The sequence below is a fragment of the Peromyscus leucopus genome, chromosome 1, assembly GCF_004664715.2.
Source record: "Peromyscus leucopus breed LL Stock chromosome 1, UCI_PerLeu_2.1, whole genome shotgun sequence".
Taxonomy (NCBI): Eukaryota; Metazoa; Chordata; class Mammalia; order Rodentia; family Cricetidae; genus Peromyscus; species Peromyscus leucopus.
The window spans coordinates 165,320,062-165,381,009 of NC_051063.1; the positions used below are offsets into that span (position 1 = coordinate 165,320,062).

Genomic DNA, 60,948 nt, shown 5'->3' on the forward strand with positions numbered 1-60,948 from the left:
ATCTGATTGTGAAAAAAAAAAAAAAAAAAAAACGGGTTTTAAAATTGTGATTAAAGGGCCAAGCATGGTGATGCATGCCTTTAATCCCAACTTTTAGGAGGCAGAGTACACACACACACACACACACACACACACACACACATCAGTCCACCAGAAGTACAAAGACTGAGTCCTCTGTTAAATGACAGCATGTAACATGAGGAATAACATGGGCCTATATATGTATACATAATGTGTCACAACCTGAAAGCAAACAGGACTGGGGCAGCTCAACTGATAACAGTGCTGGGCTAGCCTGCTCAAGGCCCTGGGTTCAATCCCCAGCACCACATAAACTAGGTATAGTAACTCACATATATAATCCTAGCACTGGAAGGTGGAGGCAAGCTGAACATGAGTTCAAGGACAACGTGGCACACATGAGACCCTGTGCATTAGTCAGAGTTCTTAGAGTAACAGAACTTATAACCTGAACTGAGAGAGAGAGACACAGAGAGAGAGATACAGACAGAGAGAGACAGAGAGTGATAGAGAGAGACAGAGAGAGTGAGGAGGGAGAGGGATATAGAGGATTTATTGTAATGATTTACAGGCTGAGGTTCAGCTAATCCAACAGTGGCTGCCTATGAATAGAAGGTCCTAGAATTCAATAGTTGTTCAGTCCATGAGGCTGGATGTCTCAGCTGGTCTTCAGTATACCCTGGAATCCCAAAGAAGTAGGCTCTAATGCCAGTGAAGGAATAGACTTGCTGGTGAGGCAAGAGCAATCAGGCAAAGAGCTGAGCTTCCTTCTTCCATGTCCTCATAGAGGCTTCTAGCAGAAGGGAGTGACTCCGATTAGAGGTTGATTTTCCCAGCTCAAAAGATCTGGATTAAAGCTGTGCCTTCCTACCTCAAAGATCCAGATTAGAAGTGAGTTTTCCTACTTTAAATTAAGCAAAACTCCCTCACAGCTATGCCACTCCATATTTTGGTTTTAGTTAATTCCATATATAGTCAAGTTGACAAACAAGAATAGCTATCACAAGTCCATCCCTTTCAACTTGACACATAATCATATCTCCTTATGTCATTATTATTTTGCAATTGAAAACAATAACCAGGTCATAATGATGCTTAAACATGGTATCACTATCCCACATATAATTGCAAACCCATTGGATATCTAACCAGGTTGTAATTATGACTAATAAGATATAACTATGCCTCATAAAACTACATTATAATTATAAATTATAAATTTAGAATAGGTGACAATGACACTTGAGGGACATCCTTTTAATATCTCTAATAAAATAACCATTGATATTCTCCAAATTGATGTTATATTACATGATAAAGAAATTGAGGAAAGAAAACACAAATATTTGTACAAGTGCACTTTTAACAAAATATGAAACACTCATGTCAATTATGATCCTCATTTTGCAACTGGTTGTGTGACCTTAGCTGGTGTTTAGAATTACCTTCCTCTACTACCCATTCTGTATTTCCTCCACCCTCAGAAAGCACCTCATCACTCAGCAGGCTTTCTCTGGATAACCAACCAGCTCCCAAATAAAGACACAAAGACTTATTAGTTATGAATGTTTTGTCTTATCTTATTGTTGTCCCACTTATAAATTATTTTAACCTGCTTCCCTTCATCTACATTTTGCCTCAGGGCTTTTTAACCTTTTTTCATTCTGCATGTCCTGCTTTCACTGCTTCCTCTATGTCTGTCTGGTTGACTGGTGGCTGGCTGGCTGGTCCTGGGCATCCCCCTAGTTCTCTCCTCTGAAGCCTAGATTCCTCCAACTACTTATTCTCTCTACCCATCAGTCCCACCTATACCTGATTGACCAATCAGGTGTCTTAGGCCTGAAAAGTGAAATAGAAACAATGAAGAAGACACAAACAGATGGAATGCTGGAAATAGAAAATCTGAGTAAATGAGCAGGAACTACAGATGCAAGCATAACCAACAGAATGCAACAGATGGAAGAGAGAATCTCTGGTGTTGAAGATACAATAGAGGAAATAGATTCATCAGTCAAAGGAAACACTGAAGCCAAAAATGTCATAGGACAAACCGTCCAGGAAATTTGGGACATCATGAAAAGACCAAACCTAAGGATAATAGGGATAGAAGAAGGAGAAGAATACCAACTCAAAGGCACAGAAAATATATTCAACAAAATTATAGAGGAAAACTTTCCCAACTGACAGAAGGAAACGCCTATAAAGGTATATGAAGCTTACAGAACAACAAATAGGCTGGATCCAAAAAAAAAAAAAAAAAAAAAAAAAAGACCCCTCTCCACATAATAATCAAACCACTAAACATAGAGAATAAAGAAAAATATTAAGAGCTGCAAAGGAAAAAGCCCAAGTAACATATAAAAGCAGACCCATCAGAATAACACCTGACTTCTCAATGGAGGCTCTGAAAGCCAGAGCGTCCTGGACAGACGATATGAAGACACTAAGAGACCATGGGTGCCAACCCAGACTATTATATCCAGCAAAACTCTCAATTGCCATAGATGGAGCAAAAAAAATATTCCACCATAAAATCAGATTTAAACAATACCTGTCCACAAATACAGCACTAGAAGGAAATATCCAACCTAAGGAAGTTAGATATACCCATGAAACCATAAGGCAATAGATAATCCCACACCAACAAATACCAAAGAAGAGAAACACACAACACTACCAACAAATAAAATAACAGGAATTAACAATCACTGGTCATTAATATCCATTAATAATCAATGGTCTCAACTCACCTATAAAGAGACACAGACTAACAGAATGGTAACAAAAACAGGGTCCATACTTCTGCTGCATACAAGACACACACCTCAACTTTAAAGACAGACACTATCTCAGAGTAAAAGGCTGGGAAAAGACTTTCCAATCAGATGGACTTAAGAAACAAGTTGGTGTAGCTATCTTAGTATCTAACAAAATAGACTTCAAACTAAAATCAATCAAAAGAGATTAGGAAGGACATTACATACATATCACAGGGAAAATCCACCAAGATGAAGTCTCAATTCTGAACACTTATACCCCAAATATAAGGGCACCTGCATTTGTAAAAAGAAACATTACTAAAGCTTGAATTGCTCATCAAACCCCGACACTAGTAGTGGGAGATTTCAACATCCCACTCTCACCAGTGGACAGATCTGCCAGACTTAAATTTAACAGAGAAATAAGGGACCTAACAGAAGTTATGACTCAAATGGACTTAATATCTATAGAACATTCCACCCTAACACAAAAAAATATATCATCTTCTCAGCACCCCATGAACCTTCTCTAAAATCAAACACGTGATTGGTCACAAAGCAAATCTCAACAGATACAAAAGAATTTGGAATAACCTCCTGTATTTTATCAGACCACCATGGCTTAAACTAGGATTTCAACAACAACAAAAATTACAGAAATCCTACAATCACATGGAAACTCAGTAATGCTCAACTGAATCACCAATGGGTCAAGGAAGAAATAAAAAAAAAGAAATTAAAGATTTTCTAGAATTCAATGAAAATGAATAAACAATATACCCAAACTGATGGAACACTATGAAAGCAGTGCTAAGAGGAAATTTTATAGCACTAAATGCCCCCATAAAGAAGATGGAGAAATCTCACACTAGTGACTTAACAGCACACCTGAAAGTTCTAGAACAAAAAGAAGGAAACTCACACAGGAGGAAAGGATGCCAAGAAATAATCAAATTGAGGGCTGAAATTAATGAAATAGAAACAAAGAGAACAATACAAAGGATCAATGAAACAAAGACTTGGTTCTTTGAGAAAATAAGTAAGATAGACAAGCCCTTATCCAAACTAACCAAAAAGCAGAGAGAGGACATCCCAATTAACAAAATTGGAAATTAAAATGGAGACTTAACAACAGACAACAAGGAAATCCAGAGAATCATCAGTTCATACTTCACAAACCTATACTCCACAAAATGGGAAAATCTAAAATAAATGGACAATTTTCTGCATAAGTACTACATACCAAAATTAAATAAAGACAAGATAAACTATTTAAATAGACCTGTAACCCTTAAGGAAATAGAAACAGTCATTAAATGTCTCCCAACCAAAAAAAGCCCAGGACCAGATGGTTTCAGTGCAGAATTTTATCAGAATTTCAAAGCAGAGCTAATATCAATACTATTCAAATTTTCCCACACAATAGAAAGAGAAGGAACATTACCAAACTCTTTTTATGAGGCTGCAGTTACCCTGATACCCAAACCACACAAAGATGCAACAAAGACAGAAAATTACAGACCAATCTCTCTCATGAACAAGCTGAAAGAAAAAAACCACATGATCATCTCATTTGATGCTGAAAAAGCCTTTGACAAAATCCAACACCCCTTCATGATAAAGGTCTTGGAGAAATCAGGAATACAAGGAACATACCTAAACATAATAAAGGCAATTTACAGCAAACTGACAGCCAACATCAAATTAAATGGAGAAACTCAAAGCGATTCTACTAAAATCAGAAACAACACAAGGCTGTTCACTCTTCCCATATTTGTTCAATATAGTACTTAAAGTTCTAGCTAGAGCTTTAAGTCAACAAAAGCAGATCAAGTGGATAGAAATTAGAAAGGAAGACGTCAAACTTTCACTATTTTCTGGTGATATGATAGGACATAAGTGACCCCAAAAATTCTACCAAGAAACTCCTACAGCTGATAAACACCTTCAATAGTGTGGCAGGACACAAGATTAACTCAAAAAAATCAGTAGCTCTTCTATATACAAATGATAAATGTGCTGAGAAAGAAATCAGAGAAACATCACCCTTTACAATAGCCACAAATAATATAAAATACCTTAGGGTTACTCTAACTAAGCAAGTGAAGGACCTGTATGAAAAGAACTTTAAGACTCTGAAGAAAGAAATTGAAGAAGATATCAGAAAATGGAAAGCTCTCCCATGCCCATGGATAGATAGGATTAACACAGTAAAAACAGCAATCTTATCAAAAGCAATCTACAGATTCAATGCAATCCCTATTAAAATCCCAACACAATTTTTCACAGACTTGGAAAGAACAATACTCAACTTCTTATGGAAAAAAAAAGGCCAGGATAGCTAAAAGAATCCTGTACAATAAAGAAACCTCAGGAGGCATCACAGTCCTTGACTTCAAGCTCTACTATAGAGCTATGTAATAAAATCAGCTTGGTACTAGCATGAAAACTGACATGTGGACCAATGGAATCGAATTGAAGATGCTGACATTAACCCAAACACATATGAACACCTAATTTTTGAGAAAGAAGCCAAAACTTTACAATGGAAAAATGAAAGCATCTTCAACAAATGGTGCTGGCATAACTGGATGCCAACATGTAGAAGGTTGCAAATCGATCCATACCTGTCACCATGCACAAAACTTAAGTCCAAGTGGATCAAAGACCTCAACATAAATCCAGTTACTCTGAACCTGATAGAAAAGGAAGTAGGAAGTAGTCTTGAGTGCATTGGCACTGGAGATTACTTCCTAAATATAACACCAGTAGCACAGACACTGAGAGCTACAATTAATAAATGCTACTTCTTGAAACTGAGAAGCTTTTTAGGGCAAAGGACACAGTCAACAAGACAAAATGGCAGCCTATAGAATGGGAAAAGATTTTCACCAACCTGACATCTGACAGAGGGATGATCTCCAAAATACATAAAGAACTCAAAAAACGAGACATCAAAATACTGAACAATCCAATTAAAAAATGGGCTACAGAGCTAAAAAGAGAATTCTCAAGAGAAGAATCCCAAATGGCTGAAAGACATTTAAGGAATTGCTCAACATCTTTAGTCATCAGTTAAATGCAAATTAAAGTGACTCTGAGACACCACCTTACACCTGTCAGAATGGCTAAGATCAAAACCACTGAAGACAGTTTATTTTGGAGAGGATGTGGAGCAAAGGGAACTCTCCTCCACTGTGGTGGGAATGCAAACTTGTACAGCCACTTTAGAAATCAGTATGGCAGTTTGTCAGAAAATTGGGACTCAATCTTCCTCAAGACCCAGCTATACCACTTTGGGCATATACCCAAGGAATGCTTAATCATACCACAAGGACACATGTTCGTCTATGTTCATAGCAGCATTATTTGTAATAGCCAGAACCTGGAAACAACCTAGATGCCCATCTCTGAAGAATGGATAAATAAAATGTGGTACATATACACAATGGAGTACTACTCACCAGAGAAAAACAATGACATCATGAGGTTTGCAGGCAAATGGATGGAGCTAGAAAATACCCAGACTAAGAAGGACAAACATGGTATATACTCACTCATAAGTGGGTACTAGATGTAAAAGCAAAGGATAGGCAGACTACAACCCACAGCTCCAGGGAGGCTAGCTAGTAAGGAGGACCCTAGGATGGATGCAAGGATCACTCAGTGATGGAGAAATGGATGTGATCTACATGAACAAACTGCAGGTGAGGGAGGGTAATGGAGGGCAAAGGATGGGGGATGAGAGCTTAGGGGAGCGGGAGGTTCCAATTAGAATGGGAACAGAATGGGAGAGCAAGGAAAGTGATACCATGATCAATGAAGACACCATGGGAATAGGGAGAAGCAGAGTGCAAGTGAGGTTCTCAGGAGTCCACTAGGATGACTCCACCATAGACTGCTGGCAATGGTCGAGAGGGTGCCTGAGCTGGCCTACTCCAGTGATCAGATGGCTGAATACCCTATCTGTCATCATAGAACCCTCATCCAGTGACTGATGGAAGCAGATGCAGAGATCCACAGTCAGGTCCCAGGCTGAGCTCCAGGAGTCCAATTGATGAGACAGAGGAGGGATTCTATGAGCAAGGGATATCAAGACAATGATTGAAAAAAGTACAAAGAAAACTAGCCAAACTAGTGGAAACACATGAACTGAGGAGCCCCCATGGTACTGGACTAGACCTTCTGGATAAGGGAGACAGTTGTTTAGCCTGAAATGTTTAGGTGGCCCCCGGCTGTGGGTTCGGGACCCATCCCTTGTGCATGAACTGGCTTTTTGGAGCCTAGTGCCTATGGCAAGCCACTCTGTGCAGCCTTGATGCAGGGAGGAGGGTCTAGGATATGACTCAACTGAATATACCAGGCTCTGCTGCCTCCCCACGGAAGTCCTTGCCTTGGAGGAGGTAGGAAAGGGGAATGGGTTAGGGGAGGAAACTGGGGAGTGGGAGGAGGTAGGACAGGGTAATCTGTGGTTGGCATGTAAAATGAATAGAAAATCTCTTAATAAAAAAAAAAGAAGAAAACAAAACAAAACAAAAAGGCCTTTCTATCAGGCCAACTGCTTCAGGGTGGTAGGTACCAGTGGATTCCATAACCATGGGCCCATGGTCCCATTTCTCTGACTGTGAAATGAGTTCCTTGGTCATAAGTTATGCTGTGTAGAACACCATGACAGTGAATAAGGCATTCTGTAAGTCCATGGATAGCGGTTTTGGCAGAAACATTACTTACAGGGAAAGTGAATCCATAAGCAGAAAGAGTATCTGTTCCAGTAGGGACACCTCCATGGAAGAATTAGTCCAATGTAGTCAACCTGTCACCAGGTCTCTGGCTGGTCATCCTGGGAAATGGTGCCATATCTGGGGCTCATTGTTGGTCTCTGCGATTGGCAGATCTGGCATTCAACAGCAGCTATAGACAGCCTCGATGAGTGGAAATCCATGTTGTTGAGCCCATGCATAACCCCCAAATCTGCCACCATGGCCACTTTGTTCATGGGCCCATTGGGCAATGACAGGAATGGCTGGGAAAGGAGCCTGATTATCCACAGGATAGGTCATCCTATCTACTTGATTACTGAACTCCTCTTCAGTGGAAGTCACCTTTTGATAAGCATTTACATGGGACACAATATCTTCACATCTTTCACTCATTTGTAGAGGTCTATACACATACTTCCTCCCTAGATATCTTTCTCACTAATTTTCCAGTCATGCTCTGTAAATGTAACCAACTGTCTTATTAAATAAGAAACACAGAACCAATGCAAAGAAGAAAGCCAAGAGATCAGAGCTAAGAGCCTTACCTGCCTGCTGCAGCTAGCCCCTTAAGCCAAGAGACCTCTCTGAAAAAGACCTACTTCCTGTCTGTTTGTCTTTATATAGACTTTCTGTTCTGCCTTCTCATTGGTTGTAAACCCAACCACATGACTGCCTCATCACTGCCTGTATATACAGCCCTCCAGGTCTTCTATGGTTGGTATTGAGATTAAAGGTGTGTGTCTCCAATGCTGGCTGTATCCTTGACCACACAGAGATCTACCTAGCTCTTCTACTAAGTGCTGGGATTAAAAGAGTGTACCACAACCACCCAGCTGTGCTATGACTTGCTATTAGCTCTGACCCCCAGGCAACTTTATTTATTAACATACAAATAAAATCATATTTCAGTACAATTAAAATATCACCATAATGCTCTTTCCAAGTCCCTGGCCATACAGTCAATCCATTGGCTACAGCTCATGAATCAGTGAGGAAGTCCACATATGGCCATTTCTCCTTCCAAACAAGTGTATGACCATGTATACTGCTTGAAGTTCTGCCCACTACAAAGATTTCCCTTCAGCAGTGTCTTTCAGGGTTGTCCCAGAAAGTGGTTATAATGCTACAGCTGTCTGCTTCTACGTAGTGCCTGCATAATGTGCAGAACCCATCAGTAAATCAGGTCCTAGTCTTCTCTTCCTCAGTCAGCCTATCATAGGGCATATTCCATGAAGCTATAGGTGCATGCTTGGCAGCAGACAGCATTGTAATGGGAGTAGAGGCCATAAGCATTTGGGTAACTTCTTCATGTATCTTCCTTGTGCCTGTTCAGGACCTGCTTGGGCCTTATCACATATATACCACTTCCATTTGATGATATATTGCTGTTGTGCATGTCCTACTTTATGGCTTGGTAGGTTGGATAACACTAAACTTATGATAGGCAGCTCAGGTTGCATAGTAATTTGGTGGTCTATTGTCAAATGTTCAGTTTCCACTAAGGCCCAACAGCAAGCCGAAAGTTGTCTTTCAAAGGGAGAATAGTTGTCTGCAGAGAATGGTAGAGCCTTGCTCCAAAATGCCAAAGGTCTCTTCTGTGATTCACCTCTAGAGATCTTCCAAAGGCACCAAACATCATCCCTCTCTGCCACTGACACCTCAAGTACCCTTGGTTCTACTGGATCCTATGATTCAAGTAGCAGAGCCACAGATATCTCAAATGATGTTACATTATATGATCAAAAAACTGAGGAAAGAAACCACAATTATTTGCTTAAAATGTATATGTATGCACAAATATTCATTTCTAACAAAATTTGACAGAAATACTTCTGTCAATTATAATCCTTATTTTTGCAGCTGGTCATGTGACCTTAGTTGGTACTTATGGCTACCTTTCTCCTCTACCAATTCTGTATTTCCTCTACCCTCAGCAAACACTTCAGCAGGTTTTTTACTCTTTTATTGCTGTAATGAGACACCATAACCAAGTCAACTCACAGAAAAAAAAGAGTTTATTGGGGCTTACAGTTTTAAATGGTGAGTCCATGACCAGCATGGCAATGGGCAGGCAGGCATGGTGCTGGAGCAGGAACTGAAAGCTCTCAACTCATCCACAGCACAAGGCTAACTGGGAATGGTGTGGGGTTTTGATACCTTGAACCATTCCCAGTCACACCTCCTTCAACAAGGCCCCACTTCCTAATACCTCCCCAAATGTCTACCTGCTAAGTACCAAGTATTCAAATACATGAACCCCTAGGCGTTATTCTCATTCAAACCACCACAGAGGACTGCATTTTTAAAGAGGCTTTATTGTACATTATAGAATTTGTATTTAAGAAAAAAGTCTAGATAGTCGTTGTTCATTTAAACATATATGTGAGACAAATTACTCAAAAAAGAACTTGTAAGGAAAAGCACAAATGCCCACTGGGATTGGTTTAAAATAGAGATGAATGGCCAATAGGTAGGCAGGAAGAGGTGGGACTTCTGGGCAGAAAGGAAGTAGAAAGAGGAATCTAGAGACATCAAGAGATGGAGAACAGGCAGGACATGCAGGAGAAGGGGTAACAGCCATGATCCACATGGCAGCATGTTGATGAATAGAAATGGGTTAATTTAAGTTACAAGAGCTAGTTAGGAACTAACCTAAGCTATAAGTTGAGCTTCCATAATTAACAAGAAGTTTCCATGCCATTATTTGGGAGCTGGCTGGCAGGTCAGAGAAAGATTTGTTACAGACAACTGTGGAAACCATATCACCAGCATCTCCTCCTGGCATCTGTTTACCGCTTAAATAACCTTGAGGAGCGGCCCCTTGCAGCTCCCCTCATAATCCCATAATAACTAGGGAAATGTTCCCTGAGAAAAGAGCCCCACAAATTCTTTCACACACATATCTCTGGTCCCCGAGTCTTCAGTTTTTTTAACATTTTTATTTCATAGCTAGTCATTGGTTTTGGAAAGCTGAGTTTCTAGAAATAATAATTTGGATATATTGGACTAAATCAAATATACTGTTAAATTGACTCCATTTGTTTCTATTCTGGTGAGACTACTAGAAATCTCCAAATTATTTTGTGGTTCTTTTTATATTTCCACTTGAGAGCCCTGGCCTGGAAGTATGATCAGATTATAATTTGATTTTTTTTCTTCATAATCAAATCAGTGTATATAGTGTGCAGGCTTTATTGCATCCTACCAGGTGCACAGCATGCCGGGTCATCTCTCCCCTGTGAAGTTGCAATTTATCACTGCATTCAGGTCTTGTCACTCAGTCCTACACTGTAAATATTCAGTAAAGTGTCACTGTTGTGGTTTAGCAGCCATTGGTGAGCAGGAAAAGTGTTAATATTGTGAACCTCCATTTGTCTTCAGTAATGCGTGCTGTGGGATGACCCTTTCGTACACTGTGAAGATGTCACTGTTTCACCTTGCTTGCCTAAGGCACCTGACTGATTTAACACAGAGCTGAGTGGCCAATAGCTAGACAGGAGAGGTTAGATGGGACTGCTGGGCAGAGAGAAGAACGGGACGAATCTAGGTGCATGAGAGAGATGCCAGAGACATGGAGGGAGTCAGGCACACAGAATGGAGGAGGGGTAAAAAGTCACATGGCAAAACACAGATTAATAGAAGCAAGTTAATTAAGTTATAAGAGCTAGTTGTGAACAAGCCTGAGGTTAAGGCCAGGCTTTCATAATAAGTCTCCATGTCATTATTTGGGAGCTGGTGATCCCCATGAGAAAGTCTGATAACTGCAGATCTTGCCACCATCATCAGCCTTAATTTGATTCCCGTCAGAAAACTAATCCTTGTCTAATTAGTGAGAAAGAGGAGGATTTATATGAGCGAGAATTGTTGAAACCAAGGTTGGATAAAGCACAGGGACAAATAGCCAAACAAATGGAAACACATAAGCTATGAACTAAAGGCTGAGGGGCCCCCAACTGGATCAGGCCGTCTGAATGGGTGAGACAGTTGATTGGCTTGATCTGTTTGGGAGGCATCTAGGCAGTGGTACCAGGTCCTGTGCTCATTGCATGAGTTGGCTGTTTGAAACCTGGAGCTTATGCAGGGACACTTGACTCTGTCTGGGAGGAAGGGACTAGACCTGCCTGGACTGAGTCTATCAGGTTGATCTCAGTCCTCGGGGGGAGGCTTTGCCCTGGAGGAGGTGGGAATGGGAAGTGGGTTTGGGGGGAGGGGGAGGGGGCAGGAGGGAGGAGAACAAAGAAATCCGTGGCTGATATGTAGAACTGAATGGTATTGTAAAATAAAATAAAAGGAAAAATAAAATAAAATCATGCCAATTTCAAAAAAAAAAAAAGAAAAAAGAAAACTAATCCTTCTGAAAAGTGAATATGATAATCTCAGCCCCGTAATTAAAGTGTTATGTGGTCATTTGTAGCATGAATTCTAATTGTTCTTAATAATAAAAACCCAGAGTTAGATATCAGGATAAATGCTGGAAGATCAGAAAAGTAAAGGAGCCAACCACCAGAGAGACCTTTTACCTCTACTGAATCCTCTGACCAAAGTGGGCAAGATCCTGTCTCTATGAATCCTCAGACGGGATGTGCTGAGCTCATATCTCCTCCCACCTTACATTCCTCTCTCTGCCCAGTCATATCCCTTCCTGTCTCCACCTTCCTAGTGCTGGGATCAAAAGCGCGTGACTCCCAAGTACTGGGATTAAAGGTGTGTGCCACCACTGCCTGGCTCTTTTTCTCTTCAGACTGGATCAATCATGTGTAGCCCAAGGTGACCTGGAACTCATAGAGATCCATCTGCCTCTGCCTCCTGAGTGCTGGGATTAAAGGTGTGTGCCACCAATGCCTGGCCTCTATGGCTAACTAGTGGCTTAGCTCTGCACCCTGACCTTCATGCAAGCTGTATTTGTTAGATCACAAACAAAATATCACCACAGCCATTCACTACAGTTTTAAAAGAAACTCCTGATTAGGTACTTAGCTCAATTGATAGAATGTTTGCGTAGTGTGAAGCCCTGGGCTTGATCTCCAGCACTGCATAAATTGAGCATGGTAATACAGTCCTGTAATCTAACCATTCAGGAGGTAGAGGCAGGAGGAACAGGTCTTTGCGGTGATTCTTGGCTTCATAGGAAGTTTGAGGCCAACCTGGGGCATGTGAGACCCCATTTATAAACAATTATCTATACTCTTTCACAGTCATATCCAGCTCTGCTCACTGTTTGGAATTTGGATGATATCTAAAGTCCCCATCGTCACAGGATCTCCTCTCTCACACGCAGCTCTAAGATTTACCATGGACTTACCTACTTATCTATCCCCCTTCACTTCCACTCTGTTCTGGAAAATGCTGTTCTCCACCTCATACTTAAGACATCTCAGTACTACTCCAGGTATGTGTCTAACTTACCCTTCTCAACAATTTTCTCTGTGTACATTTCTGCTATATTTTGTTTAAATAGGATCTCACTGTGTAGCCCTAGCTGGCCTGGAACTCGCTGTATAAAACAGGCTGGTCTGGAACCACAGAGATTTGCCACCATGGGATTAGAGGTTGTTCACCCCCATGCCTGGCCTAAGAAGTTCTCTAGGGTATCTGTGATTCAGCCTCCTGATACACAGGACTGTTTTATGATATCTACAGGCAGCTTCCTCAGCTGCCCATTAGCTCAATCTCATGGAGCACAAAGATGGAGAGACATGCAGCTTCACCTTCTGATTGGCTCTTGTGCTTCATCACCTCCACGGGGCAAGTGCTCCATCTGCCTGATGGACTGGCTGTGGCAAGACAGATGGGCACTGTGCCAGGTTGACCAACTAGAGGGGTAAAAATAAGGAAAGTGACTCTGGAAGAGTAAGGTGGTGCTGGGCTGCAGTAAGTGGGTGTGACTGTCAATGGTATGCTGAGATGTAGCAGACGAAAGAGCAGATGACATTTGCATTATATTAACTTATATATCCTTTATTATAATTTTGACATGTGGTGATGGGTGGCTGAGACTATTCTTTGGGCATAAAACTCTGGTCACAACCACTTTTATAGTCTGTTCTCAAGATGATCAAGGTCATCTGGAAAGCCAAGCATGATGGCACATCCCTCCCAGCCCTTGGGAGGCAGAGGCAGGAGAATCACAGACCAGACCAGCCTGTTCAACACAAAGCACAGGGTTTTAACCTGAAGATGCTGTGTGGTGATAGTGTGTCCCCCAATTTGTTGTGCACCCTTATAAACTTATCTGGGGTCAGAGAACAGAACAGTCACCAGATAGATATAGAGGCCAGAAAAAACGGTGGCACACACACCTATCACTTGGGAGGCAGAGATCCATGCGGATCTCTGTGAGTTCAAGGCCACACTGGAAACAGCCAGGCATGGTGCACACACCTTCAATCCCAGGAAGTGATGGCAGAAAGCAAAAAGGTATATGAGGCATGAGACTGGGAACCAGAGACTTTTTAATCTTTTAGGCTTTTGAGCAGCAGTTCAGCTGAGATCCATTCGGGTGAGGACTCAGAAGCTTTCAGTTCGAGGAAACAAGATCAGCTGAGGAATTGGCGAGGTGAGGTTGGCTGTGGCTTCTTCTGTTTCTCTGATCTTCCAGCGTTCAGCCAATACTTGGCCCTGGGTTTGTTTTTATTCATGACCTTTTAAGATTCGTGCTACAATGCTGCAGTAATCTTTCCTTTGGCTTGGATACTCTACTTTGGCCTATTGACTTAGTCACTCTACTGGACTGGATGCTTTCACTGTCAACTGGCCTCTCCCCGTTCACCATTATTTCCCCTTCCACCCAGCTCTACACTATATTCTATATATGCAAAACACACGATAAATAAATAATGAACAATTTTAAAAAAAACCTACTCATTGACAGCAGATCTCCCCACCTCCGGTGACCACTAAATACCCCAGTATTACATTCATTTCAGATTCTCACCTTTTAAGATTCCATATGGCTTCAGTTCCCATTTACCAACAACTGTGTCTAGTTTTATTTTTATTTATTTATTTTTTAAGATTTATTGCATATACAGTGTATGTATGCCTGCAGGCAGAGGGCACTAGATCTCAGTGTAAATGGCTGTGAGCCACCATGTGGTTGCTGGGAATTGAACTCAGGACCTCTGGAAGAGCAGCCAGTGCTCTTAACCCCTGAGCCATCTCTCCAGCCCTAGTTTTATTATTTTTTTTAATTTAGAGAAAAAAAGAAAATTTTAAGTCCCTGATAACATACATAGAAATGCTATTTTTAGTAATATGTAATGTCACAGTCTCTTAGAAATAGATGACATACACGTACAGGTAGGAAATTAAGCCCCTGACAACATGAGACAGCCTTGGACTTTCATTGTAATCACATTCCATAAGCCTTACCTGGCTATGTGGAACTAAGGTACCGTGGCCATAACAGCTACTAACGGAACAGAAACTACCTGATGATCTAAAGTGAGTATTGGCAAGATGTACCTTCACAAGTGGTGGTGCGCATGCGTTGTGCCATCCTCCACTAGAAAAAAGGCTAGGAACATTGATTCACAGTAAACGGAAGTGGTCTGGAGCGGTCATATCCGCTTAAATCTTGACGCTGATCGGTTCTGTTATGTTTGCTCGGACAGCACGAGAGTTTGGGTTCTGAACACTGAGCGTCCGTGGGAGGAAGTCGCGGGGCACCGGCGTGCCGTGTGCAGAGCTCTCTGAGGTCCAGTGTGAGGTGAATGACGGCGACGCAGGGAGGACTCTGCTGTTGAACGCTGGTTTGTGCTGAGTGACAGCTGATACGGCCGCAGGGGGTTGCTGTAGCTGAGCTGGGGAGTCGGGAAAGCGGGGTTCCTGATGGAGCCCGCCATGGCGAGCCTGGGGCTGGTGACTGGGGGATGATCGCGCTGCACTTGGATCGAGCAGTGGCCTGCGAGAAGAGAAAAAGTAGATAAAAATGGAAAGTGAGCTTATTCGTAGTTTGAGCTCATTTTGGGAAGACCAACCATTGTCAGTTAGCCTGTCGCTTCTCTTGGCAGGGCTAATACTAAGAATGCATGGGACAAAAGCCAGGGAATTCGCACGTGCACATTTAGCTGTGGGCACAGACAGCCACGAGAGCTGGGAGATGATTAGCCTTTGTGCAGACAACAGGGCTTCCAGGACGGACCATTTCGTTCTCAGCATGTCGTCTCCTGTAGGGAGCTTGAGATGCAAAACAAACCTTTAAAAGGCAAATCCTAATCCCTGAGTCCACTTCACTTGAAGACTGGGGTCCTTTGCAGATAAGGTGGGTCAGTGCTGGCCTCTGCTGGGGACCATGTGACCACAGTAAGGGCCAGTGATTGGCATTTGAGCAGAATAATGCTGTGTCCTTATTGGGGATGTTGTTTGGGCCTCACTTTTTAGTTTATTGAAGGTTCTCTGGAAACATATAAATAGTCATCTCTGGCTATTTCTTGGCTGTCAAAGTAGTAATGTTCTGTGGAACTGTGGAAATGGGCATGCCCATGTTTAATTTGGTGGTCCTGTGGCCCACTTATTGGAGGTCACTGAGTCCAGGATGTCAGTGAGTACATCCTATTTACCATGAAGACATTGTGGATAGGGGAGAAATGCTTCGTGTGTGCCTCCACAAGCATTTTCGTGGCCTGGTGCTTATGTGGAGTGTTTCCAAGTCAGGGAAGGGATTGGGCCACTGAATTTAAGGGAAGAGAATGGGATGTTGATGTATCAGTAGATGGACACAAGAATTCCTAGAAATGCAGAAAGAACCAGGAATGGCCATTACCACATCACACTGCACCACATCTCTGCTCTCAGAAGGCAGGAAGAACCAGAAAAGTTTCTGAGTGCTGAGCACACAAGGAACTGCATTTGGTAATGGGGACTGTGTGTGGTTTAGAAGAGGTGAGACTGATCCCCACTCTCTCTTTTAAGGTGCGTTATGGAACAGCACATAGTCTTCTTTGTCATGTCTGGGGAAAAAGGATTATACTAATGCTTATGGCATGGTTAAGAGTTCTGTGAGACCTGGGTCTGATGGCACACACCTTTAGTCCTAGTGCTCAGGGAGCAGAGGCAGGGGGAGCTCTGTGAGTTAAGGCCAGCCTGGTCTACAGAGAAAGCTCCAGGCCAGGAAGAGCTACATAAGTAAGACCATGTCTCAAAAAGCTGGGCGTTGGCCAGCTGTATGTGAACAGCTTGACAAAGCTCAGAAAAAGGAGCAGCCTGGCAGGTGCTGAGATTATGCTGAGCTTCATATCGCGTCAGGTCCCCAGTGCTCACAGTACACACTTGCACCCTTACTTTGGAAACAACTGGGTTTATACCTCCTCTTCTCCAATTAGAAACTGCGGGAGCTGCAGTGAATCTTTCCTAAACTTTAGTGCTAACTATGGCGTTTGGTGTTTACCCCGAGGGAGGGGAGTTGTTTGGGTTTTTGGTATGTGTATGGTTGTGTGTAATGTTTGTACGTGGATGTGGGTGAAGGTACATGTATGGGTCCGTCAGTGCATATGCACTGAGACTAGAGTAAGCTGTTGAGTGTCCTGCTCCATCACTGCCAGCCTTACTCCCTTGAGGTTGGGTCTCTCACTGAACCTGGAGCTAGGCTGATAGACAGAGAGCCCTACTCTCTGAAGGCAGGACAGATGCTCCTCTCTTAGTCCCACCCAGTGCTGGAGTGACAGGCATTTGTGGCCAAGCCTGCCTTCTTCAGGCTACTGGGGATGTGAACTCAGGTCCTCATGCACCAGCAGCAAGCTCTCTTACCCACTGCACCATCTCCCAGACCCCAGACTATGGTGTTGGGTTTTCTTTTTCATCACACTGGTCAATACTAGAGGAAGGCTTTTCTGAGCTTTGTCTGTTGTACCGTGTCTACACTGTGACTGTCTTGGGCTCTGAGAAACTCATGTGTGGCAAATGTTGTCTGAGGACACAAAGCCCTTCCCTCTCTGGAACTTTCTGCTGTCTCTTTACACCTAAGTCAGGCCACATCATCCAGGCTGTGGGATTTTCTGCTTCATCACAGATGGCCTCTGCTCAGCTGCCCTCCTGAGAACCTCTAAACACTCACCCAGCTTCCAGTTCCTGAGAAAATCGGATCTGCCAGCAAAGAGGCCAAGGGAGGAAACATACCTGCTGACATGAATTTATCCCAGGAACCCCAGAGACTGAGCCTACAGGAGCAGGATGGGTCATGCGAGGTAAGCAACAGTTGCCTGGGGTCCAGTTTTGTAAAACTGGAGGGCAGACATGGAAGTAGCAGATCCTGGGTCCCCCAGTCCAGAGGCAGACTTGCTCCTCCAGCTGAGAGCAGACCACAGGGGCCAGTGCCCCTGCACCTCCTAGTCTTTCATGTCGCTCCGTGTCCTGCCTCTTAGATGTAGCCCTCAATCCTGTGTCTTCTTGTCCCATTTCATAGCCACTATCATTTGGTGAGTATCTTTGAAGGAGTTCGTTTGATGTGAATGCATGGCAGGTAAGTCTTGGAGACCATGAGTGTCTGATGCTGCCTTGCCAAAAATCAATATGAAACTGTTTACTACTCTAGAGGTGGTCAGTCCTGGGAGAATGCAGCTGACAAAGGAGACAGACTAAAGCCTCATGCAATAGCCAGCTTTATTCAGAGCATCAGACAATTTATACTCTGAGGGTTAAGAGGAGTCACGTGAGTAAAGTGTCCAGTCACAAGGGCAAGCCTCCCTTGGCAAGCAAACAGCACACAGCAAAAACATGTTTTTCCATAGAGACACATAAACAAATAATGATAGCCAGCTGTAATGATTAATCTGAAGTAAACTCACTCCTAACCACTACACCTGGAGGAGCATGAAAACACCTTCCTATATAGCCTACTCTGGCTAGAACTCACTGTGTAGACCAGACTAGCCTCAAACTTATAGAGATCCACCTGCCTCTCTCTTCAGAGTGCTGGGATTAAAGGAGTGCAACACACCCAGGTTTTATTGTTGTTTTAAGAAGGGATTTCAAACTGCTTTTTAATTGTAATATGCCTTTCAGTGAGTTGTCTTCTGGTTCATGGATGGACTATTTACATCTAATGATACTGGAGAGATCCTGACATGTGGTTTTCTGAGTTAATGAGAATTCCCAAGACTAAAATGAAGCAGTGCAGTTGATTTTGTTTAAAGTCTTCAGTCTCTGAATGCTCCTCCTTCCTCTGGTTCTCAACCTTTCATGATATTTCACCCCTTCCCTGAAGCCTAGACTAATGTTGTCTCTAAGTGTCAGGCTGCTTATTCCTTTTTGAAGCATTTATAACAACCCATTTCTGGCTGCTTTAAGGAAGAAAATCTGAGTGTACAAAAATCTGAGTATTCCTTGACTTCTGAAATATTCATATAATATATGTTATTCATGTAATGTGAAATAGGTATTTTCTGGAAAGCCTAACGATAAATCACAGTAAAGAATCACTGAACCACATTGTTATGTGTAATGTCCTACTCTTCAGTGATGACTGACTCACAATGACTGCACTTTGTTGTTACAGAGATTGGTGTCCTTTGAGGATGTGACCGTGAACTTCAGCCAGGAGGAGTGGCAGCAGCTGAACTCTGCCCAGAGACGCCTGTACCAGGACGTGATGCTCGAGATCTACAGCCACCTCTTGGCAGTGGGTGAGCACAGCTGGCCGGGGGTCCAGGATGAGCATCATTACCTCCTTCTTTTTGTAGAACATGATGAGATATCAGAAGTGTGCCATGGTTTTCCCCCATGGTCTGTCCTGATAATTTGTTACTTTTTGACACTCCAAGTTAATAATTCTGTGCCCACTACAAAGTGTTGATTTTTCCAATCAGCCAGTGGCAAAGCTCATTGGGTGACTGCTAAAGCCCAAAAGCTACACACTGAGCAAATATTCTTCTTCCAATGTACAGGGTACCCCATTCCCAGCTCTGGGGCCATCCTCAGGATAAAGCAAAGAAAGAAGGCATGGATGGGAGAGGTTAAGTTCCTACATCAGCAGTGTGGGTGTCAAGGTAAGTGAATATGACCTAGATGGAGGTGGATGTCATTAGAGGGCCATTATCAGTCTTCCTCACTTACCAGTCCCCTAGTGTTGGGCACCTAGTTTGCTTCCTACTGTCACTCTCTACAACTTAGGGTGCAGGACATTGTGAATATGGACCACAGTAGTGGGTACCAAGCTTGCTTCCTACCCCAACTCTCTACAACTAATGCCACAATGCTTTTGTGAATATGGAGGAGGAGTGAGGATAAGACTCACAGAGGTGAACAGTAGGTATGGGCTGCCTCATCATGGAGATTACCTAAGTTGACTAACTCAACCATATTCCCCAGAAGGTCTACACAGAGATTCATATTTGTACACCTTGTTTGTCTATAACAAACAAAAAAAGCAGATGAGGGAAACTTAGTGGTGGCTGATGATATAGATAAATGCACTGGTGGATGAATGCACTGGTGGATAAATGCATTGGTGGATAAATGCACTGGTGGATAAATGCACTTGTGGATAAATGCACTTGTGGATAAATGCATTGGTGGATGAATGCATTGGTGGATGAATGCATCGGTGGATAAATGGTTAGGAAGAAAGTTGGCCTTTTTTGTTTTCATGTTAACCATGGTTAGGGCTGGGGATATATATCTCAGTAGTAGAGTGCCAGCCGAACATGCACAGAGCCTTGGGCTCAGTCCCAAGTGTGGTAGAAGTAATGACAGACAGATGTGTCAACATTGATACGATCCATTAGTGAGGTACAAAGCTTTTAGCATGGTTGGTGATAGTTTACATTGGATGTTTTTCACGTTAGCTTCCTTGTCATGTCCTTGTAATATCTGTATTATGTTTCCTCCTCTCCTAGTTCTTTCCCTACTGACCTCCCCAGTCGCCTCTTGCTGGGCCCCTTCCTTGCCGCAGATTGTCTCCCTTCTGCCTGTGTGTCCCATGTGTGCCCTCTCCTGACTTTTCCTTCCTCCCTTAAGATCCTTTCTCCTGTCAGAGTCCGTTTCGTTTTTTTTAAGGATTTATTTATTTATTATGTATATAGTGTTTTGCCCACATATATGCCTGAGTGCCAGAAGAGGGCACCAGATCTCATTACAGATGGTTGTGAGCCACCATGTGGTTGCTAGGAATTGAACTCAGGAAGAACAACCAGTGCTCTTAACCTCTGAGCCATCTCTCCAGCCCCCATAGTCCATTTTCTACTTTCACTATTTACACACAACATATGCAGACAGACAGACATATATACAGAAATTAAATATATACATACATATATACATATACACAGAAATTAAAATCTGGAATCTACATGTAAGAAAAAATGTGGCATTTGTCTTTGAGTCTCACTTAATTTATCTAACGTAATGATCTCAAGTTCCATTGAGATCATTTTGCTACAGTTTTCATGATTTTATATTTTTTCTTTAAATCCCAAGAATTATTATATTTTTTCTTTAAATCCCTTCATACATTCATCTGTTGAGAGACATCTGGTTTCATTTCTTAGTGCATCAGTAAATATGACTGTGCAAGTGTGTCTGCTGATGTTCATACAGAGTTCTTCAGGCGTTCAGGCAGGGTTGGTCTGGCTGGGTCATGTGATAGCTCTATTTTCAGTTCTTTGAGGAACTTCACTGGCTTCTTTAGTGACTTCTTTGCAGTCCCTGCAGCAGTGGTCAGGGCTGTAACTTTCTTTGGTGCATTTGCTGTTCATTCCGTTGACAGTAGCCATTCTGACTGGGGTCAGCTAGAATATGAAAGAAGCTTTCACTTGCATTTCCCTGGTCACTAACAATATTGAATACTTTTTCAAGTACCTGTTGGCCATTTGTATGCATTTTAAGAAGTATTCATTAAATATATTAGCTGTTTCTTGGGTTGTTTTGGTGTTTTGGTATTTGATTCTTTTATAGTTCTTCATATAGTCTATATATTAATCTATAGTTAGGAAGATTCTTTCCCATTACATAGGCTGTCTCCTCCTTCTGATGATTGTTTCTTTCGTGGTGCAGGTTTTTAATTTTCTATAACCACACTTATCAATTCACAGGATTTCTTCCTGTGCTATTGGGGTCTTTTCCTACAAGTCCTAGCACACCTGTGTCTTTAGGAGTTTTGCATCTGTCTTCCTTTAGCAGTTTCAGAATTTCATACATTGCATTAAGATCTTCAGTCTGTTTAACGTTGTTCATCAGGGGTCAAGAGCACTGGCTGCTCTTCCAAAGGACCTGTGTTCAGTTCCCGGTGCCCACATGGCAGCTCACAACTATTTATAATTCCAGTTCTAGAGGATCTGACTTCCCTTCTGGCCCCTTCAGGTGCTACAGCAAACACCCATACACTTAAAATAAGTAAATCTTTTCTACAGGAAAAGAAGCTGCTTCTCTCCCAAGCAGAGGCAGCCACCATGTAGTTTCTCTCCCAGTAAATCTCTTGTGTGAGGTTTGTTGTGTGTTGTGACTCTGTGGTATTCCTTGGCTCCTGACTGCCAGGATACCTTCAAAAAAAAAAGAAAGAAAGAAAGAGAGAAAGAAAGAAAGGAAGAAAGAAAAGAAAGAAAAGAAAGCCAGGCAGTAGTGGTGCACACCTTTAATCCCAGCACTCAGGAGGAGGAGACAGGTGGATCTCTAGTATTTTCTTATTTAGATTTATTTTTGTGTGCATGCGTGTGTATCTGTGTAAGTATATGCCACATATGTGGGGTTTCCACAAAGTCCAGAGAGGATGTTGGATCCCCTGGAGCTGGAGTAAGAGCAGTTTGTGAACTGCCTGATGTAAGTACTAGAAACTAAACTCCAGTCCTTTGAAAAAGAGCAAATGCATTTAACCACTCTTACACTATAGTATGAGATTGGAAAAGTAAGGAAAGGCCACTATATAATGTAAATTGTTGTTAAAAAAGAAAAATTTGCTTGTCTTAGGTTGTAGCTCAAGGATAGAGTATTTTCCTAGATGGAGTATGACTTCCATCCCTAGCAACAGAGAGCTGGGGACATCATTATATGAGCACTTAACTTGACGGAAAATACAGGCAAAAGGCATGAGTATGTTTTTCTCTAGAACTGATGAAGTCCTCTGTCTGGTGTTCTTTTCTGTCTTTCAACATTTTGCTGTCCACTGAAGCTACCTTATAGCAGCCTTGTCAATTTCCTCCCCTACATCTTACCCTACAAGGTCTCCTCTATAAATCAAATGTGTTGGTTTGTTCAATCTTCTGCACAAATTATTGAAGCCATCTCTGCCACTGACCTAAGTATTCATATTAGTATTTCATTTCTAAAACAGGAAGAGTAGTTATAACTGCTTTATGGGATGGTTTGGGGGATAAAATGCGTTTGTTTCCATCATAAAGTTGCCTGTATACCTAATGTTTGGCATGTCACATGGGAGGTAGGAATGTTCTACTCATTGTCATAAGTACCTCACAGATATTTTGTGCTCACTGTTTGTTAACTCTATGTGATTCCTCACCCATACTGTTCATTATGCATGTTCTTTCATCTCTTTTCTTCTCCCAGAAGTGGAATCAGAGTTTTACACCCCTCCACAGAAAGTTTCTGAGAATGCAGCATTTCAAATTAGTAAGGCAAGTGAAATCATAAGACATGGTTTGTGGTGCTCTGTTTTAGAAGAACTGTGGCAAGATCCTGACCCCACAAAAAGAGATCAGCAAAACCATATCCCACCCTGGAATCCTGGTGCTTTCCTCAACAAGAAAACACAGAGAACAGACAGAGACTGTGAATATAACGAGCCTGGGAAAACCATTCCTTTAGGTTCCAATCTTATTTCTACACAAAAGGGAGCTCCAAAGTTATGTGTAAAAGGTTTGAAGCCTAACCTTGAAGCAAATGGTGAAGATCAAAACAATATCACAAAACAGCTCAATGATGTTGTTACATCTGGTCAGCTCTTCACACAAGACTCTTCTAATGCCGACCATACAATTCCTCATGAAGGACAGAATTCTTGCAAAGGTAGCCAGTGCAGAAAAGTTCTCATCCATAAACAAACACTTACACAGCAAGCAGTTCATCCTAAGGAGAAACCAGATGAATGCACTGAGTGTGGAAAGGTCTTCTATGATATGTCTGCTTTCAGTAAACATCAAGCAACTCACACTGGAGAAAGACCTTTTGTCTGTCACAAGTGTGGAAAAACCTTCCTCCAGAAGTCAGAGTTGACCTTTCATCAAGAAACTCACATAGAGAAACCTTATGAGTGTCCCGACTGTGGGAAATCATTTAGTCGTACATCTAACCTGCAGGTCCATCATCGAATTCACACTGGAGAGAAACCTTATGAATGCCGTGACTGTGGGAAATCCTTCAATAATACATCCCAATTGAAGGTACATTATCGAATACATACAGGGGAGAGACCATATGTGTGTCCTGTATGTGGGAAAGCCTTCAAGCAGAAGTCAATCCTCAGTACTCATGAAACAATTCACACTGGGGAGAAGCCTTACAAATGTACTCTTTGTGGGAAATTATTTAGTTGTACATCCCGACTGAAAGTGCATTATCAGATTCACATGAAGGAGAAACCTTATGAATGTGGTGACTGTGGGAAAGCCTTCAAGCGAAAGTCAAGTCTTACCGTTCACCAGAAAATACATGTTAGACAAATACACCATGTATGCAGTGAGTGTGGGAAAGCTTTCAACCAGAAGTCAGAGCTCAGCATGCACCAGAGAATTCATCTGGGGAAGAATTCTCACAAATGCAGTGACTGTGGGAAGTCATTTACTTACGCATCCCAGTTGAAGATGCACCATCGAGTTCACACAGGGGAGAAGCCTTACAAGTGCCGGGACTGTGGGAAATCATTTACTTATTCATTCACACTGAATGTGCACCGTCGAATTCACAAAGTGGAGAAGCCTCACAAATGTAGTGTCTGTGGGAAAGCATTGGCTTCTAAGTACCAACTCGAAGAGCATGAGCGAATTCACACAGGAGAAAAACCTTATGTGTGCACAGAATGTGGAAAAGGTTTTCATGGTAGATCAGGTTTCCTAAGACATCAGATAACTCACACTAGGGATAAACCTTTTGTCTGTCACAAATGTGGAAAGGCCTTCTTTCAGAGGTCACAGCTGACATCTCATCAGCAAACTCATACGGGAGAGAAGCCTTATAAATGTCGTTACTGTGGGAAATCATTCAGTCATACATCCCAACTGACAGTTCATCATCGAATTCACACAGGAGAGAGACCTTACAAATGCAACTACTGTGGGAAGTCATTCAGTAATTCCTCCCAACTGAAAGAGCATCTCCGAATTCATACCGGGGAGACACCTTATGCATGTTCTGAATGTGGGAAGGCCTTCAGCCGAAGATCGTCCCTTAATCTCCACACAAAAATTCATACTGGAGAAAAACACCATGTATGTAGTGAGTGTGGGAAAGCCTTTAGTCAGAAGTCAGTACTTCGAACACATCAGAGAATTCACACTGGGGAAAAGCCTTACAAATGCAGTGACTGTGGGAAAGCCTTGGCTTCAAAGGGACAACTCCGAGATCATCAGAGAATTCACACGGGTGAGAAACCCTATGTTTGCACTGAATGTGGGAAGGGTTTCTTTGGCAGGTCATCTTTGCATAGACATCAGATAACTCACACTAAGGAGAGACCTTTTATCTGTCAAAAATGTGGGAAAACCTTTATCCAGAAGTCAGCATTGACATCACATCAGCAAATTCATACAGGCGAGAAACCCTATGTGTGCCCTGAATGTGGAAAGGGCTTCTACAATAAGTCATCTTTACCTAGACATCAGATGACTCACACTAGAGGGAGATCTTTTGTCTGTCAAAAATGTGGGAAGGCATTCCTCCAGAAGTCCGTGTTGAAATGCCATCAGCGGACTCACACTTGCAAGAAGCCATAGGAATGCCATGGGAAGTCATTCCATAACACATTCCACTGAAGGCCATCATCGTATACACAGAAATTGCAGAGAGGGGCCGGGCAGCAGTGGCACACGCCTTTAATCCCAGCACTCAGGAGGCAGAGCCAGGCAGATCTCTGTGAGTTTGAGGCCAGCCTGGTCTACAGAGCAAGATCCAGGATAGGCACCAAAACTACAGAGAAACCCTGTCTTGAAAAACCATAAAAAAAAAAAAAAAAAAAATGCAAAGAGGATGGGAAGTCATCCAGCAGTGCATCCCAGCTGGATGTGCAGCACTGGATTCATATTGACCCTATTGTGTTCTGAATGTAGAAAGGCCTTCAACAGCATGTCAGATTACAATAAATACCAAGCAACTCATACCAGACACAGTTTTTATAGACTGTTTTTGTGCCTATGCTTTTCCAAGAAATCAGTTCATAAACAGTCTATAAACAGATTTCCAACTGAGGTATAGTCCTTAAATCCTTTGAAGAAAATGTTTTGAAAGAACTTATTGTACACTATAGCTTCTGTATGTTAAAAGATCTACATATGCACCGCTTGTTTAAACACATTATTCACGAGAGAATTTGTAATATGATTATGGATTTCATCCTAGGAGAAAACCCTAAAGCAATGGTCTGAGAAAAGTTTCTCTATAGAAAATGCCAAAAGACACATTGGTACCAGACTATAGAAAAGTTTTGGGGATTTTGCATCAACAATATTCCTGTTTATTATGGGATAATAATATTTATAATGCAAGAAAGAAAATGACAAGATTGTGTGATCTGTTAAAACTGTCTAATGTGTATGTATGATTGCATATTTATTTGTTTATGTGACATCAATGTTTACATATGTATTGCCTCAGACTAGTGGGGTTTGACATGGAAGTCATTGCCTAACATGAGTTTCTTTTTTAAGAATCTGATGTGTGTTGACAGTCTGTCCCTTATTCTTGAGGCTGCACTATCAATAATTACTAGTCTTTTCATCATATGAAAATAACTTTTGAGGAAAATCTGTAAGTGAAATTCTATATCATTCACTGCTCCTGGTGTTGTAAATTTTCTCTTCCATGATTAGGTCAGCTTATGTTTTTCCATGTGTCCCATCTGTAAATGAACTACATAGACAGAGCCATTATAGAATTATTATAGAATAATATAATTATAGAATCACTGAAGACTTCTTCATAGTCTTATGCAGGCTTCTAATGCACACAAGAAGACAGTAAATAGTGTACTGTGTGTGTGTGTGTGTGTGTGTGTGTGTGTGTGTTGTGGTTGTATGTGTGTGTGTGTGTGTGTGTGTGTGTGTACATGCATGAGTGCCAAGGCACATGTGTGGAAAAAGTCAGAGAACCATTTGTGGGAGTTGGTTCTTTGCTAACAACATGCAAGTCCCGGGAATTGAACTCAGGTAGGTCATCAGCATGGCAACATGTGCCATTAACCACTGAGCTAGCTCATGCCCACCTATGGATTTTTTTTTTTTTTTGAGAGTTTCACTGTGTAGCCTTGGCTGACCTGGAGCATGAGCTGGTCTTGAACTCAGAGACCCACCTGCCACTGTCTCCCAAGTGCTGGAACTAAAGGCATGCACCATATCATGCCTGCTTGAATTTTTTAAATAAAGTTTTATGCAGCGTAGCTATGATCATTTGTATATATTCTGGGGATGCTTTGTTGCTCCACTAGTACAACTGAGTAGTTGTGGGAGAAACCATGTGATCTCCAAGCTACAAATATTTACTATCTGGCTCTTCACAGAACATATTTGCCAATATGTGGCACATACATCACTATCCACATAATCATATCCCTGTATAGAATTTCTTTTCTTTGTTTTATAAAAAGCAAACCACATCTGTGTATATATTGTTTTTCTACTCTAAAGTATATACCTTCATTGGCAGCATGGTGTGCTGTGAAGTTGAAATACCATAATCCAGAGCCAGGTGTAGTGACACACACCTTTAATCGCTGATTACAGCACTCAGGACACAGGCAGGCGGAACTCTGAGTTTGAGGTCAGCTTGGGCTACATAATGAGTTCCAGGACTACCAGGGCAATAGAGAAGGACCTTGTCTCAAAGAACAACAACAACAAAGTCGAGATAACTTTCTGAAAAGGGTGAATCAGAAAAGGAGGAGCCAAAGAGAAGGGTAACTGGGTTTAACTGAAGCAGCAGCCTGTTTCACCCAAAACTTTGTGAGAACTGACAGAAAAGAGTCTGAGCTGCTGTAGCCCATTCCCTGTAAATCATGGCTTAGTGTAAAAAAGGGGGGGGGGAGACCTAGACTATTAAAAAAACAAGAAAACATGGACTAAGGAACTGAGCAGAGAATTCTCTGAAGACGTTCTTTTTGGCCATTATCAATCGACAACAAACCTGCTACGGATGTGAAGAAAAGGGAACCTTTATTGACTGTTGGAGGAAATGCAGATCATTGCAACCCTAAGGAAATCAGTCCGGGGTTCTGTTGTCGTGTTTGGTTTGTTTGTTTGATTTGATTTGATTTTGAGACAGGATCTCACTAAGCAGCCTTAGTGGTGGTTTCTGAAATTACTAAAACTAGAAGTGCCCCATGACCCAGCTAACCACTTCTGGATGTACACCCTGGGATTCTGTATCGTACCACAGAGATACAACACACCCGTTTTTAGCACTACTCTATTCACAATTGCAAAGAAATGAAATCAGTCTAGATGTCCATCAATGTCGATGGGGGTGTGTGTAATGAGCCTGTAGTATAAATACAATGGAACTTACTTAAATTAAATTGGAAAGTTTGAGGTAAGGTCATCCAGGAAGACAATAACTTATTCTTTCTCATATACAGATACTTCTGATTTTATGTTTGTAGCTTCAGCTTCTGAGTGCCTCTAATGGCTGATCACCTCCATGAGGCAATGCTTCATCTTGGTGAACTAGCTGTGTTTTGGACTGCAAGACAGATGGGCATTGCGCAAGGTTTATTGACTAAAAAAGTCAATTTTGAAAGAAATTCTGGAAGAACAAGATTGTGCCTGAGATGCAATAAATGGATATAGTTAACAATAATGATATGTTTAGAAGTAGCAGATAAATGAAGAGCAGAGACGGACACTTGCATAACACTAACTTTCATGTAGTTTACTATAATTTTGCCCGTGGTGATGGATAGCTGAGCCTTCTCTTTGGAGACTCGAGCTACATCTTTGATGATAAAACTGTGTTCTCCAAATCATCACTCCTGTAGTCTGTTTTCAATGGGAAGATCTAGATCATCTGTGAACTGGGCAGGATGGCACATTGTCGCAATCCTAGCACTTGAATAGCATAGGCAAGAAGATCAGAGTAAGTTCAAGGCCAGCCTAATCCACGTAGTTCTAGCCCAGTGGTTCTCAGCTGTCCTAATGCTGTGACCCTTCAATACAGTTCCTCATGTAATATGGTTCCTCATGTTGTGCTGACCCCCAACAATAAAATTGTTTTTGTTGCTACTTCATAACTAATTTTGCTACTGTTATAAATTGTAAATATTTTTTTGGAGATAGAGGTTTGCTGAAGGGGTCATGACCCATGGGCTGAGAACCACTGATCTAGACCATATAGGGCTAGAATGTGTTTACCCTGGAGATAGCTCACACAATCTTTGACTTTTTTCTCATACTCTACATTAGGTCTACTGATTTATTCATTACAGTGCTAGGTGATTTCACCATTTGACTGGTCTCTCTCCATTTACCATTATTTCCACTGTCCACCTAGGTCTACATTGTTTCTATTATGCAACTTAAAAAAATTTACTTCTAGGTAAGAACAGATTTCTATCCTCTGGGAACCATGAGATACCCCATGAAGTCCTCCCCAGTATGAAGTTCATGATGGTTCATCTCAGATTCTCACCTTTAATGTTCCATATGGCTTCATTTTCTGTTTCCTAATAACCCCACATAGTTTTCAACCTTTGAAAAATCAGAAAGGATCATTGTGGTGGTACACACCTTTAATCTTAGCACTCAGAACACAGAGGTATGGAATGTTCCAACATAGAGAGACCATCTCAAAAATAAGAATCCTTTTCAGTTCTGGTGAAAATAAAGGCAAAAGGTGAAAAGGAGAGATAGCTCAGTAGGAAAAGGGAACTTGCTGCTCTTGCTGCTGTCCTGGGAGCTGTGAGCTCAACATGCAGGCAAAAATACATAAAATAGATCTAATAAAATAAATACAGAGAAAGGATACTTTTGGTAACATGTAGTGTCAATGTCTCTTAGAAATAGATACACTTACAAGTAAATAAATGCCCTAACAATATAAGACAGTCTTGGGTTTTCACTGTAACATATTCCACAGGCCTTGCGTGGCTGTATGGAACTGCTGCACTTTGATGGTGGCTTCCGTGTCATTGGAGTATGGGTGCGGCCATGACACTTTCTGAAAGAACAGAAAATACCAGATGAGCCATAATAAGTATTGGCAAGATTTACCTCCGCCAGTGGTGGCGCGCATGCGCGTCATCCACGAGGGGGATGTGGTAATGGGCTGAGGGAACCATTATTCAAATCGGAAGTGGCCTACAGTGGTCACATCGGCTCGGCTCTTTGGGTAGTTCGCTTTGGCTATCGTTGCCAGGACAGCGTGGGTGTTTGGAGTAGGAACTCTTCATATTGTGGGTGTCTGCGGGCGGAAGTCGCGGCCCTGGCGTGCGGCGCGCAGAGCTCTGGGAGGTGAGTGGCTGCGGGGCAGGGTGGACGCTGTGCTGCTGCGCGCTGGTTTGTGCAGACTGACCGCTGAGGCGGCTGCAGGGGGATGCCGTGGATAAATAAGGTGGGGGTCGTTCGGTTCGTTTTCATTCCGTTCTCGCGGGTCTTCCGCGCCCTGTGTGTTTTGTCACTTCCCAGGGTGCTCTCCTTTGGGATTTCACTCCGTCGTCCGGGCAAGTTGTCCTGTGAGGACGATCGGGGCAGGACTCGGGGAGTGGGCGCTGCAGCAGCCCGTCCTGGGTGGGAGCCTGGAGCTTCAGACGAGGACCTTGATGCCGAGAGGATTGCTCAGGCGGAGATGGAGCCTGAGGGCCGGTGTAGGGTCCTTGTGAGGGCGACCGCGCTGCTTTCTGGACCGGCAGTGTTTGAGTAGCTGGTAACTGGAGCCTTGGCTCCTGGTCAAACCCTGGCCTGCGAGTGCAGAAAAACTGCAAGGAATAAGTGAAAACGGGAAAATGCATGTATTTACGTTTGGGCCCAAACTGGCCCCAACAGTGTCTTCCATCTATGTCAGCTCAAGCAGTATTAGCAATAGAAGGAACTGCATGAAAGCCAGGAGATACGGATAGGTATATTTAATGTGGGCTCAGTCACCTGAGCATAAGCCTTGGTGGTGACCCCAGAGACCAAGTGTTCTGGTCATTTCCATTCCCCGTATTATATTTCCTGTATGGAGGAGGAGGTGTAAACACAAAAAGGTTTTTTGTTTTTGTTTTTGTTTTAACTAATCCTAATTCAATTCCTATTGCCAATTTACATAACTATATGCAGATGTGAGGCCTGATTGGAGGTTTGGCCTGTGTTGGGACCTGTGGCTATGGTAAGGATAGGTGACTGGCAGTTAAGCAAAGTGGTGCTGTAAAGAGGTTTTAGGACAGAAGCCTGGGTTTCTGCATCCGAACAGGCAAGGGCCAGCCTCATCTAGTATGCCTATTGAAGAGATGAAAAGCGCGGAGCGGGAGCTGAAGAGATGGCTCAGCAGTGTTGCGTTCCCAGCACCCACACTCACATGGTGGCTTTGAACGCCCAGGAACAGTTCCAGGGGCTCTGATGCTCTCTTCCGCCCCCTAGGGCACTGATCGCTTTTGATGCACAGACACACAGACAAGCAAGACGCACACAAGATTTAAAATTTTTAAAGGGTAAGAATAAACCTTTTAAGAATTTTTTTCTCTAACCCCCAGTGAACTACTTTTTCCAACTAAGCCCCATGTGGTGATTTAAAAGAAAATGGCCCCAAAGGGAGTGGCACTATTCGGAGGTGTGGCTTTGTTGTTGGGGGAAGTGTGTCACTGTGGGAATGGCCTTTGAGCTCTTACTTTGCTCAAGCTTCTCGCAGTGTGACACTAAGACCACTTCCTGTTGACTTCTGATCAAGGTGTAACCAGAACCATGTCTGCCTGCATGCCGCCATGCTCCCCGCCATGATGATAATGGACTAAACCTCTGAAACTGTAAGCTGCCACCTCCATAAAACGTTTTCCTTTATAGGAGTTGCCATGGTCATGGTGTCTCTTCACAGCAATAGAAATCCTGATACCCCACCTCTTTAAAAAAAAAAAAATGTTTAAGGGAAAAACAACAAGCAGAGGATGAGATTCCAAAATTGGTTACATTAAGCAGAAGAAAAGTTCAAGTGACCTACTGACCCCATGTCTGTCTCTGATGTACTGATTTGAGGTCTACATTAGAATTCAAGAGTTATGTATTACAGTAGCCAAGAGGGCTGTGGTGGCACATTACTGTCCTGTAGTCTTAGCACTCTGGAGGCAGAGGCTGGAGGGTCACTACAAGTTAGAAGCCAGGCTGGGGATGAAATAGGTTAGGAATTGGAGCAGAGTAGAAGTCAGAGCCAAAGTGAAGGAGACATGCATAATGATTTTTAAGTAAAAGCAGCTCGTGTGTGTGTGTGTGTGTGTGTGTGTGTGTGTGTGTGTGTGTTTCATTTTTTTTTAAAGATTTATTTATTTATTATGTATACAGTATTCTGCCTGCATGTGTACCTGCAGGCCAGAAGAGGGCACCAGATCTCATTACAAGTGGTTGAGAGGCACCATGTGGTTGCTGGGAATTGAACTCAGGACCTGTGGAAGAGCAGTCCGTGCTCTTAACCACTGAGCCATCTCTCCAGCCCGTGTGTTTCATTTTTTTTTTTTTTTTTAAAGATTTATTTATTTATTATGTATTCAGTGTTCTGTCTGCACATATCCCTGCAGGCCAGAAGAGGGCACCAGATCTCCTTACGGATGGTTGTGAGCCACCATGTGGTTGCTGGGAATTGAACTCAGGACCTCTGGAAGAGCAGCCAGTGCTCTTAACCACTGAGCCATCTCTCCAGCCCCGTGTGTTTCATTTTTAAGATGTATTTTATGTATATTTTTTGTTTGAATGCTTGTATATAGTATGCCTAGAGAAGCCAGAGTTTCTCTGGAATTAGAGTGACAGGAGGTTGTGAGCCACATGCAGGTGCTGAACCTGAGACATCTGCAAGAGCAGCAGTTGCTCTTAACCACTGATCCATCTCTCTAGCCTGTTTCTTTTCCTTCCTTCCTTCCTCCCTCTCTCCCTTCCAACAGGATATTTCTATGTACCCCTGGCTAGCCTGCAACTCAGTTGGTAGACCAGTGTGGCCTCAGATGTGGTTGTGATGCCCCTGCCTCTGGAGTGCTGGGATTGTAGGTCTACAACTGAAGTTTGTTTAAAAGCCACACCTATGTTAAAGATTCTTCAAGGCCAATGAACTGAAAAGTACTAGAGTAGCCGTGGGGAGTTTGTGTATTATGGGTATGGAGTCTAACTGTCTTTAGCTGTCTTTTGCCCCCTCAACAGTTAGTCAGTATCCACATATGTACCTTATCTAAACATCGCCCTAGTTTTCAACAACTGAAAGCTAAGAATGTCATTGGAGAGCATGTGAGGCCTGTAATAGAGATTTTCCTACCTTGTTGTAACCTGCCTACCAGGTGGTCCCACCAGTGTTCATTTTGTTGTTGTTTTGGTGTGTATGTTATGTACATGTTTATTTGGCCGTGGGTACATGTATGTGTACAGGTGAGCATGGAAGCCAGAGGATAATATCCAATCTTTTCCTCAAGCCCTCTCTACCTTACTTTTTGAGGCAGGGTCTCTATGTATTTGTATGTCTCTGTATGTGTCTGTGTGTGTGTGTGTGTGTGTGTGTATGTGTTTTGTGTGGAGACATTGTAGGATCATGTGCATCTTAAGGTCAGAGGACAACTTTCAGAAATTAGTTCTCTTCTACCTTGTGTGTCCCAGGTATCACTCATGTTGTCAGGCTTGTCGGCAAGCACCTTTACCCTCTAAGGGTCTCAACCTTCCTACTGCCGCGACCCTTTAATAGTTCCTCATGGTGTGGTGACCCCCAGCCATAAAATGATTTCATTGCTACTTCATAACTGTAATTTTGCTACTGTCATAATATAAATATCTGATACGCATCCCCCAAAGGGGTTGTGACCAGCATATCAACAACTGGTGCTCTGAAGTATCTTTTGGCTCACACCAATATACTTTAGAAATGCTTTGATTTATGGCTTCATTTTGTTCTCTTACTATGAAAATTTCATGCAACATGGTAATTTGGTAAGCTGAATCTGCACTCTTAGGCCATGGTAACACCTACATAACTCTAGAATAAACTGATCCTACACCCTTTGAAATGAGAACTGTGTTTTTGTATAGCCAGCCGCCATGCCTGGCTGACAGAAGTATCTTCTAGAAGCTCATTTCAGTGCTGCTTCCAAGCCGGGCTTGGTGGAGCACACAGGCATTCCCTGCACTGGGGGATGAGGCATGGTGATCAGGATACTGGAACCAATCTCTTTCATATAATGAGTTCAAGGCCAGCCTCAAAAAGAAACCTACCTCAAAAAAAGAAAGAAAGAAAGAAAGAAAGGAAGGAAGGAAGGAAGGAAGGAAGGAAGGAAGGAAGGAAGGAAGGAAGAAAGAAAGAAAGAAAGAAAGAAAGAAAGAAAGAAAGAAAGAAAGAAAGAAAGAAAGAAAGAAAGAAAGAAAGAAAGAAAGAAAGAAAGAAAGCCACATCAATATTGCTTCCCTGCTGGGGTCTGTTATTTGGACCCCTGTGTTGTGAGTTATGTGGGAACCAAAAAATAACACTCTGGGGAAAGTTTATTAGCTATTAAGGTAGCCATAATTTCAGTGTCTTGAGGCATGTTAGTGACTGGGTAGAAGTCCTGTGTCCGGTCCTTAGAGGTCACTGGAAGGTATTTGTCCTAGGTTGTTTTAACTCTTTGGACTATTTTACTCTTTTGAGGGCCCGCCACCCAGCTCCCAAATAAATACACACAGAGTCTTATTCCTACTTATGAATGCCCAGCCTTAGCTTGGCTGATTTCCAGCTTTCCTTAACTTAAATTATCCCATCTACCTTTTGCCTCTGGGCTTTTCCCTTTTGTAGCATGAATTCTAATTGATTTTAATGATAAAAACCCGGAGATATGGGGTAAATGCTGAAAGATTAGAGAAGTAAGGGAGCTAGCCAAAGTCACCTCTTGTCTCCACGACTTCTCAGCCTGAAAAGGGTTGAGCGCCTGTCTCCACCTCCCTAGTGCTGGGATTAAAGGTGTGAGCTTCCACCACCTGGCTCAGTTTCTCTTTTAGACTGGATCAATCTTGTGTAGCCCAGGGTGGCCTTGAACTCCTGATCTTCCTGCTTCCTCCTCCCAAGTGCTGGGATTAAAGGTGTGTGCCACCTTTGCCTGGCCTCTATGGTTAACTATTGGCAAGCTCCACCCTCTGATCTCCAGGCAAGCTTTATTTGTTAAAGCACAAATAAAATATCACCACACCTTTTCTTACTTCTGTATATCTCACTTTCACTCTTACTCCGTGGCTGACTGGGTGGCTGGGTGGCGGGCCTCTAGTGCCCTCCTCTCCTTGTTCTCTTGCTCCTTCCTTGATCTATTTATTCTGTCTGCCTGCCAGCCCCACCTATTTGCCTTGGAAATGGCCATTCAGCTCTTTATTAGACCAATCAGTGTTTTAGACAAGCAAAGTAACACAGCTTCACAGAGTTAAATAAATGCAACATAAAAGAATACAACACATCTTTACATCATTAAAACATGTTCCACAGCATAAACAAATGTAACACATCTTAAAATAACATTCCACGACAGGTATTGGTCTGAGTTACTGCATAAGGGAAACATGCATAGTCAGCCAGAGGGTTGTTGATACCTGTAATACCTACATGTTATAGGCTGATGGAGCTGAGTCCATCCTGGAGTATATAATGAGTTCTCTGTCAGCCTGTGCTACACAATAACACATTGGCTCAAATAAAATCAAATGGGGTGAAATTAAAAGGAGGAAAGGGTAGGCTTTCAAAATAGAGGTCCTGGTCCTTGTGTATGTGTAATTGGACATCTCTCTCCTGCCTGTCTATTCCCAAATACCCTGCAGCCACTTCCCAAATTACCACACAGAGGCTTATATTAATTATAAATATTTATATTAACTATAAATATATGATATATAAATATAAAAAAGCCTGCTGATAATTGAGGCTTGTTAAGTGTAAGCTAACTCTTACACTTAAATTAACCCATAAGACTTACCTATGTTTAGCCATGTGACTTGGTACCTTTTCTCAGTATGACATTCTCATCTTGCTTCTCTTCATTTGCCAGTGACTCTCTGACTCCGCCCTTCCTCTTCCCAGAATTCTCCTAGTCTGGTTCTTGCACTCAATCTCTTCCTGCCTAGCTATCAGCCAGTCAGCTTTTTATTAGCAAATGAGAGTAATACATATTCATAGTGTAGAAAAGAATTGTCCCACAGTCTGTATACCTATATGCTTTTTGATATAGGAGGGGATTGTGGGAGTAAACTACGGGGATATGTCAGAAGAGAAAAGGCTATGGGATGCGTCAGTAAGTTTCAATAGTGTCTAGAAACAAGAAAAACATGAACTGTGGCATGATGTCATTTTGTGTAAGTCAGATATATACTGATCCTCTTCTTTTCTATTTGGTGACCTTGGGTCATATTAGAGACTATAACACAGCCTCACTTGCCCTCTTAAAACACCAGCTGAAAGGTTGTTTGGGAAATAAGCTGATAGCTAGCTGATTTTTATCATATTTATGACCTGCCAGGCTGATGAGCCTCATCTTCGCTTTACATCACCTTACCTAATACCTTCCTGTTGTCACAGTTGCGAGGTGGTTTTTTTTTTTTTTTTGGTTTTTTTTTTTTTTTTTTTGCTCTGCTGTGTCTACATGATGGCCTTCAGTTAGGACCTTCAGCTCTTCGTGGGCAATTTTGTTGAGGGAGTGACAATATGGTCATTGACTTTCCAGGGTTTCTGATGTCTTTGCAAACCTCCAGATGAGGCTGAGTCATCCACATTGCCAATTTTCCCAGCATAACCAAGCTGACCTCTGCGCTGCAACTCTACGTGGATCCTCCACACGCTCAAGTATCTTCAGAATCCTGAGGAAAACAAAGACAGGCCAAGAGTAGAAACCACAGAGGACATGCCTACTGACATGAATTTCTGCCAGATGCCCCCGAGATTAGAAGCAGAAGAGCTGAATGGATCGTGTGAGGTGAGGAGAGATGCCCCAGGTTCCACTTTTCACAGCTAGATTGCAAAAGCTGGAAGCAGCAGATTGGATTCCTGTTCTTGAGACAACCTTGATTTCCAGATAAGAGTGAAACTCAGAGGGCTGAGACCTTACCATTTCCCCATCTTTTCATTGACATGTTTATTGTGCCGCTTCTTAAGTTTAGGTTTATCTGCCCAGCTATGACTTCCTGGGGAGTCCTGTTTCTATCCAACCCAGAGGATTGGCAGAAAAAAGAAGTAGGTGCATCCAAATCTAGCTTAGCTTGGTAAACAAGAGGTATGTGTGTGTGTGTGTGTGTGTGTGTATGTGTATGTTTATTAATTTGGCAGTATATGTAAAGTGCATCCTTCAAAGGCATGGAGCACTCAGGCAGCTGCATCATCCTTCCCCCAGCTGTTTGTCCAGCGTACATGTTTATGTAACATGAAGGAGTGGTCTCTTGAATCTCTCCCTTCCTCCAAGAGGGAATTTTTCTGTGCCAAGGCAACATCTACATAGCACTGTCTTTACCCCACATGTGTACAGAAACCTGAGTCTTTTGATTTTCTCTTTCAGTTCACAGCTGCACATTGCCTCCTCAAAGCTCAGTACCTTAATTTTTTTTTTAATTATATTATTTTGTGTGTATGGATGTGTTGCCTGCCTGTATATCTGTGTACCATGTGCATGCAGTACCCACAGCAGCCAGAAGAGGGCATCAGATCCTCTAGAACTGGAGTTACAGCCAGTTGTGAGCTACCATGTGGGTGTTGGGAATTGAACCCAGATCTCTGGAAGCCAGCACTCTTAACTGCTGAGCCTGCTCTTTAACCTGAAGCTGAGTGTGCTAAAATAATAATCTGGATATATTGGGCTAAATTAAGTATGGTATTAAGTTGATTCCATCTGTTTATAATTAATATGTCTACTAGAAACTCTGAGATGACTTGTGGCTACCATTGTATTTGAATTGGAGATTTCCACTCTGGAGAACGATCAGACTCCAATTTTACTTTATTCTTGTAAGAACACTTCACAGTGGTAACATGCCTGCACTATTGTATCCTGCCAGGTTCACATCATGCTGGTCATCTCTCTGCTGTGATGCGAAAACCATCACTGGGTTCAGGTGTCTTTATCCCAAAATCCTCGCGCAGGCAGACCTGGCCGTGCTTCTCGTGTGGTTTAGCAGCCAGTGTCAAGGAGGAAAGTGCTGTAGTAACAGCTGCCCTCTGGCTGCACTTGTGTCCTCCGCTATCACATCTTAGAGTGACACAAACCGGATGCATCTTCGTTTCCCTGCAGTTCATTATTTAAGTGACAGTCCACGACTCAAGGTTGAAAAGCCCACACCGGTTTCACCCACCTCAGACCCTCCCCAGAATACCTCCCTGTAACTTGGATGACAACCACTTTTGAGACATTGTGGATGTTACTGTCTCCTCCTACCCAGAGCTGTCTGCCTCTGCCTGAAACCGTGGCTTTTCCTATCATTCCTCCTTCGTCCTAGTTCTCTTCTAGAATGTGATGTTCTCCACATTCCAGTCAAACTTCTTACCTCCAGTTTAGGTGCTGTGCTTGGTCAGCATGGCGGCCATTTCCAGGCATGTGCCTAATTTGCCCTCCCCAACAATTTGCTTTATAGATTTCTGAAAGTGTTCCTTTATGGCCCAATACTTGGACCTTTATATTTGCTATTCTGCAAGTCAGAGTTTCTCTGAGCGTACAAACTCATATAGTGTTGAATCCCAAGGATCCAACACAGCTATGGACAGGTACAATGTGGCTTAATAACTGTCATGCTGTTTAATCTATGACAGAATGGAAAAGAATCCATTTCGGGCCTCCTGGGGAGGGGATGGCACTGTTTAATAGGTGGCCAGTTATTTTTTTATAGCTTTTCTTTATGCCCCAAAATACAGTGGAAAAGAGGTTATTTTGTGGAAAGCTTAAAGCTTAACCTGGGGGCAGGGGGTCACTGAAAACACATGTCCTATTTGTCAGTGTTGATTCACAGTGAGTATGTTGTTACAGAGATTGGTGTCCTTTGAGGATGTGACCGTGGACTTCAGTCAGGAGGAGTGGCAGCATTTGAACTCTGCCCAGAGACGCCTGTACCAGGACGTGATGCTCGAGATCTACAGCCACCTCTTGGCAGTGGGTGAGCACAGCTGGCCGGGGGTCCAGGATGGGCCTCCTTTCCTTATTTCTCTTTTCAAAACATGGTGGAATATCAATCTTTTATGAATTTTTTCCTTTTATCTTGATGCTCTATTCCTCTTTGGATATTTCCATGTGTTGTTTTGTGCTGGCAATAGTGAGTTTGATTCATGGAGCCTGCATGTAAGAGGCAAGGCTGACTCCCCAAGTTGTCCTTTGAATTCCACACATACCATGGCATGTGCACCACGTGCAAGTGCAGAGAGAGAGAGAGAGAGAGAGAGAGAGAGAGAGAGAATGTGTGTGTAGGTATGTATTAAGATTTTATTTTATTTTATGTGTATGGGTGTTTCGCCTTCCCTTATGTCCGTGCACCATGTATTGTGCAGTGCCTGTAGAAGCCAGAGGAGGGTGTCAGATTCCTTGGAACTGTAGTTATAATTTAGTTGCCATGTGGGTGCTGGGAACCAAACCTGGGTCATCAGCAAGAGCAGCTAGTGTTCTTAACCACAGCGTCTCTCCAGCCTCACCTCCTCTGCACAAGCATGTGTGTGTGTGATTTAAAAAAATAAAATAAAGAACAACAATCTGAGAGCATGGGTTTATTGCTCAGGGTCGGATGCTTGCTTAGCATGGGTGAGGATCTGCTTTAGTCCTCACTACCACAATAAAGAAAAAAAAACGCAACCAAAAAAGCAGATGAGAAAAGGGCAAAGGGCATGAATATGCATCTCTAAGAGCTAATGAAGTCTTCTGGGCAGTCTGTTCTTTAGGTCCTAGCTATCCCACCAACAATGCAGTATAACAGCCTTGTCAGAGTCCATCCTAGTTACTACATATGTATAGCTAGGTCTCGTATTTGTTGAACTGGTTGCCTTTGCCCAAACCAAATCTTGGCCCACTCAACTAAGTGATTTTGGTCACTGACCATAGTTCCCAATTTCTCACATATAAAGAAAAGGATGGGGTTGGGGATTTAGCTCAGTGGTAGAGCGCTTGCCCAGCGCTAGTCCTCAGCTCCAGGAAAAAAAAGAAGAAGTCTGTAAAAAAGGAGAGTAGGCCGGGCGTGGTGGCGCACGCCTTTAATCCCAGCACTCGGGAGGCAGAGGTAGGTGGATCTCTGTGAGTTCGAGGCCAGCCTGGTCTACCAAGTGAGTTCCAGGAAAGGCGCAAAGCTACACAGAGAAACCCTGTCTCGAAAAAACCAAAAAAAAAAAAAAAAAAAGGAGAGTAGATGTGGCTATTTGGGGAATTATTTTGAGTTCATGTGTCTGGTGCATGCCAAGTTGCCTCGCATGCATGGGTGCTGTATATATGTAGTTTGGTGTGTACTAAGGGCTGTGGTAGTGCTCCTTACCACCGTCATCCACATGGTGAGCATGACTGCTGCCCAACTCAGATTTCTCAGGGTTCAAATTCAGTTCCATGTGATTCCTCCTCCGTCCTGTTCACTGTGCCTGCTCCTTCATCTCTTCCTCTTCTCTGCAGGTGAATTATTACAGCTTGACACACCACGTCAACAAACTTTTGTGAAAGCTTCACTTCTAAATGATGCGTCCAGCGAAGTCGCAGGACATGGTTCATCTTGTTCCGTTTTAGAGAGACTGTGGCAGGGCGGGAAAACTACGGCAAAGACAGATGAGCAAAGACAGACCCCACCCGTAAATCCTCGTGCTCTCCCAAGTCAGAAAGCACTGAGCAGAGACGGTGGCTGTGACTGTGAAGAAACTGGAGAGTCTCTTCTTTTGGGACCCCACCTTATTTCTACACAATATGTACCTCCAAGGGGCTTCTCACTGGCAAAAAGTCTGAAGCCTAACCTTGAAGCCCACAGTGACAATCAAAGCAGTGCCACAAAGCAGGTTAGTGACATTGGATCCCATCAGATTTTCACACAAGGCTCTTCTAATAGTGTGTGTACAATTCCTCATCAAAGAGAGAAATCATACAGTGAAAGTCAGTTTGGAAACATTCTTTCTCCCAGTCTACCACTTATGGAGCATGAAATTAATTTTCAAGACAAAGCAGTTGACTATACTGGATGTGGGAAGGTCTTCACTGCTGAGTCAGCTTTCTGTCAACAACAAATAACTAACAATATGGAGACGTCTTTTATCTGTCACACGTGTGGGAAGACCTTTCTCCACAAGTCTAAGTTGACCTCCCATCCAGACACTCATAGAGAAGAAACACCTTATGAATGTCCTGACTGTGCAAAATCACTTAGGAGTATGTCCAGCCTGCAGGTGCACCGTGACATCCACACAAAGGAGAAGCGTTATGAGTGCCATGTGTGTGGGAAATCATTCAGCTATACCTCCCACCTCAAGGTGCACCTTCGAACACACACTGGTGAGAAACCGTATGCATGTTCTGACTGTGGGAAAGCCTTCAGCCAAAAGTCAGTCCTCACCATACATCAGAGAATTCACACTGGAGAGAAGCCTTACACATGCAGTGACTGTGGGAAAATGTTTGTCTGTGCATCCGATCTGACGAAGCATTGTCGATTTCACACAGGGGAAAAGCCTTATGAATGCCCTGACTGTGGGAAATCTTTCAGTATTAAATCTAACCTGCTTGCACACCATCGAATCCACACCAGTGAGGGACCTTACAAATGCTTTGACTGTGGGGAATCCTTCAGGAAAATATCCCAGTTGAAGGTACATCATCAAATTCACACCGATGGAAGATCTTTTGTGTGCTCTGACTGTGGGATGGCCTTCAGCCAAAAGTCAGTCCTCACCACACATCAGAGAATTCACACGGGGGAGAAGTGCTACCCATGTAGCGACTGTGGAAAGTTGTTTCTGTATGCTTCAGATCTGAAGAAGCATTGTCGAGTTCACACAGGGGAGAAGCCTTACAAATGCCATGACTGTGGGAAATCATACAGTGTGAAGTCACACCTACATGTGCATCATCGAATTCACACTGGCGAGAGACCTTACACGTGTGATGACTGTGGGAAGTCATTCAGAAGAAACTCTCACCTGCAGATGCATCAGCAAACTCACACTGGTGAGAAGCCTTACAAATGCTCTGACTGTGGGAAGTCATTCCGGAGAGCATCCCACCTGAAGGTCCATCATCGAATTCACACTGGGGAGAAACCTTATGTGTGTTCTGAGTGTGGGAAGGCCTTCAATGATAGGTCGGTTCTCAGCACACATCAGAGAATTCACACTGGAGAAAAGCCTTACATATGCAGCGACTGTGGGAAAGCCATGTCTTCTAAAGCCAATCTCAAAGAGCATCAGCGAATTCACACGGGCGAGAAGCCGTATGTGTGTGCTGAATGTGGGAGAGCCTTCAGTGATAAGTCCTCTTTCTATAGACATTGTAAAATTCACAGTAAGGAGCGATCTTTTGTCCGTAACAAAGCAGAAAAAGGCTTCCTGCAGAATTCCCACGGGACATCCTACGAGCACACTCACAGTGCAGAGAAGCTATAGTGACGCCCTGTCTATGGGAAGTCTGTCACTGTGATGTGTCAGCTGAAGGTGTGTCACCAGGTCACCCATATTACCATCACTGGAGCTGTGGGATACTGTTGGCGCACCATCCATGCCATACTGGGAAGAGACATTATTTGTGTTGTGAATGCACCAAGTCCTTCAAAATCATGTCATTTCAGTAGACTCGAGTGTTCATACCAGGCAATCTTCTTAAAGACACCTGATCATATAAAAGAATTCATTGTAGAGTCAATTCCTCACCCCTCATCAAAATATTCTTGGTTTTCATGAAAAAATATTTTATCACAGACCTAAGTAGGACTAGGGAGATATTACACTCAGTTGTTAAATTCTTTGTCTTCTGGATTCCACAGGCACACACATACACACATACATGCCACAGGTATCTACACACAATACATATGCAAACCTAACTACAAGCCATAGTTCATAGTTGAAAAAAGTATAGCTATACATTGCTTGTTTAAACATATAAATAATTATATGTGAGAGAATTATTAATGAACTTGTAGGAAGAAGCACAAATATTGTTTCCTTGCATGAAGAAATGTTGATGAATGATTTGAGGTAAACCTTCCATAGTTAATGGTACAAAGTTTCTAGGCTATAGGAAGTTTGTTGGAAATTACATCAGTGGTTTCTCTGTTTATTGTGGGATACTATTGTTTGTTTGTTTGTTTGTTTGTTTTTACAAGATGGGGTCTCACTATATAGTTCAGTTCAGGCTGTCCTAGAACTCACTATATAGACCAGGCTGGCCTTTAACCTACAGAGAGCTGCCTGCCTCTACCTCCCAAGTGCTGGGATTAAATGTGTGTGCCACTCTGCCTGGATGGATACTAATGTCTTTAAATGTCACAAAACATTTCTCATCTCTGTCTAGGAAAGGATATAAGTCCTAGGCTTGTCTGTAGCATGGTGATCGGCAGACAAAGTGGCCAGTTTTGACTTCCCAGGTCTTTCAATGAATTCTTCACCACCATGTCCAGTCTCAGGTACTTACAGAGCATCTCCTTCAGGGTTCCATTTGAGAGAGAAACAGAAACTCAGAATGTTCATGAATCCCATGGTAGTGCCTCCCCAGTGCTGGTGTGAGTAATATTCCTCCATAATTTATGTTCTTCCAGAACCTCAGAATGTAGCCTTATGGAAATGGCTTCTTTGTAGAAGTAGCTTAGAATGCAGACATGCTTGGTCAGTGTTGGTTCTAAATCTAATGAGTGGCAATCTTGTGAGGAAGCCATATGAAGACTCCACATTTTTGAAAGACAGGACCAGGGAGGCAGGGGTTTCAGTGCCACACCTCCAAGCCATGGGATGTTAGCAACAGAAGCTAGAGAAGCTTTCTTCTTGGGAGTTCCCAAAATTAGCCATCACTTGGCCAGTACCTTGATTTCCAAATTCCAGTCTCAAGCATGGCAAGAAAATCAGTTCCTAATATTTTGTGAACCATTCTAGAGCAATCTAGGAAAATCAGCAGAGTACAGCAGGCTCTTAGATGTAGCTTGAGTTTTCCTGCCCTGCCCACAGTCAGGACAAATCTCTGTCACCTGCCAGTCCCACAGCCGCTCAGACCCAACCAAGTAAACACAGAGACTTATATTGCTTACAAACTGTATGGCCATGGCAGGCTTCTTGCTAACTGTTCTTATAGCTTAAATTAATCCATTTCCATAAATCTATACCTTGCCACATGGCTTACCAGCATCTTTTCATGCTGCTTGTCAGGGTGGCAGATGGCAGTGTGTCCTCCTGCCTTCCTGTTCTTTTATTTCTGCTCTCTGTTAGTCCCGCCTATACTTCCTGCCTAGCCACGGCCAATCAGGTTTTATTTATTGACCAATCAGAGCAACTTGACATACAGACCATCCCACAGCACAGCCAAGTGCAGACCATCTCAGACACCTGCACTCAGGCCCGTGGTCCTAATCATCCGCTATGTGGACCTGCTGGGTAAAGCCACGAGGAACCCAAGAATGGGCTCCCACAGGACATACAGAACATCCCACAGCACTTGGATGCCAGTGTGTACTCATGGCCTGCCTTCCTGGATCTCCTGTCACGTCTCGGGACCTTCTTTGGTCATTCTTTTCTCATCCACTGTTCCTGAATTTCCTGTTCCTCTTTGTCCTCACTCTGCTTCCCATGTTTGAACTCCTTTCACTAAGCCTGTCCCATGTTGCTGTTCTTCCTATGGAACCCTGGCCCTCAACTTACCCAGTGTCTACTCTTTGCTTCCCAAACCACCTGTGCCCCTCATTTTTCTCTCACCGAGGCCCTCTAGACATGAATATTCCCTCCTTTGTCGGATCATGTATTTCTTGTTTGTTTATTTCAGCTTTGTTTGTTTCTTTGAGACTGAGCCTCACATAGTCCAGGCTAGATTCTGACTTGCTGTATAGCAGATGATGGCCATGAAATCTTGAAACTTCTGCTTCCACCTCCCAAGTGCTGGGATTACAGGGATGTGCCACTACCTTGGCCAGATGGTATTTTTACAAAACACTATCATAATAATGTCTTCCATACAACATGCACACAGTGTCAATCTGACTACCCTGTTGAAACGTGAGTCTGTGTCCCTACTTTCTCCAAGTTCAATGGGATTTTATCTTAGTTTCAATGGGTAAAATAATAACCGAAGCAATGTGATGTTTGAGGCCACACTAAAAGCAGTAGAGCATCTACATTGCTTATCTGGATGCTTGTTCTTGAAGCCGTCCTCTGTCATTTAGTAAATCAAGTCATGTTGAGGCCAATATACTATGAGAAAAAACAATTGAGCCAATGCAGAGAGGTCCAGAGATTAACATTGAAGACATGAAGACTGATCCAGGACATCATTCCTATGGTTGTGATTCTGGTTAAACCTCATCAGCTGTATGGAAAACTAATTCCACAGCCACTCAGATGATCCTTCCCAAGTCCCTGACTTAACATGAACCTTGGAAGGTAACAGTAACTCTAGAACATTAAAAGTTATCCTGATTTGTTGTGTTGCAGCAACAAGTAACTAGAATATTCTCCCTCATCTGCACCAACCATGCCTCTTCCCCTGTGATGTATTTACTCATGGACTTTGCCAAGTCCTTAAACTCTAGGGGGTGGTTAGAGGTGGAAAAGACCCACCTGCAAGCTTAGTGCTTTAGGGTGAGGTTGTGGGGCAGTTGGACAAATCCTCTTCACTGATGGCCATGGGTTAGGTCTAGCCAAGATTGGGTTAGGCGTTCCAGTGAGGCATTCCTGCCCGGCAATGGCAGTTTGCTCATCTTTGGCCTGCCTTTTGTTAGGAGGTGCATAAAAGAAATAAAGTCTAATTGATGATACTTTTGTTAGAAGGATGTATAGACAAGTACCATTTACACCCAGAAATGACACCAGGACACCTGTGCTGCTACATCCTGGAAAATGACAGAAGTTCATTCTTCCTGGTGCCTATCATTCAGTTTAGTCCATCACCCTGTGAGACCTGCACCCAGTCCTGTCTTACTGGCTTTGAAGACCTCACAGAGGTGAGGCCAGAGTAAAAGGCAGCCCGAGGTACTCAGTGCGACACTGAACTGCCTTTCAGCTTATGTCCAGCATGTTGTTTTCCACCCTGGCCCTGTCTAGATCGTTAGTAACTACCTTTACTAGTAAGCAATTCAACATGAGTTGCGATGTGTAAAGTGGGAATTATGACTATCAGCCATGCCGGGTTGTAGTAAGTACATCCATTATGCATAGGCTGGGCTGTAACACCAGTTCAGCGTTGTTTTATGACTGATTTCTGGTTCTTGTGTCTCCGGAAACTGGTGTGAAAGCATCCCATAACACTCGTGCCGAATCGGAATGCCCACCAGCCCCAGCCCCAGTAACAACAAGCTCGTGGAGGTTCTGTCACTCAGCCCTCCCCCCATGCCTGCTGTAATCCATCATGGATGTGTCTGTCTACAACCTCCCTGTCAGAATAACCACTTGCTGAGGGCAAGGCTGAGGACTCCCTTGTATCTGGGTCCTCTAAGAACCCAGGACCCAGCTTTGACTACTCCAAATCAGCTCTTCATCTTCATCTTAGCGCAGCATTCAATGTGGAAGACGGATGAGGCAGAGCTCAAGAAGCAGATCTTAATGACCACCACAATTTCAGCTGCCAGGGGTCTGGTTTCCCTTTAGAAATAAGGGTGAGGCTGGTCAACTGCTAACTGTAACCTGGATTCTTCCTCTTAACATCAGGACTTGGATATATATATATATATATATATATATATATATATATATATATATATATATATTTCTCCAGACCTTCCTTTATCTAACCAGCTCAAGTGTCACCCAACCTCAAGTCCAACTACTACACAATTACAGAAATAGGAATGTCTCGCCTTTTATACTTAATACTTGTGTCTCATAGTTCATCCCCAGTACAAACAAACAAACAAGTTTTTGTCCTGCATTCAGTAGGTGGAAACATACCTCTTTGATATCCATCAAGAATTGTTAATGCATCATGAACAACATAGCCATGATTCTCAGAATGACACATGATCCAGCTACATTTGGCATTTAGGAATTGATTTAGAAGATATACACACGTAATACAAATACAAGATAATTGACTGCACATTTCTTTTAGCAGAAATCAGCTGTAACTGCCCATTAGTACAAGACTGCCACACAGTTGGGGCCCATTAATGCACTGGGTTTCTCAGTCATGGGAAACAGGGATGATCTGTGTTTCTAACATCTAGTCTCACCTTTGACACTCAGTGGACAAACCCAAAATCAAGAAAAGCTGTATGGAAATGGGTCATTTTGGGAGAAAACTGATCGGAACACTAGGGAGCACTACTATGTGTGTCTTCTGAATACCGCCCAGATGGTTCTGTCTCCCAGAACAATCACTTAAACTGTTGAGTAAATAAAGATCTGAGACTGGAGACTGACTCCGATGGATCAGAGGCGCCTGAAACATGCAGCTCTTGTGTATGAATGCTGCCCTGTGCCTCTGGTGGCAGTCATCCAGGGGGTGACAAGCAGGTGGACACAAGTGACCTGGCAGCTCACATGGTGACGTTGGTTATGAGCTGAGGTTACTGTCTCCAGGGTTAATGGAGGGGGAAGAGTGACCATCTGGCTCCTTAGCTCAGGGGGCTCCCTGCTGCCTGGCCTGCTCCTCTTGAGACATGGGTTTGGGGATTCTATACAGCATTGTGGAGAATAGACAGTTTCCATCTTTAGGAAAAGATGAGAAGGGTGTACACTACCCCTCAGCACACAAATGCAGAGGGACAAGACAAGGACCCTTTTCTGCCCCCTCAGCTGCACCTCCAGGAAACAACCACCTTCAGTTCCCAGCACTGGTTCCCCTTTCTCTCACAGTCTCAAGCACTCAGTGTCAAGACCTCACACAAGAGTCTCTGACAATTCTGCTGCAGTTAGACTGGTTCCAGGAGAGGTCACTAGGCAGATAACTTTGGTGTCATGGTTCTAATATATGGTGAACATCATCACTGAGGACTGGATGGATTTTAGGGCCCAGAGAGGTAATGTAGCTGCCACCCAGGAGGTTAGTTTGTTTCTGGCTCACAGATACAGCACAGGGGAGCTCAGGATACTGCCATGGCTGGGCTCTTAGCTTCTCCAGGATTTGGATGTCAGGGTTTTGTGTCCAGCCAAGGAAGGGAGAGAAAAGTGGAAGAAGCCCTTTTATGTAACAAATGTGCCCTAAAATTCAGTGTCTGCCTCAAGCCAACCGTCTTCTGCCAAGCAGGCTAATATCCTGTCTCCACAGTCCGCTCTAGCTCTGCCCTGGCAATCCTCAGGACCCCACATATGACCTTATTCTTTGCTCATAATACAGTGCTGGCTCTCCAACATTTGTCACAGAAGGGTCTCTCTCCTGTGTCCCTTTTCCATGCTTTCATGGGACGGGGGCTAGGTTTTGTTCTCTGTTCCCTGAAGAGTTAGAATTGGCCTTCCACTGACTGACCTCTGTTGGTTGTAACCCCAGGAGTGCTGTAGTCTGGCCCTATCCTGAATCCACTAGCCCCAAATGAATCATGGGAGGAGTGAGGGTGGGACAGAGAAAACTGCGTACCATGAAGAGTCCCAGACCCTTGTATAGTCACTGAGGTTGGCACTGCCAGCTGTGGGCTTGAGTCCTGACCAAGGAACCCTCTGGGGAGATATGAGGCAGCTCATCTGCCCTCCCCATGGCCTTGGCTCTTGGCCCACCTGCCTGCCCTTAGCAGGGGCAGTCACAGCATCACAAAGTGAAAGGGTCATGGGTTCCAGGCTCTTTTTTTCACCAGACTCAAATCCTGGAAGCCAAACATGACATCAGAAAGTCCAGTTACCATGGAGAAGGTGTTTCTCACCCTCATCCTGTCGAGAGTTGTCAAGGCCCTTGAAGAGCAAATACTACCACTTTCCAAAAAGAACTGTGTTACGACCACACTCAGCTACTATCCATCTAGATAGGTCCATGTGCAAAGCATGGTCTTTTAGGACAAGGAAGAGATAGTAAAACTTCTAGAAGGGCACACACAGTGGGGAGAGGCTTACCCTGGTGAACTCCAAGCTAAGCCAGAGGAAAGTCAGAGGAAAGTACAGCTGTAGGATTCCTGCAGGCATGAGGATAGGCCTTCGGGAAAGAGATATGAGCTGAGAGGTGAGGACACTCCAGGCCTTCATGCTGAGTCAAAGCCAGAGACCACAGAGTAAGGATCAGAGGAAATACATATATTTATAAATATATATTTATATAATATATATTATATATATTATATATAATCTCTCCACACTATGTACTGGTAAGACAGTCAAATAGTAAAGAGAAAATGTAATTAAGGAGCACAGGGTCAGAAAGTGTGCAAGTATGATTTGTCAAAAGGAACAGTGAGCAGTTTTGCAAGATGGAATATGAGTCCATTCATATGGTCAACACGAGTCACTAGGAAATGAAAATTCAACCCAAACTCATATGTCAGCTTCTGCAACTCTTCTTGCCTCAATTCCACTGAGAACAAAGAGAAAGAGACATGCCATTTGACCTTCTGGTTGTGGCTCATCCACTCAAGGAGCCAACTGACCTATCCTAGTTATCTTTAATTGTCAGTTTGACAATCTAAAGTCACCTGAAGAGGGAGTCTCAATTGAGGAATTGGCCAGATCAGGTTGAGGAAGGTGGGGGGCTTAGTTATTGATGAGGCACAATTCCCTAGGCAGACGGACTTGGAATGTATAAGAAAGCTAGCTGAGTATTGAGTTCCTGATCTGACTTTACTCAATGAACTTCAGCCTGTGAGCCGAATTAAACCCATATGTTCCCCCAAGCTGTTTTTGGTCAAGGCATTTATCATCTAGAAAACTAGAACACACTGTAGTCTTGATGGCCTGTGGCTCGGTGGCTGGCTGCAAGGCTGTTGCTGGGAGGTGAAAGTATGGAAAGTGTTTGACTCTGGAAAACCAAGGGGGAGACCGGATGCAATAAGTGGTTGTGCATAATGATATGCTGAGAAGATGCAGACAAACGAGCAGAAATGGATTTTGCATTAATTAACTTTTATGTAGTTTTGTTATATTTTGACACGTAGAGACAAATTTCTGAGCCTAGTCTTTTAGGAACCCTGGAGCTATCTATGTCTTTGACCCTAAAACTTCTCACAAAAGCAACACTCCTGTAGTCTTCTCTCAAAGCCATCTGTGAAGCAGGGCATGATGTGATCTTTCTTAGGTGGCATGGGTAGGGAGGTCATTGCACATTTAAGGCTACTCTGTTGTACACAGAGGACTCCAAGCAAGCCAAGGCTAGAGCGTATTCACCCACTCCTTCACTTTAATCTTATGTTCTCTGATAGGTATATTGATATTCTCTGCAGTGTTGACTGGATGTTTTCACCCTTTGACAACTTACACACACGCGTGCGTGCACACATGTGCGTGTGCATACATGCACACACACACACTTTTGGCTCTATGCAGTTTCTATGTACTCAACATTCTTATAGAAAATGCTGACATTTTGTTATCAGTAGATCTTGAAGTGTTCTCAGTATCACATACTAGAAGGTTCATTCCAGACCCTCACTTCCATGTTCCTTAGGGCTTCACTTCCCATTTCCCAATAACCCTGCCTAGTTTTCAATTTTAAAAAAGGCAACAAGAGCCAGGTGCTGGTGGCGCACACCTTTAATCCCAGAACTTGGGAGAGAGAGGCAGGTGGATCTCTGGGAGTTCAAGGACAGCCTGGTCTACAGAGTGAGTTCCAAGACAGCCAGAGCTACACAGAGCAACCCTGTCTCGAAAAAACAAAAAACAAAAGACAAGAAACCTTGAAGTCTATGGAAAATGTGGAGAGAATGGATTTTCATAATATGCAGTGTCACTACCTCTTAAATATATGTACACACAGTAGAAAAGAGTCCCCTGCCACTGTAAGACAGACTTTCACACTTCAACATTCCAAAGCCTTCCTGACTGTGCAGAAGTGAAGTACTTTCCTAGTGGCTTAGTGCCTTATGGTATAAATCTTTACAATTGCTAGTGAACTTGCACATTATTGACCTTTTCCTGAAGAAAGACTGGGGGAAACTGTAACCAGTGTCTTGAATAACCATTTACACTTTGTTTTTCAGGTAGTCTGATGGTGTTATCTTTGCCAGGATGCAGAGGGAATCTGGACTCTTAACAAGGACTCCGGGCCTCTGTGGGCAGAAATCCAGGCCTTGGCATGGAGCGTGCGGAGCGCTCCGAGGTGTGGTGTGAAGTGAGTGGTGGCAGCAGGGGGGAGCCTGTGTTGCTGAGTGTGGGCTTGGGCTGAAGCAGTTGCAGGGGGATGCTGTGACTGAGGTGGGGTGGGAGTCCTATGGGAGTTAAGAGAGCAGGGTTGTTGAGGGCAACCTTGTGGCTCTTTGGCCAGAAGTGTGAGTGGACACCCTGTTGTGAGACCTGGCCCACCATACAGAAAGAAAAATAACAAAGTAGATAAAAATAGAAAAACCAATTTATTCAGTTTTGACCCAAACTGGGGACGCAGCATCTTCAGTCTGGCTAAGCTGGGACTTATAAAGGGGATTTTATTATACCTGATTGGTTAATATAGAAGCAACATTCCTCCCTGAGGAAGAGGCAGAGGCCACCCTTCTTTGCTGTTAGTATATCTAATCCTGTCTGGTTTTCTCTAATGGTTTTTGTACTGGCCAATTTGAGTGCCAACTTGATACAAGTCTGAGTCATCAGAGAGGAAGGTACCTCAGTTGAGGAAATGCCTCCATGAGATCCAGCTGATCAGTGCGAGAAGGCATTGCTCATGGTGGGTGGTGCCATCCCTGGGCTGGTGGTCCTGGATTCTATAAGAAAACAGGCTGAGCAAGCCATGAGAAGCAAGCCGGTAAGCAGTACCCCTCCATGTTCTTTGCATCACCTCCTGCCTCCAGGATCCTTCCATAATGAACATCAGCAATATGAAAGTATAAGCCAAATAAACCCTCTCCTCTCCAACTTGCTTTCTGGTCATGGTGTTTGGTCACAGCAATAGAAACCCAACTATGACAGAGTTCAAGTAGTTTAAAAGAAAAAACACCCAGGCGGTGGTGGTGCATGCCTTTAATCCCAGCACTCAGGAGGCAGAGGCAGGAGGATCTCTGTGAGTTTGAAGCCAGCCAGGTCTACAAAGCAAGTTCCAGGATAGCCAGGACTTTGTTACACAGAGAAACACTGTCTCGAAAAACCAATAATAATAATAATAATTTTTCTTAAAGCCACACAATAACATTATCCTTCATAAAGCAGGTCAAGTGCCCTCGCATGTTATAAAACTATTTGAGCTAATAAATCTACCTGTTGATAGTTTTTGGTCCATTTTGTTTTAACAGGTACATTTCCTGGTATGCCAGTAGGCATATAGGTAACCACTTTTCCTCTGTGCCAGGGATTTTCCTTTTGAACTAACATTCCAGTATTTTGTAGAGAATAAGGGGTAATGTGCACTCTTCTGTAACTACTTGTTGCTGAAATTAGGACATTGTTGTCAGGGTCCAAGAAGGATGGAATGCTAGGCAAAGGCCGGGAGGCCTTCAGGTAATGGGGCATTCATCAGACGCATTTGGTTACTGACTGGAGACGTAAGAAGCAATAACATTGGCTGGATTGGCTTACATCACCTTTCAGCAAGTCCAGGGCGAGGAGCCATTTGGAGCAGTTTGTAGTCCACAGCTGATTCCAGGACGGTGTCTGTCAGCTGAGTGTGAATCTGTTGAAACAGATACAGACTAAGAACCAAAGTTAAATTTTAAGAATCTAAAGGAAAATTTTACATTTGGAACTTTCAGGTCCATGGTCCTGGTAGTTGGGGAAGGGGAATAGTCCCAAGACCAGGGGAGAGAGAGATCACACCTTCAGGAAAAGGCAGGTAGGGAAACTTAGGCTGTACTTATCTAGAGTCTGTTTGACCTGTGAGGGGTAGATCCAAGTCTCATGCCTCTCCCAACTCCCTGAAGCTACATGGCTTTTTTGTTTACAGGAAGAGATAAAAGTTTTAGATATATTAGCATTACCACTTTTTGTAATCTATACTGAAATCCACACTGTAGAAAAAGCAGCTAACAGTTGCCACACCTTTGAATAATAATAGAAGTTGTGCGTTAAAAAGCATGAACATTTTTTCCCTGTCCAGAGAGCTGAGCATATAGATTGGATAGAGATGTTTTTAGCCTGATGAGAAGCACCTTTAAGTCTATACTTAGAAGATAACTGAAGGAAATTTTAAATCTTGAGCTTGTGACTGATAATAGTAGTTGGTACTTTATCAGCTTATCTGAACTTCATTGATCAATATTAAAACTTTGAACCTTCAAAATAGAGAGGGGAAATATGAAACATGTTTCATTACTTTAGATTACTGGGGGTTTTGTTTGTTTGTTCAGTTTTTTGCTTGTTTGTTTTGTTTTGTTTTGTTTTGTTTTGTTTTGTTTTGACACAGGGTTTCTCTGTGTAACAGCCCTGGCTGTCCTGGAAGTTACTGTGTAAACCAGGCTGACCTTGAGCCCACAGAGATTCACCTGCCTCTACCTCTCGAGCACTGGGATTAAAGGTGTGTGCCACCGCTGCCAGGCTAGAAGCCTCTTCTTCTTCTTCTTCTTCTTCTTCTTCTTCTTCTTCTTCTTCTTCTTCTTCTTCTTCTTCTTTTTTTTTTTTTTTTTTTTTTTTTTTTGGTTTTTTGAGACAGGGTTTCTCTGTGTAGCTTTGTGCCTTTCCTGGAACTCACTTGGTAGCCCAGGCTGGCCTTGAACTCACAAAGATCCCCCTGCCTCTGCCTCCCGAGTGCTGGGATTAAAGGCGTGCGCCACCACCGCCCGGCTAGAAGCCTCTTCTTAAGGAAAAACTCTCTCTCTCTCTCTCTCTCTCTCTCTCTCTCTCTCTCTCTCTCCATTCCTACGAGGTGTGTATCCCTCAACCTTGTCTCCCTCTCTGTCCCTCTCTCTTTCTCTCTTCTCTTCCTCTTTCCTATCTTCTCTATTATAATAAACCATTTTTGCATGGATGTAGCATCTGATTGTGAATGGAGTGGGTTGCCCGCCAGCCTACTGAGATGCATCTACCCAGCATGCCAGCATGTTGCCCTGCACTCACAGGATATATTACACAGGGGGTCCCTGTGTAATATATCATAACATTCAGACTTAACCTGTGTGCAATTCCTCCTTCATCCTGGTCTTTTGGTCTACTTCTTCATGTCTTTTTCCTCTCAACAGAGGAATTGGAGATTGACCCACCATTTCAACAAATTTCCGTGAAAGCTTCATTTCTAAATGAGAGGCCTAAATTTCCCCCATTTTACACCTAGATCTAGGTTTCAGTTCTTTAAGAACAAGTAAGTTTCAGTTTCTTAAACAAAGGGCTATTAATCAAACAACATGCCTGGCAGCAGGAATGGGAGTGCGAGGGAGCCACATACAAGGCGTGAATCAGCCATGCAGTGTTACTGTGGGGTCCAGGGCAGCTTGGCTACACTTCTGCCATGACAGGCTCAATAAAAACCAGTCAGAGAATAGGCCTAAGTTTTGGGTAAGGCAACACCCCTGGAATGGACCAATCAGCATCCAAGGGGAAAATACCTAACATTCCAACCTAAGGAGAAAGTACCTGACATTCCAAACATTTCTGACCATTATAGATAAGGTCACCAGATGTCCCTTAGCCCAGCACACACCTATCCCCTTTTGCCAAGATACCCCTAGACAAATGTCAGCCAATCAGGGTCTTGAACCCTAGAAATCCCCTCACCCCAACCTCTGCTATGATAAAAACCCTACCCCATCAAGGATAGGGACTCTCTGCTCTCACCACTCTGTTGGACAGACAGAGAGCCCAAGCTCGAGCTTAAATAAAGGCTCTTTGCTTTTGATACAGATTCAGTCGCTGTGGTGGTCTTTGAGGGGTCCCTGCAGCCTGCTTAACCAATTATGTTTGAGATGACCTAACTGTTCCTAAAATTCCCCTAGCTATATTTAAAAGGACCTGTGAGTCTTTGTCCTGGGTCACCATTTTGCATAAATGGCTGATCCTAGATGCTGGAAAAAACACTTTGTCTTTGCATACTATTTGAGTGTGGGGTCTTTCTTCAGTGTTTTCTCAGATCCCTACAGAGTGAAGTCACAAGGTATGATCCACGGTGTTTCATTTTAGAAGCACTGTGGCAGGATGGTGACACTATAAAGACAGATTGGCAAAACCTTGAATCCTAGGACTTTACTCCATCAGAAAACACTGAACACAAACAGTGGCTGTAAATGTGAAGAGACTGGAGAATCTATGCCTTTGGGATCTCACCAATATGCTTCTTGTTTGCAGAACATCTGATTTCTAGCCTTGAAGCAAGTGGTGACAATCAAAGTGATGCCCAAAACAGTTTAATGATGTTGTTGGACATCACTGGTTCTTCACACATAGGAAGATGTGTACAATTCCTAACAGAAGAGAAAAATTATACAGTGATACCCAATTTGGTAAAGTTCTCAACCCTAAGCAACCACTTATGCAGTAGAAATTCTCTCATGACAAGCCAGTTGAATATATCAAAATATGGGAGGGTCTTCACTGGTGGGTCAGTATCACAGTATGAGATAACGAGCACTTGGGTGTAGTGGAAATCTAGTAGAGTCATTGTGTCTAGGGTAAACATTAGAATGTAATAGTTGTTTCTCACTGCATCTAGACTAACAGTAGAATGCATTAGTGTTTGTTGAAGGTACCTAGATATTGTAGGAATTTAGCAGAGCCTGTGTGTCTGGGGTAGACATTAGAAGGAATAGTTTTTACTGTATCTAGGGAAACATTAGAATGATCAGCTGTTTTCTAGAAGTACTTGATCTTGAGGAATCATTGTGAAAACATTAGAGAATCTTTGTGGAAAACAGTGACTATTTTCCATGATTTGTAAACTTTTTCTGAAGGGGCATTGCCGCCTTTGCATGACTCTGGTCACAGGATGCCTCTGGCATACCTGAGGCTCCTGGATTACTGTGTATTGCAAATCACAGAGTAAAGGACTAAAGTCATACGGGCACATGATGCTTTAATTTAGAGAGACAAATAGATTAGATTGGGGACCTTGTTTTGAGAAAATACTTTACCCAAAAACAAATTTCAATTGTAACAATCAATAAATATGTCTTTGTACAGCTGTTTGGGGCTCAGCTCATCAGAGGATGGACCTTCCTGCTGCCACACAGACCTTAAAATTTCATCTTGAAGTGACCTCTTTCTTCAACTGACCCACAAAACACAGAACACCACAACACCTAGACATTGAAGAAATCATAGTAGAGAACAGTGATCGCTTTCTATGATTTAAAGAATTGTTTTTCTGAAGGAGTTTTTCATCCATTAAAATGACTTTAGTCACAAGACTATCCAGGCGTGCTTGGGGTATTGAGTTATTGGGTACTGCAAACAGTATACAATAAGGACTAAAGGTTGTGGGAGTATGATGATTTCCTTCAAGGAACATATAGAATAGATTAAAGGGGCTTTGGTATGAGGAACTTGTTGTACCCTAAACACAACCACTATGTATAATAAATGAATATGCTTCTGAATGGAAGTTCTAGGTTCAGTTCACAGAAACTGTTCCTCCCTGCTGCCAGAGAGCCTAAAATTACATTCTATAGTGACTCTCCTTGTTTGAATGTCCCATGCAACACAGAACACCTGACACTTGGGAAGAACATTTTTTCCTGTAAGATGTGTAGGAAAGCCTTCCTCCTGAACTCAGAGTTACCATACTATCCAGTAACTCACATAGGTTAAAAACTTTATGAATGTCCTGAATGTCAGATGTTTAATTGTACATCCAGGTACATGATGGAATTCACACAAAGGAAAACCTTACAAATGCCCAGAGTGTGGGAAGTCGTTCAGTTATGAATCCCATTTAAAGGTGCATCATCGAATACACACAAGTGAGAGACTTTATGTGTGTTCTGACTGTGAGAAGTACTTCAGCCATGAATCAGTCATCAACACACATCAAGGAATTCACACTGGGGGAAAGCCTTACTAATACAAGGATTGTGGAAAATCATTTATTTGAGCATCAGAACTGAAGAAGCACGGCTCATTTTGCATAAAGGAGAAGCCTTACAAATGCCATTTCTGTGAGAAATCATTCAGTATTAAATCCTGCCTGCTTGTGCATCATCAAATTCATACCAATGAGAAACCTTATGAATGTCATGGCTGTGGAAAGTCACTCAGGAAAATGTTCCACCTAAAGGTGCATCATCAAATATACATTGGTGAGGAACACTGAGTGTGGAAAGGCATTCAGTGATAAGTCAGTTCTTAGTACCCATCACAGAATTCACACTGGGGAGAGACTTAATACAAGCAGTCATTGTGGAGAAGCCATGTCTTCTAAAGCTCATCTCAAAGAGCATGAATTAATTCATACAGATGAGGAGCCACAAGTCTGCAGTAAATGTGGGAAAGTGTTCAGTGGCAGGTCTTCTTTACACAGTAGAATGTGTGGTAGAGTCCATACTAGGGAGACCTGCACTAGACAGAATACCCCGACAAATGTGGGAAGGCCCTCTTGCAGAATTTACAGTTGACTTCTGTCTTAGTTAGGGTTTCTACTGCTGTTGACCACGGCAACTTTTATAAAGGAAAACATTTAATTGGAGGGCTTACAATTTCAAAGGTTTAGTCCATTATCATTATGGTGGGACATGGCTGCATGCAGGCAGACGTGGTGCTGGAGAAGGAGCTGAGAGTTCTATATCTTGATATGCAGGAAACAGAAAGTGTCTACTACTCTGAGTGTAGCTTGAGCATTGGAGACCTCAAAGCACATCCCCACAGTAACATTTCCTCCAACAAGGCCACACCTACTCTAGCAAAGCCACCTCTCCTAATAGCGCCATTCCATTTGGGGGCCATTTTCTTTCAAACCACCACACCATCTCACCAGCAAACTCACCTTGCAAAGAAATTACAGTGATGCTGTCACTGGGAAGTCATTTGGTAATACGTGTCAATGGAGGGTGCATCATAAAAGTTACACATAGAGAAATATGGCCATTACAATGACTGTGGGAAATCATTAAGCTCCCGGAGTACCTTGCAATCATGCTGTGAAGAGACCTTCTGTGTGTGGTGAATGCAAGCAGCCCTTGCTCAAATTAGGAGCTGGGGAGATGCAGTTAAGAGTACTTGCTATTTTAGGGGAAGACCAAGGTTCAGTATCTAGTACCCGCCTACATGGCAACTGACAACTGTCTATAACTCCAGTTCCAAGCTCTGGTACCCTCTTATGGCCTCCCTGAGCACCAGGAATGCATACACTGCACATACATACATGCAGGCAAAATATTCATACACATAAAAATAAGTAAATTTTTTCTAAAATCATGTCAAGCTGGGTGTGGTGGCACATGCCTTTAATCTCAGCATGCAAGAAGCAGAGGCAGACAGATCTCTTAGTTTGAAGCCAGCCTAGTCTACAAAGTGAGTTCCAGGACAGCCAGGGTTGTTACACAAACAAAGCCTGTCTCAAAACACCAAAATAAATAAATAAATAAATAAATAAATAAATAAATAAATAATCATGTCAAATCGCAATAGATTCAAGAACATATAACCAGGCACTGTTTTTACAGACTCCATGACTGTATAAACAGCTTTACCATCAAGTCAGCCACACCCATATTGCTCACTGTAATATTTTGCTTGACTTATATGAAAAATAGTATTTTATAATAGACCTAAGTAGGGGTCTAATTATATAGCTCAGCTTCTATGGTGCTTGCCTTTGCAAGTTGAAGACCTGAGTTTCCAGAACCCACATAAAAAGTCAATTGTGTTGGTGTGTGCTTGTAATACTAGCACTGGGGACAAGGTCCTAGGTGATCCCTGGGGCTCACTGGCCAGTTATCATAGTGTAATTGATGAGTTTCTGTCAAATGAAAGACAGCATCTCTAAAAATGTAGATAGGACTGGCAAGATGGCTCAACACCTAAAGATACTTGTTCCCAAGGACCCATATGGTAGCAGGAGATAGTCAACTGTCAAAAGTTGTCCCATGGCTGCCACATTCCCAAGTGGCATGCATACACACATCCAAGGCTGTCTTCTGGACTCTACAGTCACACTTATTCACATTCAAACACAACACACAATAAAAGGGACCTAATTATATTATACTTCATAGTTAAGAAAAAAGTTATTTAAAATATTGCTTAAATGATTATTGTGATACCTCAGTAAAACCCCCCACTCTATCCCCTACAGACAAAGAGAAGCTTAAACCAGGATTCCTAAGTGTAGATAAGAACTTAGACCCCTTTTCCCCAGGTGGTTGTATCTGCTACAGGGACTTTGGAAAACAGTCAGGATATTCGACCAAAAGACTAAAAAGGGAGGCGGGTTAAAATAAATTATATGGTCTGTGCCTTTAAGAACTAGCCTCACAAAGAAAGGGGAGGGCTCCTTCCCACCTCCCTGCTGTGAGTGAGAGATTTGGAAGAGCCTCCCTGGAGACTTGTAAACTTAGAAAACACCTTACTTTTGCATTCTGTACCTAAAGTATTCAGTGGCAGCTTTGGGGACTGTGATCCAGGCCAGGCCAGTTTCAAGTCCCCAGAAATGATGGCGCCAGCCCCAGGAACAAAAGGACAGAGTCAGGATGTCTGATGGTAACCAATTAACCACGAGATGCCCCTCTCCAGAGATAACAAGACCAGACCCCGGAGATGAGTTGTAAAACTCCTGACAGGGCAAACAGATAAGATAAAATAAGGTAAAGTCCAGGCCCGGGAAAAACTTGACCAATCAAGGATGGACCCGTACTAACCCCCTCCCCTCTAAGAAATTTTATGGGTTTTGCCTATAAAAACTAACTTCCCCAAGAAAGAGACACTCCTCCCTGCCTCACTGTATTGGGTGTAGGAATGAGTCCCTGTCTAGACTTGTATCTGCAGAATAAACCTTGCTGTTGCATCTGGACATCCAAGGTCTACGGTGGTCTCTTTGGGGGTCCCAATCTGGGCATAACATTTGGTGCGTTGGCCGGGAACCCCAGAGACCCCACCGGGACCTTCAAGGGTCCAGAGGTTTATTGACATCTACCGGTAAGAGCGCTCTCTGTCTTGTCTCTGTCTCTGTCTTGTCTCGTTATGTTTTGCGCCGGTCGACTGATTTGTACTTCGAAGGATTTGTACTTTGCAGGCTCGATTTGTACTTTGCAGGCTCTCACTGGGACAGACGTGTCCGGACAGTGATCCTGGGAGGGAAAGAGAGACGTCTCATTCCCTCATTTGGGCAAGGGACCCCCTAGTCCCGAGCCATTTGGGGCCACCTCAGAGGTGACCATTTGGAGTCTCCTCCAGGGAGTGCTTAGGAGAGGAGCATCTTTGGGTACCTTTCCCCATGGTGGGAAAAAGTGCCACTTTGTATTTTGTCCCGGGAAATTGTTAGAGCCATTTTGTGAGGTTTTTTTGTATGTTTTATTGTGGTCATTGTTACTTTACACTCTGTTTCTCTTCCAAGAAAAAAGGTGCATGTCTGACTGATGTCTGTTTGATCAAGGACAGAGATCCTCGAGTCTGGATTGTTTTTGGTGTGATTGAGCCTGGAGGGTCACTCTCCACAGAGCATATCAGGCTGTCATTGTTCTTGGAGCTTTGTTGGTTGTTTCGTTGGGGCAAAGTTTTTCTTTCGTGTGCCCTTGGTCTTGTATGTAATGTGTTAACTGTTCTCATTGTTGACTTGACTGTGACGGACGCTATGGGACAGTCCCCTTCTTCTCCACTAGACCTTTGCCTAGCCCACCAGAAGGATGTGCGAGCCACAATCCAGGGGCTTGCTTGCTGTGAGTGAGGCCATCATCATCTCAATGCTGATGTGCTGGTACTTGAATTGTCTGTGTAAAGGTCATCTGTTTCTGCTACTCACCTCCCTCCCTCCCTAGCTCTCTTGCTATCAGGACTGCAGGCAGCTGGCTGCTCTCACGAGGGTGGGGGTGCGTGCTCTCCGTACAGGCGGGCTAAGATTCTCA

The 60,948-nt window shown here is 43.1% G+C and overlaps 2 protein-coding genes and 1 long non-coding RNA gene across 10 annotated transcripts; all 3 read left to right on the forward strand.

Annotated features, from left to right (window-relative positions):
- Positions 1–15,077: 15,077 nt before the first annotated feature.
- On the forward strand, positions 15,078–36,630 carry LOC114683948 (zinc finger protein 175-like). 8 transcript variants are annotated; one of them, XM_028858326.2, is made up of 5 exons: positions 15,078–15,460; positions 17,550–17,724; positions 19,035–19,161; positions 19,423–19,524; positions 23,036–25,562. In XM_028858326.2, exons 2-5 carry the CDS (start codon positions 17,665–17,667, stop codon positions 25,414–25,416), a joined length of 2,670 nt encoding a protein of 889 aa, XP_028714159.1. In that variant the 5' UTR covers positions 15,078–15,460; positions 17,550–17,664; the 3' UTR covers positions 25,417–25,562. The 8 variants fall into 8 exon arrangements, with proteins under 8 accessions (XP_028714159.1, XP_037055934.1, XP_028714160.1 ...); XM_037200039.1 differs by having other exon boundaries at positions 23,147–25,562; XM_028858327.2 differs by having other exon boundaries at positions 15,078–15,291.
- LOC114683950 (zinc finger protein 260-like) lies at positions 36,597–42,625 on the forward strand (the record flags this gene model as incomplete). The annotated part of the gene is made up of 3 exons (XM_037210355.1): positions 36,597–36,767; positions 38,802–38,928; positions 40,416–42,625. Coding segments are annotated over 3 exons (2,268 nt in total), but the record flags the coding sequence as incomplete, so codon positions are not given.
- An 8,042-nt stretch (positions 42,626–50,667) lies between these two features.
- LOC119086810 lies at positions 50,668–56,301 on the forward strand. The gene is made up of 2 exons (XR_005090167.1): positions 50,668–51,158; positions 56,075–56,301. It is a non-coding gene; the product is annotated as an uncharacterized LOC119086810 (long non-coding RNA).
- The last annotated feature ends 4,647 nt before the right edge of the window (positions 56,302–60,948 follow it).

Excerpts from the sequence above, each read along its gene's own strand:
- LOC114683948 (XM_028858326.2), top strand. The coding sequence starts at position 17,665 with ATGAATTTATCCCAGGAACCCCAGAGACTGAGCCTACAGGAGCAGGAT. Across the intron at positions 17,725-19,034 it reads AGCAGGATGGGTCATGCGAG|AGATTGGTGTCCTTTGAGGA; the intron begins GTAAGCAACAGT and ends TTGTTGTTACAG. Across the intron at positions 19,162-19,422 it reads CAGCCACCTCTTGGCAGTGG|GGTACCCCATTCCCAGCTCT; the intron begins GTGAGCACAGCT and ends TCCAATGTACAG.